General features: G+C 44.8%; 1 protein-coding gene across 1 annotated transcript; it reads right to left on the bottom strand.

The window, feature by feature from the left end:
- Positions 1 to 60,236: 60,236 nt before the first annotated feature.
- Positions 60,237 to 62,553, bottom strand: LOC147852404 (pentatricopeptide repeat-containing protein At1g11290, chloroplastic-like). The gene is made up of 2 exons (XM_087334464.1): positions 60,696 to 62,553; positions 60,237 to 60,612 (listed from the first exon to the last, which is right to left on the bottom strand). Exon 1 carries the CDS (start codon positions 62,546 to 62,548, stop codon positions 60,950 to 60,952), a length of 1,599 nt encoding a protein of 532 aa, XP_087190590.1. The 5' UTR covers positions 62,549 to 62,553; the 3' UTR covers positions 60,237 to 60,612; positions 60,696 to 60,949.
- Between the last annotated feature and the right edge of the window lie 9,536 nt (positions 62,554 to 72,089).

The following is a 72,089-nucleotide window of genomic DNA, read 5'->3' as shown; positions in this document are numbered from 1 at the left end:
AAAGAAAGATCCGAAGCCATCCAAGGGCGAGAAGACCAAGGACGAGTTGGAGACAACCAACTCAGACGAGAGCGAAAACCGATCGGAGGAAGCCGAGTCGGTTCGAATGTTTGATTCGGATACGCTGAATCAACCAAGGGCCAAGCAGAAGAGAAGGCAGCAGAAGAGGCGCCAACACCGCAACAACAAGGAAGCTGAGAAGGGCCGTGTGAGTAGACAAGCTGACCGCAAGGGTCGAGGTGTGCGGAATCGAATGGGTCGAGGAGCGCGAGCGAGGCGCGAAGCTAGGAGGAACTTGAGAGTAGATCCGGAAGAGTAGATGGAACCTCAAGTTGAGCTTGAGGGGGAGTGTTGAGATACAAGCTCAACATTGGTCGGATCTGCTGTGCAAGCCGAGAACCGGATCGGTTGGGGCCGTTCGGTTAGGCCGGACCGGTGCGTAAACTAGTACGCAAACCGGTGCGTAACGAGAAGCCGTAGTGGTGCGTAAACCGCGAGGCCGTTGGAAAGATATTCTGCGTAGGAATATATTTTGGGAGTTAGCATAGAGCTTAGTTATGAGCATTGAAGTACGTGTCAGTACTTCTGTCAATCTGTATGGACTTGTATAAAAGTGCTGACTAAGCACATCCTATGTACAGATAGAGTGATATTTTGAATTGAGTTTTTTTCTGTGTTCTCTCTCTGTCTCTCCCGCATATTGTGTATATCCTAAGCTCTCCATTAAACTTACGTATTTTCTGTGTTCGGTTTTCTTTTGCTTCCGCACGTACTCTATTACATAAAAAGCATTGCACATTTCGCAACGAACGGGGAGTCTGCCACTCTACCACAATTTTGACTTTAGTTGGATCCATAGAGATGCCTTCCGAGGAGATGACATAGCCTAGAAATTCCCCTTGGTTCCACTCAAAACTACATTTTTCCAGTTTTGCATAAAGACCATGTTCTCGAAGTCGTTTTAGTACTAATAGTACATGATAATCATGTTGTTCTTGAGTCTTCGAATAAACTAGTAGATCATCCAAATAGATGATTAAACAGATATCCAAGAGATGGCAGTCCATACCTATTTGTGATGGTGACCTTATTCAAGCCACGGAAATCCACAACAAGACGAAATGATCCATCCTTTTTCTTGACAAAGAAAATGGGTGCGCCGACTGGAGATTTCGAATGTCAAATGAACCCGTTTGCCAAATTGTCCTCTATGTAGGCTCGACGGACTTCTAGCTCGGTTGGTGACAAGTTGTAGATCGGTCCGCATGGTGGCTTTTTTCCTAGTTGTAAATCAATGGGACAATCATACGGTTGATGGTGAGGAAGAGTACTAGCTTGTACCTTATCGAACACGTCGACATAATCATGATACTTCTCTGGATGTTGAACTATGTGTTATGGGCATGACCATATGATATATTGTGGTGAGAATTTACCGTAGTATTCTATACATGTTGTCGTGGCGATTTTCGGTTACGGTGTGAGACCGAGGGAGAAGAATAAACCAAGGATGTGCAACATTCCACATGCACTTAGCAAATAAGCCTAAGGCCGAGTGGCAATTGAGTTCATACAGAGGGGTGCAAGCAAGGTTTGAAGCTTGCACCTCTAAGATATAAGATGTTTGCCTTACCACTAGGACAATTATCATATACTGTAAATTTTATGTATTTCCTTTTCATATACGAATTAAAGACGAAACAACCATGTGCACAAACCCTGGTTCTAAACCCATGGATTGTGCATGTCCTAAGCAAAACCGTGTCCCAAAACCATGGTTTTGTGCATGAAGAGAGCTATAAAAACCCTACTGGAGCTTGTGTAAAGGGGGGCTCAATATGTGATATCACCAACACCGCTATCATCATTATAATTATATTCGTCTTTATCTTCTTCATATTTTTCTACTTCTCAAGTGTACAATCTTTCTTCTTCTCAAGTGAACAAATTTCATCTAATCTTACATTTCTCTTCATCTCTTCGATAATTCCACGAACGTCCTCCGTAGTCCAATACCCCGGTGGTCGCTCGAGTAGCACACGCACGCGCGAATCTTCGCGACATCATTTGGTGAACCCGACGTGAAGAGCAGCAAGGGAGGACGAAGATGTATGGTGAATATCTCATGGAGGCAATGTCAAAAAGGATGATGGAGTTTCTGAGAGAAGGGGAAAGACGAAATGAAGCCCAACAAGCCATCGAGAGGGTAGTCGAGCGAGTGAGCTATTTCAACGGCACCAAAGTCCAAAGTTTTCTAAAAGTCTACAATGCGAAGATGGATTTAAGAGGTGTGGACGAAGCTATGAGGCTGGAGTACTTTTGTCGGGTGGTATCTCAACTGATCTTCAAAGATGTAAAAGAGCTTCTAGAAGCTCATGATTCATGGGCGACTTTCAAGAAGGCTCTATTGGAGGAATATGGCTATGAGAGACTGAAGGAACAAGATCGACGCAACTTCGACCAATGTGTGACATCGGCGAAGACCCACCAAGGCGTGGCACAAGCATTCGTAGACTTCAAGCGTCATTTTTCTCAACTCTCGGAGTAGGAACAAAGATTGGTGGCGGTCGATAAGGTCCTTATGTTCTTGAAGTCAATCGATCGAATGGAAAGGATTGCCATCGGCCTCAAACTCGAAGAAGATGACGGTACAAATGGCCTCATCGAGGATTGGAGCAAAGTGGAAAGTGTATGCCGACTACACGATAAGGGGCGAGCGAGAATATCGATGACAACAAGAAGGCCCATGAGGGACGATTGAAGAGGGACGAGATGCAGCAACACGCCACCAACAAAAAAATGAAGCTTAAAAGGGAGACAAAACCGAGGCGAATGGTGATCAAGGAAGAAGAGACCTCCCAACAAATGCGGGTTAATGAAGTGGCCAATACAATGGCTCAGGTTCGGTATGAAGGTACTGAGAGGGAAGGTGCGAAACAAGTCACCTTCTTGTCTTACGAAGAAACGACGGCCAAGGAGGAGGCCGATGACTCGAGGACGGGGAATGCCACTTCGAGGGAGGATAAATGTTTCGAAACACGCATTGTGTACGAAACATTGGGTGATGAAGGTGCAAGCATGAGAAAATCTTGCATGATCGAGGGAGATAAAGTGTTTGAGTCCGACATGATTGAGGAGGTAGCCATGACAAATGACATCGAGTCGGAGGTGGCTATGGACGAGTCGACGACGGATAGCCATGTCGAGACTTTCTCCACACTTGTTCCAGAGACTTCGGCGGTTGCGCCCGTGTGCCAACGTGAGACTGTAGAGACAGAAGGTGGTGACGGGAAGACGAAGGCCCAACACAAGGAGGAAGAAGATCAAGGATGAAAGGATATCCCCACACCTATTCTAGAGACTTTGGCCGTTGTGCACGTGCGCCAACGTGAGACTAGAGAGACGGAAAAGCGGAGGACCAGAAGGGCGATGAGGAAGACAAGGTAAACGTGCATGAACGAAGGGATTCCTTCACACCGGTTCCGGAGACTTCGGCAGTCGAGACCGTGTGTCGACATAAGACCAAAGATAAAGGAGGTGGCGGAGAGGAGACAATATGGCTCGACGCGAGCATGCATGGAGGGAAGGATGTGGCCGACGAGGAGGCCAAAGTTGAAGCCGCGGTTGAGTTCGATGGAGATGCGGCATGCGGGAAGGAAGGAAGAGTTGAGAACCGGTCGAACCGGAAGACGATCCGGCCGGGATTTCAGCCCGAACGAAGGAAGATCCACATGGCCGAAACCTGATTCGGCGAGAATCGATCGGACGATCCCGATCCAAAAGGGGGCTGACCCGGCCGGAATCAATTGGTCCAGCCCGACTTGGCGAAATGCGAATGCAAACGAAGGCCAACCGAGCCAAGAAGCGATCGGCGGAGACCAATATGGACAAGGGAAAACCTGGCCTAATCGGAGATCGACACGAACGATCCACAACACCCAGATGAAGACGGTGAGCGCGAGGAGTGGCCAGGAGTCCAATCGAAGGACACGTGCGGTGGACGAAGGAAGAGCGGTCAGATCGACAACATCATTCGGTAGATCTACTACAACCAACCGGGGAAGAAGGTGTGAGCGCCGGATATGGTGGATCGGGTGGCTACGGTGGTTTGGTTGGAAAGATTGGGCATACTCGGAGTGGAAGACGAAGTCAAACGAGGTCGACGAACGTGCAGAGGAACTCGGATGATCACCGTTGCCAAAGATCTCACCTCTTCAACTTTCTCGGCACATACCAGAGGATGTGTGGGTTTGGTGGGGGTGGATGTCATGGCGATTTTCAGTTACGGTGTGAAACTGAGTGAGACGAATAAACCATGTTGCACATCCACTTAGCAAATAGGCCTAAGGCCTAGTGGCACTTGAGTTCATACAGAGGGGTGCAAGCGAGGTTTGAAGCTTGCACCTCTAAGATACAAGGTGTTTGCCTTACTACTAGGACAACTATCATATAGTGTAAATTTTATATATTTCCTTTTCATATACGAATTAAAGACGAAACAACCATGTGCACAAAACCATGGTTCTAAAACCATGGATTGCATGTCATAAGCAAAACCGTGTCCCCAAAGCCATGGTTCTTTTGTGCATGAAGAGAGCTATAAAAACCCTAGTAGAGCTTGTGTAAAGGGGGGCTCAATATGTGATATCACCAACACCGCTATCATCAATATAATTATATTCGTCTTTATCTTCTTCATATTTTTCTACTTCTCAAGTGTACAATATTTCTTCTTCTCAAGTGAACAAATTTCATCCAATATTACGTTCATCGTCATCTCTTCGATAATTCCGCGAACGTCCTCCCTAGTCCAAGACCCCGATGGTCGCTCGAGTAGCACACGCATGTGCGAATCTTCGCGACAACGTGGATAAGTGTGAGGGTTAAACGAGAGGGTAAAGAAGGGGAGGATTAGTTTTAATACTTGGGATGAGACAACCCATTAGGCCAAGTGTGAACTTGCTTGGGGGCCTTGGGTATCGCTATAAATAAGAGGCCTAGCTACCCTCATTTCATCATCTTTTGACTACGTCGAGACTCTGTTTCCTGGTGGTTCAACTCTTGTAGCGAGCGCACTAGCACCATGTACGACTCGACGCCACAGTGGTGGTATGGGACACCGATTGAGGCTCGAGTCCTTCTTGATCCCTTCTCTTGGGGGTGGTCCGGTGGATCGGCACCCTTCTTTCTCTCTCTCCTTTCTATCTATCTATCTATCATTCTTTTCTCCTTATCATACGCTTACATTAGATCATATCTCTAATAGTTGGTATCAGAGCTCATATTCGAATGTTTCTTTTGTTGTGTTTTGTCTTCTTGATTGATGGTGATCAATCAATGGGCGGTCGGCATTGATCCAGACAGTGATCAACAAAGGAATTTCGGTAATCATTCTTGCTTTTTTTTTCTATTTTTTCTTCTCCCTTCTAATCATGTATATGGTCATATGTATTTTTTTTTCATTAATTCAATGATGTTGTAGTGGTAATTAATTGGTTATATAAAATATTTAGATATATGCACGAGGTCAATACCTCATTTGACATATATTTAATATGTGATTAGTGTCATATGTGTACAAAGTTAATAACCCAATTACGTATTACGTTCACAAACATATGTTACGTTTGCGTATGAGGTCATTACCTTGATTTGTATGTAAATGATATGTGTTTGGTGTCGTATTCGTATGAGGTCAATACCTCAATTGCGTATTACGATTAACCCTTATTTTTAGATGTTTTGTGTGCGTAGAGGGTATATGCCTCGATTACGTATCTCGATTACATCATTTTTGGCTATTTTATATTACGATTTCATTTATATATGCATATGTGATCACGTGTATACGTATTTGATTGTATATATGTGATAATATACATATGTGTATATAAGTTTTCAATATCAAATGTTTTCCTTTTCGGGGAAAGGATCTTGGTGGCCGTCTTCACATTTTTGTGAGAATGGCATTGTCACCATCCCTTTTTCAACAAATTTTTATTATTGACATCCCCATTGGTGACTTCGATTTTGTTACATAATGAAACAATCTTAGCCACAATGGTGTTGAGAACGTAGGGCTTGGCCCTCTTGATGTGAGGTCGCTCTTATCACACATATATCCAACATCCCTCCCTCATTACATGGATACGATGCCACCATGAGATCATTCTTACGAAAGGCATTCGTAATGACGTAACCATGTGATGGGCCACATGGGCCTACTACGAAAAGAGGGCTCATTTGGCTTGACCATTAGGTTGCACTTTGGCATATGCCATTGTAATTACAAGACTTGAGGTTCGGTAACGTACCAACAAAGTTTGTTGTAAATGAGGGGGAAATAAGGACTCTTGACATATATGTTTCTTTTAAAAAAACATATATGAGCAAATGCCTAGCATATCTCTTATACGCATTAAATATTAAACATTCAAGAACAACAACCTACTTGGTTGGCTGAAGTGTTTAATGCATTTGTTCTCGAGGTCTCAAGTTCAAATATGTCCAAGACCATACAACATCGTTGATACATATGACAATAACACATGTTTAGACTTGAGGTCTAAGTGCACTTCGGGGTCCTCGTAATAGGACTAAAAGAGCCGAAACCACATATGTGGGCACCGAAACATAGTTTATTGTTAGCATTTTATTCGTGTATAAACTATTCATGACGCAAACATACATGGTTGAGCCTCGGGGAGCGGCCATGAAAAAATCGATATAGAGATTAGGGAAAGACATTAATTTGTCACCCCAATGGTTTTTAAAACACCTTTGTGTTACCATAGTAACCTCATCTCATACGTCTAGAGGGGTATTGACCTGAGATCATGATATCGATTAATGTTTGCCCATGATATGTTTACATCACGACAGGATGTTATGACTATTTGTCTGACCTTATCCTATTTCCTTTCCAGAAATAATCATTCAATGGCTCAAAATAATGACCTGATGTCATCCACTCAAGCGAAAGGAACTCAAGGAAATCCTCTGGGACAAATGTCCATTGAGATGTATTTTTCACAAATAAGCCAATACCTTAGTTTCACCGCTCAAAAGATGACCAAAATTCGGCAATCTCAAAGTGCTCTTGAGGCACGTGTCATTAGTTTACAATGTGAGACTAATAGACCTGATGAGCAACAGGGTGAACCATCGTTTGTCGTTAAGCCATTTACGAGAGAAAAAAAGGAAAGAACCGAAGAAGCAAACTACACATGGTTGGGCCAATGGGAGTCTCATTTTGAGCTCTATCCCACGCCAGATAGTCCGAAGTGACAGGAGACTCTACGCTCCTTATGTCCAACGCTCGGCCACAACCGAGCTTCTTTTCATACGCAGAAAATGGGAAACAAATGCACGACACAAAGGAGAAAAAAAAAATTATACACAGGAGGTTTACGTGGAAAACCCCAAACTAGGGGAAAAACCACGGCAGCCCACAGGCTGCAAACTGTCACTATGTAAGAATGTACAACATTGAGTTCACTGAGGCAACGACCTCGTGCTCACAGATCTTCGCCACAGGCGGCGATTACAACACAGGCAACAACCTCTTTCTCTCTCTCTCTCTCTCTCTGTACAGTTACGCACACTGATCTCGTGCAAAACAGAAAATGACAACAACAACTAAAAGTTTGCCCTAAGTCATATTTATCGTAATATGACTTTTCGGCTATTTACAAATATAGCCGCGATGGGCTCTCAGAAACATATTTACGAATATGTCTCTTCTTCCGGTTCTCACCGGGTCTACACCATCCGGCTCTCCGTAGCCGGGTACTCCTTATCCGGTTCTCACCGGGCCTGCACCATCCGGCTCTCCGTAGCCGGGTACTCCTCATCCGAAGGGACCTGTCTCCCAACAAACTCCCCCTTCACTCCGGCATGGGGTGTCTTACCAGTCCGATCCTCTTCCAGCATGCGTCCAGCTTGTCGGGTGTCAGCACTTTGGTCAGCATATCTAACCCGTTCTCGGCCGTGTGGATCTTCGTCAGTGCGAACTCCTGGTCATCTACTCTTTCCCGGATCCAGTGATGCCTCCGCTGGATATGCTTCGTCCGGGAATGGTAGGCCGCATTCTTAGCAAGGTGGATGGCACTTTGAATGTCGCAATAGAGTCGGTATTCCTCTTGCCGTTTACCGAGCTCTCCGATGAAGTCCTTCATCCATAAAATTTCCTTGCCGGCTTCCACAACTGCCATGTACTCCGCCTCCGTGGTTGACAATGCAACCGTCTTCTGCAGCGTCGACTGCCACGAAACAGCTCCCCCTACATATCTCATTACATACCCGGATGTAGACCGGCTAGTATCCACATCAGCCGACATGTCCGAATCGGTGAAACCGTCCAGTTGAGGTTTTCCGGAGCCGAATCGTAGACACATATTTGAAGTGCCCTTCAAATATCGGAGTATCCATTTGACCGCTGTCGTGAAGATCCGTCACTACGCGCGGATCGTGAGGCGGAACCGCCGGGGTTCTGGACCAGAAGGATTTAGAGTCGATACAAGCTTTGGCGAGAAAGTACTTAAGATAGATTGGGAAAGAGAGAAAGTACTTAAGACAAGTTACACCATCAATTTGAAAACGAATTTCTTCTTCTTAATTTCATAAAAAAAAACCGTGTTTTTTCTCCTCCCCCTTCCCTCTTTTATAGATGCTCTCCTGCATATGATGCATGTGAGGGTACAAGACATGCATAAATTGCATGTTTGCCATTTGGCGCTTAAGTATTACATGTGGTGCATGCTAACCATGTCACTCATTTTAGCTCTCATGTATGAGAATTTACATGTAAAAGTACAATGATAGAAATATAATTTCAACTGAATAGCATGGCTTAATGGTAAGCCAATTGAATCCTAACTTGGAGGTGCAAGGTTTGAATCCATACTTGCCCTCCTTGTATATGTAAATATGTATATATATTTATATATTTATTTATGTAGTCGCCGGACGCCGGTACGTCGGATACCGTCGCCGGATACCGGTGCCGCCGCCGGATGCCGTCGGTTACCGGATACCGGTGCCGGATGCCGCCGCCGGATTGCCGGCTCCATCGCCGGTCCAATTTTGGTTGGCCAAAACCCTTTACGAGTAGCTAGCCACCTTCACTCTTAGTTCAAGTTACCTTGAACTCTCTATGCTCCACACATAGACACAAAGATAATATCTTTTGCTCCACCTTATATATGATGAGAGCCGTATTTGTCATGCCTATGTGGGATATCTCACAATTTTATCTTTTCTTTTCACAAACTTTATACCCTCATATCTTGACATTTAGTTGTCCATTTCTCGTGTAATAAAGTGCATTCGAAACCTCCATCATTTTGTACTTAGATATTAAAAATGTTATCTTCACAATTATTGTATTACGTGATTCATACTCGATTTCGTACGTTTTATGGGATTTTTACACTATTGCCGAAAATCTTCACGACACCGCGTTCCAGTGCTCCTTGCCGGGATTGCTCATGAACCAGCTCACCACTCCGACTGCGTATCCTATGTCCGGTCGGGTACAAACCATTGCGTACATCAAGCTCCCGACGGCAGAGGCATATGGAATCTTCATCATATCCGCCTTCTCTGCGTTCGTCTTCGGGCTTTGCTTACCAGATAGCCTGCTGTTTGCCGGAAGTGTCGATCCGACCGGTCTCGCATCTGACATGTTGAACCGGTGAAGCACCTTTGTCACATACTTCTCCTGTGACAGCCATAATTGCTTCGCTGGCCGGTTCCGGATGATGTGCATCCCCAACATCTATCTTGCCGGACCCAAGTCTTTCATTGAGAAGGTTCGGTTGAGAGCCTTCTTCAGCATCCGTATTTTGACTTGGTCCCATCCGACGATCAACATGTCATCCACGTATAGGAGGAGTATTAAGAAGTCGCCTCCTTCGAACTTCTTCACAAACACGCAGTGATCGGCCTGCGTCTTGTGGTACCCTTGATCGGTCATGAAGGAGTCGAACTTCTGGTACCACTGTCGGGGAGCCTGCTTCAGTCCGTACAGGCTCTTCTTCAACCGGCATACCAGGTGCTCCTTCTCTTTCTCCACAAATCCTTCCGGTTGCTGCATGTAGATCTCTTCTTCGAGGTCGCCATGAAGGAATGTCGTCTTCACGTCCAACTGCTCTACCTCGAGGTCCATGCTTGCCGCTATACTCAACACCGTCCGGATGGAGGTCATCTTTACTACCGGGGCAAATATCTCGTCGAAGTCCACACCCTTCTTCTGCTGGAACCCCTTCACCACGATCCTGGCTTTGTATCTCAGGGGGTTGCCGGCATCTCCGGGTTTCAACTTGTACACCCACTTGTTTCGGAGTGCCCGCTTTCCTTTCGGCAGCTCCACCAATTCGTACGTATGGTTCTCATGCAGGGAATCCATCTCGTCCTGCATGGCACTTAACCATTTTCGGCTGTGGGTGTCTTCCTTCGCTTCTTCGAAGCTTTCCGGCTCCCCCTCATCAGTCAGTAGAACATGCTCTGCATCCGGAAATCTCCGGTGGGCCCTTCTCTCTCTGAGAGGATATCTCCGTCTTTGGGCTTCGATAACCGGCTCGTCCATCTGCTCTTCATCTGAATCCGATTCGGGGTCTAGGCCGGTTCCGGTTTCAGCTTCCACTACTTCTTCTTCAGCCTGTTCGGTATCCTCACCGTAACCGGCTGGTCCCTCGAGTGCTAACCGGTCTCTTGTCGGTTGGGTCTGCTCATCGTAGAGTCGATCCTTACCAGTCGACTCGGAGTTCATTATCTTCTTCTCCGACTCCCAGTCGGCGAGCGTCTTGTCCTCCATGAAGATAATATCTCGACTCCGGAATATCTTCTTGTCGACCGGGTCCCACACTCGGTAGCCGAACTCATCGTCACCGTAACCGAGGAATATGCATGGCCGGGTCTTTGGATCTAGCTTTCCTCTCCGGTCCTTAGCTACATGCACGTACGCGAGACACCGGAACACCTTCAGATGACGGTAGGATACTTCCTTACCGGTCCATACTCTCTGTGGCGTGTCTCCGTCCAAGGGTACTGAGGGTGATCTGTTTATCACGTATGTCGCTGTCAACAGTGCCTCAGCCCAAAACTTCTTGGGTAGTCTTGCATGCGCTAGCATACTCCGGACCCTCTCCATTATGGTCCGGTTCATCCTCTCGGCCAGTCCGTTTAGTTCTGGCGTCTTCGGCACGGTAAATTCGAGCCGGATTCCCTTCGAGCGACAGTACTCCTCGAACTGCCCCCGGTATTCTCCTCTGTTATCTGCTCGAACTGCCTTCAGCTTCCGGCCGGTTTCTCTTTCCACTCTCGCGTGGAGCTCTTTGAAGACGGATAACACCTGATCCTTCGACTTCAACGGTGTGGCCCACAGCTTCCGGTTGTGGTCATCTATGAATGTCACGAAGTACTGCGCTCCAGCATGTGACTTCGTGTCTACTTGACACACATCTGTATGCACCAACTCCAGTGGTGCATTACGTCTCATCGGTGGCCTTGGTCGGAAGGAGGTCCGGTTCTGCTTCCCGGCCAGACAATCAGTGCACTTCTCCAAGTGCACGTTCTTCACTGGAATGAGGTTGTCTTCTGCAAGCCTCTTCATCCCCTTCTCGCTCATGTGACACAACCTCTTGTGCCATAGCTCACCGGCAGTGTCGGATGCCACGTTCACTTCCTCCGGACATAACCGGGCATTCATCAGGTACAGAGTGTTGACCTTCCGGGCCCGAGCCACAATCAGGCTCCCTTTGCTGAACTTCATGACACCGTTCCGGATGCTACCCGTGTAGCCCTCATCATCTAGCCGACCGGCTGATATCAGGTTCAGTCGAACCTCCGAAACGTGTCGTACATCCTTCAGCAGCAACTTGCATCCGGTTGGTGTCGACAGCCACACATCTCCTATGCCGACAATTCGGCATGTACCTTCATTCCCCATCCGGACACAGCCGTGATCACCGGCTGAGTAGGATGTGAAGCATTTCCGGTCCGGGGTAAGGTGGAACGATGCTCCGGAGTCTACCACCCAGGTCATCTCGTCGCCGGCAAGGTTTATCTCACCCTCCTCGGTGATGAGCATCAACTCTTCTTCACTTGCCGCGATTGCCGTCGTTCCCTTCCAGTCCGGCCCCCTCCAGTCTTTACCGTTCCGGTCCGAGGTCCGCTTCGAATCGGTACCGTCGGTCTCCTTATCTTTTCGGAAATGCCGACAGTTCTTTTGGAAGTGTCCCGGCTTGCCGCAATAGAAGCAAGTAGGCCTCCCCCTTGACTTTGACCGTGTCCCCGACTTTTCCCGGTTCTGGGGACTACGGTTTCTTTGTCTTCCGCGTTCTGATTCGGTAATGAACGCCTTGGAGTCGGAGCTCGTATCTTTATCTTTCCGAAGCGCCTCCTCATCTAGCAAGCTCGACTTTACTCTTGCTAGGGATAACCGTTTTCCTTCCGGCCCGGCGTTGCCCAAAGTGACAACCAACGTCTCCCAGCTATCCCGGAGGGAACCGAGCAGGAGTAGCGCTAGTACCTCATCGGCGAGAGGTACTTCCAATGAAGTTGCCTGGTGGATCAGCCCCTAGAAAGCATTCATGTGCTCCGCCATGCTGGAGCCATCTTGGTACCGGAGTCTTACCAGCTTCCGGAATACCGACACCTGATTGATAGCATTTTTGTTCTGAAACATTATGCCGATCTTCTCCTAAAGCTCATGAGCCTTGCTCTCCTCATTGAAGTTGTTGTACAGGCTCATGTCGATGAAGCACCGTATGTACGCCGTTGTCTTCATGTGCATTACCTCCCATATCGTCGTTGTCTGATACCACTTGACAGGAAACTCTACGCTCCTTATGTCCAACACTCGGCCACAACCGAGCTTCTTTTCATACGCAAAAAACGGGAAACAAATGCACGACACAAAGGAGAAAAAAAAATTATACACAGGAGGTTTACGTGGAAAACCCCGAACTAGGGGAAAAACCACGGCAGCCCACAGGCTGCAAACTGTCACTATGTAAGAATGTACAATAGTGAGTTCACTGAGGCAACGACCTCGTGCTCACAGATCTTCGCCACAGGCGGCAGTTACAACAGAGGCAACGACCTCTTTCTCTCTCTCTCTCTCTCTGTACAGTTACGCACACTGATCTCGTGCAAAACAGAAAATGACAACAACAACTAAAAGTTTGCCCTAAGTCATATTTATCGTAATATGACTTTTCGGCTATTTACAAATATAGCCTCGATGGGCTCTCAGAAACATATTTACGAATATGTCTCTTCCTCCGGTTCTCACCGGGTCTGCACCATCCGGCTCTCCGTAGCCGGGTACTCCTTATCCGGTTCTCACCGGGCCTGCACCATCCGGCTCTCCGTAGCCGGGTACTCCTCATCCAGATGGACTTGTCTCCCAACAAACTCCGGCTCTGTATCATCCGGCTCTCCGTAGCCGGGTACTCCTCATCCGGAGGGACCTGTCTCCCAACACGAAGATTGCTTATGTCATTCGAGAACAAGGGGGTAAGGCCGCCACCTGGTGGCGAGGGCTCTGAACATTGGGGAAATTGCCCGATATGTGGACAGATTTTGTCACAGTTTTTAAGGGCCAATTTCTGCAACCTCCCTCTCGAACCGAGGCAGCACAAGCTTTAATGAACCTCTCTAGCAGGAAGTTTTTCTTCGCTAGAAGACTATGTTCACCATGCTAGAAACCAAATTAAAAAATCGGTTCTAGAAGGGGACAGCTGGTTAATAGCTTGTTTTGTCAATGGCATCCCCAATTCGGACTATCACTGGATAGTACACAATAAGCATCCAAAATCCTTCGAAGAGGCTGTTGAAATAGTTCTTCGCTATCAACGAACTTCCAAGAAGGACCACAACAAACCCAACAAAGCACCCAGGACTAAGCAGTCGCAATTCGCTGGGAAACGCAAGACACCCAACAAATTCATGGATCGTGATTGTAAGCGACAACATCCTTTTTGCGTGTTCTACAAAAAGAAGGGTTATACAAAAGAGCAATGTCGAAAGCTCCAACGGAAAGAGCACGATAGCAAAGCTAAAGCCGCAGACCAGAAAGGTCAGATTCCTAATGTCCTTCAGGTCTATACACATCATTTAAGTAATTGTCAATGTTCTTTCCCTCACTATGTATTGGGTCCCAATGATTTACTACATGCAAATGGGTATATCAATGGATCTCCCGGCGTACAATTTTTGTTTGATTCGGGAAGCTCACACAACTTTGTGAATGATCGTTTGGTTCAAATATGGGGAATCTAACCCACCATAAGTGATCACACCTATACGGTGCACATGGCTGATGGAAGAGTACAATACATCAACGGGGTGATTCATTCATTAGGAATTTCGATTGACACTTATACAGAGAAAGTAGACTTCCATGTAATGAATCTATGTATCACTAATGTAATATTGGCTTATCCCTGGTTCTATAATAAAAACTCTTCTTTATCTATTGATTGGGTTCATCATTCAATTACATTTGTACTGAACGATTGTACTCATTTTATTCAATGTGTAAAACAACAATCCCTCTCGATTGTTTCCTCTCCATCAATATCCGAGTTGTCTTGATCTACTCTATTTTATTTTGTACTTTATCTGGACATTCAAGTTTACAATATCGATAATGTCTCAATTCAATTAACATATTTTCAACAACAACTTGATGAAATCTTAAATGATTTTCGTGATGTTTTTACGAGTGAACTACCACATGGGTTACCTCCTAAACGTAATATAGACCATCGTATAGATATTGTATGTGGCGTTGCACCAATAAGTGTACCTCCTTATCGCTTAAGTCGATCTGAAGAGGATGAGGTATCTAAGCAGCTCAAGGACTATTTACGAATGGGTTATATACGTTATAGTAAATCTCCATGGGGTGCACCTGTTCTCTTGGTAAAAAAGAAAGAGGGAACATGGCCTATGTGTATTAATTACTGACGCTTGAATGAAGTGACAATCAAGAATTCATATCCAATGCCCTGGGCTAACGATCTAATTGACCGTCTCGAAGGAGCTCAGTAATTTACGAAACTTGATCTCCGTACGGGCTACCATCAAATTCGTATAAGTCAAGACGATGTTTCTAAAACGGCATTTCGTATGCGCTATGGCCATTATGAGTTTTTCGTTATGCCTTTTCGTTTGCCCAATCTTCCGGCCACATTTCAACAAGAAATGAATGACATTTTCCGAGAACAACTTGGAAAATTCGTCGTTATTTTCTTACATGATATTTTCGTTTATAGCCGAACATTAGAAAAACATGCTAAACATGTCTGCTTTGTTTTACAAACATTGCGCAACAAGCAATTCTACATGAAGATCTCAAAATGCGAGTTCTTCAAGAAATCGATTACTTATCTTGGACATCTCATAACCGAACGAGGAGTTGAAATTGATCCTTCTCGCATTGAGAAAATCAAGCTTTGGCCCACTCTTTGGAATATTCGAGAAGTTCGATCATTCCTTTGTTTAATCGAGTTTTTGCGAAAATCTCTTTGCAATTACTCTCAATTGATGACACTGTTTACTGAAGATCAAATGCGTAAGGTTACAAAACGTATTGTATGGAATACTACACTAGACCTCACCTTTAAAGAACTCAAGGACTAGGTGTGCAAGCCTCCACTTCTTTTACACGATCCTTCAAAACCTTTTGATGTTAAAACCGATGCAAGCGATTATGCTATAGTTGTTGTCTTATATCAAGATGGTAAACCAATAGCATTCGAGACTAAGAAACTTGATTCTGCTTAATGTTTGTATACCGTTCAAGAAAAGGAATTATTTGTAGTTATACATGCGCTCAAAACATGGCGCCATTATCTTTATGGAAATCGCTTTGTGGTAACTACGGACCACGAGTCCTTGAAATATTTTTGTGACCAACAAGATCTGAAAGGTCGTAAGGCACGATGAGTTGATCTCATCTAGGACGTTGATTTTTCCATACGATATCGTAAAGGTTCCATGAATATTGTCTCTTATGCACTAAGTCACATCTGTGAAGTTAACATGCTTAGCTTCACGTAAATAACATCATATCTTTATGATCACCTTCGAGGAAAGTATCCTGATGACAGTTATTTTGTGAAATACTGGGCAAGGGTTGAGTCTGGAACAGACACCACCACATCCTCGAAGGAATACTTCCACATTGCTAACGGTCTACTCTACCGTAATGGGAAGGTTTGTGTTCCAGATTTGCTTGAGGTCATAAAGAGAATTCTTTCTGAATGCCATGATGCACCCTCTATGGAGCACCCAGGAATACATCGTACACTTGTTCTCATCTCCACTCAATTTTATTGGCCTAAGATGCGTCATGACATACATAGCTATGTGACTAAATGTCACCAATGTCAGGTTAACAAAGTCGAGCGACTTAAAGCTGCAGGACTTTTACATCCCTTGGAGATTCCCAATAATAAGTGGGAAAGTATATCCATGGATTTTTTTGTTAGCCTTCCTCATACCCAAAAAGGCCATGATGCCATCTGGGTTCTGGTTGACAGACTAACTAAAATGGGCACATTTATTGCTACGAAAACCATGGTAATAGCTCCTGAATTGGCTTACCAATTTGTTGACGAGTTATTTCGTTTTTATGGGTTATCGATGGATATCGTGAGTGATCAAGATCCAAAGTTTACTAGTGACTTCTAGACGCAAGTCTTTAAGAAGTAAGAAACTACATTGAGCATGAGCTCCACAGATCATCCTCAATCCGATGGACAAACCAAACGAGTAAATCAAATTATTGAGGAATGCTTCAAGCATATGTTGGTTCAAAACCAACAAAATGGGAACGTTATCTCCCAATTCTGGAGTTTGCTTATAACAGCTCCAAGTCCTTTTATGTTGATGTATGGTTTTCAGCCCCGAGCCCTGATTGATGTTAATATACATCATGATGAGTTGCGAAGTATGCAAAACTTTCTTCGGGATATGCAAGATATGTTGCATATTGCACGAGATAATATAAAAACAGCTCAAGATAGAGCGTGTTTTTATGCCGATCATCATAGGCAACCTCGTGTATTCAACCCTGGACAGAAGGTATTTTTACATGTACCTCCCAATTCTAAGACATTGTCTAAAGGTAAGTGCGCTAAGTTAGCCCCATGTTTTTTGGGACCTTTTATAGTCCTCAAACGCATTGGGTCATCAACCTATCGTCTCTCTCTTCCCGATGGTGTTGAAATTCATCAAGTTTTTCATGTGAGTCGTCTAAAAGAAATCCTAGGTTCTAGCGACAATATAATTACAACTGAAACTCTAGTTACTTCTGAAGAAATATATTCTAAACCACATGTACCAGAAAGAATTCTCGATGTTAAAACAAACAAATTACGTACTAAAGAAATCCGAGAATTTAAAATAAAATGGATGGATAAATCAATAAAAGATGCCACATGGGAACGCAAAAATACTCTCAGAACTAACTTTCCATTGCAAGAGTGCAATGTTTTAAAGAGGGGGAGTATGTTACGGGCATGGCCATATAATATCCCGTGGTGAGAATTTACCGTAGTATTCTATAGACGTGGATAAGTGTGAGGGTTAAACGAGAATGTAAAGAAGGGGAGGATTACTTTTAATCCTCGAGATTGAGACAACCCATTAGGCCAAGTGTGAACTTGCCTGGGGGCCTTGGGTATCGCTATAAATAAGAGGTCTTGCTATCCTGATTTCATCATCATTTGACTACGTCGAGACTCTATTTCGTGGTGGTTCAACTCTTGTAGCGAGCGCACCAGCACTAGGTACGACTCGACGCCACGTTGGTGGTATGGAACACTGATTTAGGCTCGAGTCCGTCTCGATCCCCTCGCTCAGGGGTGGTCGGGTGGATCGGCACCCTTCTTTCTCTCTCCTTTCTATCTATCTATCTATCATTCTTTTCTCCTTTTCATACGCTTACATTAGATCATATCTCTAATACATCGAATACAAACATGGATTCCTTGTGTCCTTCCTCAATCATTTGATGTAGCGAAATGGTTGAAACCTTATGAGTAGATTCTTGAGGTTGTCGATACCACATTTCTCTTGTTCTCCAATTTATGTCCGGATTGTGTAACTCGAACCATGGTAACCCCAAAAACATTGGGATGTTCTTGAATACTAATTATATTGAATGATACTACACATCCCAAATTATCTAGGACAACACTAATTGGCTCCGACTATTCTACGATATTTCCAAACGCAATGGGGCGACCATCAATGATGAAGAAAGAAACGTGCGGAAGCAAGTATGAGGACCGAACAGAAGAGAGGAAACTCGGGTTTAATGGAGAGCTTAGGCTTACGCAGTATACGCGGGAGAGACAGAGAGAGAAACACAAAAAACTATATTCAACAATAATACTCAATCTGTACATAAGACGTGCTCAGTGACCATTTTTATACAAGCCCTAGAAGGACTGACCGAAGTACTGACAGTACTTCAATGCTCATCAAGAGCCCCTACACTAACTCCCAAATATATTCCTCACGGAATATCTTTCCTAACGACCTCCCGGTTTACGCACTCGGCCTAACCGATCGGTCCCAACCGATCCGGTCCTCGGCTTCTTCAACCGATCCGGCTGATGTTGAGCTTGCCTCTCAACACTCCCCCTCAAGCTCAACTTGAGGCTCTTCGGAATCCTCGGGCTCACAACTCCGGTTCCTCCTGGCTTCACGCCTCGCTCGCGCTCCTCGACCTGTTCGACTCCGCGCGCTTCGACCCTTCCGGCCGGCTTGTCTGCTCATGCGGCCCTTATCAGCTCTTCTGCTGTTGCGGTGTTGACACTTCTTTTGTTGCCTTTTCTTCCGCTTGGGCCTCGGTTTATTCAGCATGTCTGAATCAAACATCCGAACCGACTCGGCTTCCTCCGATCGGTCTTCACTCTCGTCCGAGTTGGCTGTCTCCAACTCGTCTTCGGTCTTCTCGCCCTCGATGGCGTTATCTTCCCCATGCATGGTTGGCTTCGGCTCTCTCCTTCGGTTGCTCCCCTTCTGTCCGCTTCCGAACTTTTCGGTGGGTCCGCCCTCGGCTTCTTCAGCCGATCCGAAGTCGAACTCGACAACCGAGTCAACCGACTCGAACTCGGTGTCGCGGTGTCCGCTCCTTTCCTGCTGCCTTGCTTGGTCGTTCAGGACTATTCTCCCCCTCAAGTTCAGCATGTCAAGGTGACACAACCCGAGCGCACCTGAGAATTGCAGCAACTTGTCCAAACCAAGAGGCTTGGTGAAGATGTCGGCAGCTTGCCGATCTGTCGGAACGTACTGAAGTTCGACTTCACCGGAAAGGACACGCTCACGGACGAAATGGTAGTGCACCTCAATGTGCTTGGTCCGTGCGTGGAAAACGGGGTTTTTTGCGAGTTGGATGCTGCTGAGGTTGTCGCAGTAGATCGTCGTTGGATCGGACACCTCCTCTCGCAGGTCCTTAAGTAGCCACTTCAACCATATGGCTTCGCATGTCGCGACAGCCGCTCCTCGGTACTCAGCTTCGTTCCTCGACAGTGCAACTGTCGGCTACTTCTTACTGCTCCACGCGATCGCGGCACTCCCGAGGGAGAACGGGTATCCAGACGTGGATCGGCGATCAGCGGCGTTGCCAGCCCAATCAGCATCGGTGTAGCCAACTAACTGCACGGCTGCACCGGTTCGATATAGCAGTCCGCGGTCCTTAGTGCCGCTTGCGTACCGAAGTACACGTTGCGCACACTCAAGGTGCTCCTCGGTAGGTCGCGCCATGAACTGACTGATCACCCCGACCGGATAACTGAGGTCGGGTCGGGTGATGGTCAAGTATATGAGGCTTCCGACAATTTGTCGGAACCTCGTCGGGTCGCATACCTTTCCCGTATCGGGACGAAGCTTCATGGTTCTGTCCAGAGGAGTCGAGACGGACGTACAGTCGGCCATCCCGAGTTTGAAGAGCATACTCAGCACGTAATGACGTTGGCTGATCAATATGCCTTCGGGGGTATGGATCACTTCGATCCCAAGGAAGTAATGAAGGTCTCCCAGATCCTTCATGTCGAACGATGCCGCAAGTTGGAGCTTCACGCGGTCGATTTCACCTAGGTCAGCGCCGGTGATGACCAAGTCATCAACATACAGTAAAATACTAACCGGTCCGAGTCGACCTTTCCGGATGAACAGGGAAGAGTCCGATTTTGACGTAACGAAGCCCATCCGACGCAGTTGTTGCGTGATCTTCGCATTCCAGGCACGCGGGGCTTGCTTCAGTCCGTAACGGGACTTCTTCAGTCCGCATACTACCGAGGAGTTCATTCCAGAGTGAAATCTGGGGGGTTGTACCATGTACACTTGTTCCTCAAGGTCACCTTGCAGGAACGCATTCTTTACATCCATCTGATGTAAGTGCCACCCCTTGGCCGCGGCTACTGCGAGCAAAACACGGACGGTCGTCATTTTTGCGACCGGCGCAAACGTCTCATCATAGTCGATGCCGTGTTTCTATGCGTAGCCCTTTGCCACTAGTCGAGCCTTGTACTGGTTGACCGAGCCATCAGTGTTGTACTTGACTTTGTACACCCATCTACACCCGATCGGCTTCACACCCTTCGGTGCGTCAACCAGCTCCCAGGTCTCATTCTCCGCTAATGCGTGCATCTCTTCCTCCATCGTGGCACGCCAATTTGCGTCTTTTGCTGCTTCTGTGTAGCTCTCCGGCTCACGCACTTCCGCTACATGGGTCATGTATCCATAATGATGCGCCATGTACTCGTTGTATTCGAACCGCAAAACAGGATTCTTCTGGCGGGTAGATCGGCGTAATCTCACATTAGCCAATGTCGAGTCCTTCTCGGTCGACGCGATCTTCACCGTTAAAGATCCGTCACCGGTTCCCTCAGAGTCGGACTCGCGTCGGTCTGACTCGTTCCTTTCCGTGCCGGAATCCGACACCTTCTTCTTCCCTTTCTCTTTGCGCGTAAGCCGTCTCCTCGGCTTCCTGCGCGAGGAATGCACGGCCGAGTCTCCACTACTCGCCAGCTCTTCATCGGACTGGTCGTACCGACTCAGTCGTGCAATCGGTCCACTTAACCAGAGTGAAATCGGACTCTCTTTGCGAGTCTTGATTTCGGGCTCATCCGGAGGCATCTTGGCCTCGCTGACCTCATCGTCAGAGCTCGGATTGGAGTTGAGGTTCGTAGTCGTGGGTAGGTACCAGGACGCGGACTCGTCAAACATCACGTCGCGGTTGACACGCGCTTGTTTGGTGCGAGGGTTATAGCACTTATAACCCTTCTGCTCGTCCGAGTAACCGACCAAGATGCATTTCTCGGCCTTTGCGTCCAACTTCCTCCTTTTCTCCTTCGGTATATGCACATACGCAATGCTACCGAACACCCTCAAGTGTCGCAAGTTCGGCTTCGTTCCGAAATATAGCTCGTGCGCCGACACTTTGTCTCCAATCCGGTTCTAGATGTATACCATGGTGCTTACCGCCTCGGCCCAGTAGAACTTGGGCAAGCTCTTCTCCTCCAGCATCTCCCTTGCCGCTTCCACAATCGACCGATTCTTCCTCTCGGCCACGCCGTTCTGCTCTGGCGTGTATCTACAACTGAATTCGCGCCGAATTCCCATTTGTTGTAGATAACCGTTGAATTGACCAGAAAAGTACTCTTTCCCGCTATCCGACCGCAGGCACTTGATCTTTCGTCCCGTTTCGGCTTCCACGAACCCTTTGAGGTCCCGGAAACAGTCGAAGACTTCGCTCTTCCTCTCAATGAGGTAGATCCACGTGTGTCGCGTGTGGTCGTCGATGAAGGAGACGAAATATCGGCTCCCGCCAAGACTAACGTTTTGAGCCGGCCCCCATACATCGGAGTGTATAAGGTCGAGCTTGTTCCGGCTCCGGTTTCGCTCGTTGGGGAAGGGAAGTCGGTGTTGCTTCCCGAGCTGACAGGCTTCACAAATTTGTGCCTTTCGGCCACTAAATTTGGGCAATCCGAACACTACTTGTTTCGCTTGCAGATCTTTAAGCCACTGGTAGTTGACGTGGCCTATTCGCTTGTGCCACAAGTCGATGTCCGACTCGGTCTTTTGTCCCTTCGCGAACATTGCGGTGCCGCCGTCAGTGGAGTCGAGGATGAACATCCTCCCGTCTCTGCGCCCTTGCGCAATCACACGGCCTTCTTCCTCAATGAAGCACCCGAGGTGTGTAAACCAAACCTCCATCCCTTGGTCGACGATCTGTCCGACCGAGACCAAGTTTTTCGTGATTGTCGGGACGTGCAGCACGTTCATGAGTTTCCCTTTCTTCCCGACATGGCTAAGGGGAACTTCTCCGACATTCGCGATCGGATGCGGAGTGTCGTCTCCAATTGCGACTACTCCAGGTTGTATCGGTTTTTCAAGGTACGAGAACCACCCCTTATGGCTCGTCATGTGGTTTGACGCGCCGGAGTCTACATACCACACCTCGTCCGATCTCGGGGTGGTCTGCTTCATTGAGTTTGCTTCGTGTTTCGTCACGAAGGCAGTCCCTTCTCCGGCTCTCCCGAAGTCTTCGGTGTAGTGCGATCGCTGCCGATTTCCCTTGTCGGTATGTCTGGAGCCATTCCTAGAACCAGTTCTCTCCGAATCGGCGCGCTTCTTCCAGCACTCACTTTCCTTGTGGCCTTTCTTGTCACAGTACCAGCACTCTGTGATGGCCTTCCCTTGCCGGTTCTCATCGCCTCGACTCCCCTTATTTCCGGAGGGTCCGGAGTTGCTGTCGGCATCACTTCGGTGCCATCTTCCTTGATCTCGTCGGCCGCTTCCATTGCATACCGACTCGCCTCGTCCGCCATGACCACGGAGCCTTTCTCCCTTCGTGTACAACATCTTGTTGTCGGTGTGTGTGCTCGTCGACGCACCCGCGTGGTTCTCCTCTACCAGGAGCATCGACTGTAAGTCGAAAAAGGACGGTGTATTCTCCCGGGTACACACAGCCGTTCGGAACGCTCCGAACTTCGACGCCAAACCTCCGAGACAAATTTGGACCATCTCGCTCTCCTCGATGTTCACCTTTATGGAGGCGAGGGAGTCGCAGATATCCTTGATCTTCGAGGTATAGTCCGCCACCGACAAGTCGCGTTGTCGTAGGTTGCTCAACTCCTGTCGGAGCTGAAGCTTCCTAGCTGTGGTGCTCGCGGCGAAAATCTTCTTCAGATTTTCCCACGCACCCTTCGGCGTCTTTGCATCCCGAACATAGCTCAATAGTTGTTCGCCCACACACGACGCGAAGCAGTATAATACCCTGCTCGTCGATTGTTCCAACGACGGGAAGTCTCTGTGTGTTGATTCGGGTGCCGTGTCATTAGCTCCTTCGACATAACTCCAGTAGCCGTGCCCGAGCACGTAATGGTGCATCTTGTAGGACCAAGACGTGTAGTTGGTTCTGTCCAGCTTCTCTGTTGGAAGCGAGCTCGCCATGCCTCTATCCATCGTTCTTCTTGTTCTTCTTCGTCAAGTTGTGTCGGCTGCAGAGAGGTTCTTAACCCTCGCGCTCTGATACCATGAAGAAAGAAACGTGCAGAAGCAAGTATGAAGACCGAACAAAAGAGAGGAAACTCAGGTTTAATGGAGAGCTTGGGCTTACGCAGTATACGCGGGAGAGACAGAGAGAGAAACACAAAAAACTATATTCAACAATAATACTCAATCTATACATAAGACGTGCTCAGTGAACATTTTTATACAAGCCCTAGAAGGACTGACCGAAGTATTGACAGTACTTCAATGCTCATCAAGAGCCCCTACACTAACTCCCAAATATATTCCTCACGGAATATCTTTCCTAACGACCTCCCGGTTTACGCACTCGGCCTAACCGATCGGTCCCAACCGATCCGGTCCTCGGCTTCTTCAGCCGATCCGGCCGATGTTGAGCTTGTCTCTCAACAAATGACTACTACAAAGGCCGGACACGAGAGTTTTCTTAAGGATATCTGATGAGCTTGGGAGAAATTCTTATCCATGTACCAAGAATTAGCTCCGGAATCTAGGAGTGCTAAGAGATGTACTGGAGGAGTACTTTTAGTAATAATTGTTACTTGAAATAGGAAGACATTGCTAACTTGCTTAGAGGGAATGGAACCCCTAATGGCTGCACAGATCTAGGTTTTTCCAACCAAATGGCTCCTATTTTGGTTGGGACTTAGTCGTTTAACTCTTCTTCTAGTTGACTAAGGACTTTGTTGAGTGACAAGCTCAACGTTGGGTGCGTAACACGGTGCACCAGGTGCGTAAAATAGTACGCATAATGTAGATTGTAGCGGTGCGTAAACCGTGAGGCCATTGGAAAGATATTCCGCGTAGGAATATATTTTGGGAGTTAGTGTAGAGCTCAGTTATGAGAATTGAAGTACGTGTCAGTACTTTTGTCAGTTCGTATGGACTTGTATAAAATGCTCACTGAGCACATCCTATGTATAGAGTCTCATTATTTTGAAATACAATTGACTTGTCTGCTCTCTCTCTGTCTTTCATCTCTGTGTTTTCTGCCTTCCGAACTGTGTACTTTGTGTTTACGCACACACTTCTGCACATGTATTCTTTTACATGGTATCAGAGCGCGAGGGTTGAAGTCCTTTGCAACTGACAAGAAAAGCTTGCGACAAAACAGAGTTGAAGTTGTTCTTCGTTTTTTTTCGGAAAAGAAAAAGGCAACAATATGGACAAGGGTATGGGAAGCTTGCTACTGACTAAAAAACTCAACAGGAGCAACTAGCATCTTGGTCGTACAAGATGCACCAGTACCTGCTCAGTCACGACTATTGGAGTTATGTCGAAGGCGCTAATGATGTAGCAGCTGATTCGACACACATAGATTTTTCGACTTGGGAACAAGCGGCAAGCAGAGTTCTCTACTGCTTTGCATCCTGTGTAAGCGACCAGCTATTGAGTTATATTCGGGATGCCAAGACGCCAAAGGACGCGTGGGTGAATCTCAAAATGATTTTCTCCGCAAGCACAATGACTAGAAAGCTGTAGCTCAGGCAGGAGCTCAGCAATGTCCGGCAGAAAGATCTATCTATGGTTGATTACACTGCTCGAATCAAGAAAATCTGCAATTCTCTTGCCTCCATCAGTGTGAACGTTGAGGAAGATGAAATGGTGCAGTTTTTCCTTGGTGGGCTAGTGTCCAAGTTTGGAGCCTTTCAAACGGCAGTTTGTACGAGGTAGAATATGCCTTCGTTCTTCGAGCTTCAATCAATGTTGGTCATGGAGGAAAATCACGCGGGTGTGTCGACAAGTACGCACACCGATGGCAAGATGGTGTACACGGAAGAAGATAGGCCCCGTGGTCGTGGTGGATGAGGCGGATCGACGCGCAATGGAAGCAGCCGACAAGAGCAGAACAAGCGGCATAATCGATATGCCGAGAGTAGTTCCAAACCCTCCACAAGCAGGGGGAGTCTTGGCAGCATCGGAAGCCGGCAAGAGAAGGCCGCGTCGAAATTTTGGTACTGTGGCGAGAAAGGCCACAAGGAGAGCGAGTGTTGGAAAAAGAGAGGCGATTCGGACAAAGCCGAATCAAGCCGAAGAGACGCAGAGACGTAGAGAGGTGTCAGAGATCGCAGTACGCAGAAGGCTCTGAACGAGCCGAAAACAAATCGGGCCCAGGCTTCATCATGAAGCATAAGGCCAATTCTATCACTTTAAACACCTCGAAATCGAGCGAGGTGTGGTATGCTGATTTCGGAGCATCAAATCATTTGACGAGTCACGAGGAATGGTTCTCATACATGGAGAAACCGGAATCGCAAAGAGTGGTCGAAACGGGAGACGACACTCTGCATACCATCAAACATGTCAAAGAAGTTCCCCTCAGCCACGTCGGGCAAAAAAGGGAAACTCATGAACGTGTTGCACGTCCCAACAATAACGAAGAACCTGGTGTCGGTCAGTCAGATCGTCGACCAGGGAATGCAGGTTCGATTCACGCATCTCGGCTGCTTCATAGAAGAGGAAGGCAAAGTAATCACGCAAGGGCGCCATGAAGGGAGGATGTTCATCCTCGACACTAATCAAGTTGGAACCACGTTGTACGCGAAAGGACAAAAGGTCGAATCGGATATCAACCTGTGGCACAAGTGATTCAGCCATGTAAATTTCCCACGGCTTCGTGAGATGCTGACGAAGAACATTGTTTTCGGCTTGCTGAAATTCCGGGGCCGTAATGGCCAAGTCTGCGAAGCCTATCAGATGGGAAAACAACACCGACTTCCATTCCCCAATGAGCGTAATCGTAGTCGAAGTCCAATGGATTTGATCCATTCAGATGTGTGGGGACCAACACAAAATGTGAGTCTCAGTGGAAGTCGTTACTTTGTAACCTTCATCGACGACTTCACTCGGCACACGTGGGTATGCACAATCACGAAGAAGAGCGAAGTCTTCAAATGTTTCCTGAAGGTGAAGAGCCTTGCGGAAAGGGAAACAGGGCGTAAGATCAAATGCCTATGGTCCGATGGTGGGAAGGAGTACTTCTCCGACCAGTTCACAAGTTATCTACAGTAGGAGGGAATTCGACACGAATTCTTGTGTAGATACACGCCACAACAGAACAGCGTGGCCGAGCGGAAGAATCGGACAATCGAAGAAGCGGCCAGGGCAATGCTTGAAGAGAAGCATATGCCGAAATTCTATTGGGCTGAAGCCATGAAGACGGTTGTCTACCTACAGAATCAGACTTTTGCTAATGGAAGAGTGTCGCCACATGAGCTGTATTTTGGGAAGAAGCCGAACTTGGCACACTTGAGGATTTTCGGTAGCATTGCATATGTGCATGTGCCGAAGGAAAAGAGGACGAAGCTGGATGCCAAAGCCGAAAAGTGCATCTTAGTCGGCTGTCATGATATGGCAAGACTCGAACCCATGACCTTATGTTATATGGGTCGAGCTCTTGACCATTATACCATCTATTGTATTAGGATATTATTTTCATTTAAGTTTTATTATAGGACAGATTTCTCTGGAACACTCTAGAAGCTTTAGGATTACTCCTGAGAACACTTTAAAAGAAGGCACTAGGCATTATTTTGAACCAAATTGGTTCAAAGCTAGTCTTAAGCCTCGTAGCCCTTTTCTACTTACTCTTCACATAATATATCCTCTGTTATCATCATCTCTCTCTCTCTCTCTCTCTCTCTCTCTCTCTCTCTCTCTCCTCTTCTCTCTTCCTCTCTCGGGAGTCTTACACAGTCCCATCCTCTTAGTACTAATAGCACTTCCGTTTTCCAGTACTAATTCTCTCTTTGTTTTAGTACTATTCCTGACAGTTTGAACCATTTTCCGCCTCAAGTCTACTTGTCGTTTTTCCTCATCCTCCTACCCCTTTTCCTATACTATGGCTATTGTTAGCGCCCAAGAATATCAATCCGTTTTCTCCGAGCTACAGTGTCTAAAAGAAAAATTGGTTGCCTTGGAACAAGAAAACCAACGATTGATAGGGGATCTGCAACAAATCGCTCTCGAAAAACAACAAACGCAGCAACAACATGGGGAGTTAGCGTTACGGGTGCAACAACTCGAAGCAGCGTTGCAACAACAAGGATCAAGTTCCCAAGGATTTCATAAAGAGCCCAAGATTGAACTTCTTGTGAAATTTTATGGAACGCGATCACAATTCAAGGGATTCCTTAATCAGGTATGCTTAGTCATCCAAATGCATCCTTCCCGATACCCCACGGATGCATCCCAAGTCGGCCTAATGGGCACGTTGCTTAGCGGCTTAGCCTTGGCATGGTTCGCTCCGCTTCTAGAAAAACAATCGCCCTTGTTTAATAACTTTGAAGACTTTATTAGTGAGTTTAAAGCCTGCTTTGGAGATACCGACAGCATCCGGACGGTGATCAACAAAATCCGACGATTGCGTCAAGGCGATCGTCCAGCCTCTGCCTAGGCAGCGGATTTCCGTCTACTCACTTCAGATATCCCCTGGGATGATCAGGCACTAATGGAGTAGTTTCGCTACGGCCTGCGAAACGATGTCAAAGATTTACTATTAACCTTCCCCGAAGAACCAAAGTCTCTTACGAAGGCAATCAGTCGAGCGGTCCGATGTGACAACCGCCTTTTCGAACGGCATTTGGAATGTCAATTACAAATACCACGCTCTAGGCCGAAGCCCACTTACGCCTCAGTCGCGGCTAAACTATTTGTACGCGACGTACCTCAAGCAAATACTCCGACACCAATGGAGATCGATACCATGCGTCGACGTGGCCCGTTATCGGAAGAAGAAAAATGACGATGACGTGTAAATCGATTATGTCTTTATTGCGGTGGACCAGGGCATATCGCAATCAATTGTCCCCATAGGCCAAGAAGACAGGTAAATCAAATCGTAGCCTGTACTAAACCCGAGTCAATTCTTCCCTTAGGAGTATCTAATAGTAATAATAGTACTAATAGAGTGTCTGATAGTATTAATAGTACTAATAGCCCAAGTATCTCAAACAAATTTGAAATCCTTAGTCAATTAGATGAAGAGTTAAACGATTGAGTCCAACCAAAATAGGAGTCGTTTGGTTGGACAACCCTAGATCTGTACAGCCCATTAGTGGTTCCATTCCCTCCAAGCAAGATAGCAATGTGTTCCTAACCCAAGTCATGGTTAGTACTAAAGTACTCCCCCAATACACGTCCTAGCACTTCTAGATTCCAGAGCTAATTCCTGTTTCATGGATCAAAATTTTGCCCAAGCTTCTTAGATATCCTTAAGAAAACTTCCTTGCCCCACATCTGTAGTAGTCATTAATGGTCATCCCATTGCTTCCGAGATTATTGTAGAAGAGTCAGAACCCATTCAAGTTGTCCTAGGTAGTTTTGTGTGTGTAGTATCATTTAATATAACTAGTAGTCCAGAGCATCCCATTGTCCTAGGATTACCTTGGTTTGAATTACATAATCCAGACATAGATTGGAGAACAAGAGAAGTCCGACATCAATAACCCCAAGAATCCACTCATCGAGTTTCGACCATTTCACTCCATCAATTACGCGAAGAAGGACACAAGGAGGAAATGTTCCTATTTGCAATATCAGTACATCCTTCCAGCACTATTAAGAAGGAATCCCTAGTGCAACTTCCGGCAAAATATCATCCTCATGCCGATGTATTTGACAAGATAAAAACTGGTACTCTTCCTCATCATTGTCCCTATGATTGTCCCATCAATTTACAACCAGGAATAGAGCCGCCATGGGGACTAATTTACAACTTGTCGCCCACCGAGTTAGAAGTTCTTCGAGCATACATAGAGGAGAACTTGGCAAACAGGTTCATTCGTCATTCGAAATCTTTGGCAGGTGCACCCATCTTCTTTGTCAAGAAGAAAGATGGCTCACTTCGTCTGGTCGTTGATTACCGCGGCTTGAATAAAGTCACCATCCGTAATAGGTATGCACTTCCTCTTATATCAAGTCTTTTAGAGCAAGTTAATGGTGCCAAATCAGTCAATTTATGTCGCAGCCTATGGCCGAACACTTTCAGTGCACGCAAAGGATATTGCGATATGTCAGCGACACGAAAGACATGGCGTTGCTGTATCAAGCAGGCGTAGCCAAACAATTGGTTGGCTACATGGATGCCGATTGGGCCAGAAACGCCAATGATTGTAGATCCACATCCAGATACGCCTTCTCATTAGGAAGTGCAGCGATCCTGTGGAGCAGCAAAAAGCAGCCGACCGTGGCATTGTCAAGCACGGAGGCCGAATAACGAGGGGCGACTATCGCTACGTGCGAAGTCATTTGGCTGAAACGGCTATTACGAGATCTGCATGTAGAGGTGTCTGATCCGACGACGATCTATTGCGACAACCTCAGTAGTATACACCTTGCGAAAAACCCCGTGTTCCACGCTTGGACCAAGCACATTGAGGTGCATTACCATTTTGTCCGCGAGCGGGTCCTTTCAGGTGAAGTCGAACTAGCATATGTTCCGACGGATCGGCAGGATACCAACATCTTCAACAAGCCTCTTGGTCTCCACAAGTTACGGCATTTCTCAGGTGAGCTAGGGTTGTGTCACCTCAACACGCCGAACTTGAGGGGGAGAAAGGAAGAACAGGAACAAGGGCATGAAAGGAGCGGAGGTGTTCATCACGGCGGAAGTGACCGTGATGAGGAATCGGATGAAGAATTCAATTTCGGACCGATTGAAGAAGACAAAGAAGAGAGAAAGGGCCACAATCGTAGGGAAGAGCCGAGGATAGCCAAATCAAGGGGAGATACAGCCAAGAAGGGCATAAAGGCCAAGACCAACACGTGGTCTGATGTAGTCAAAGGCCTAAAGATAGGAGACGAATTGGAGACAGCCAATTCGGATGAGAGCGGAATTGAGTTGGAAGTGTTCGACTCAATCGGAATGTTCGATTGAAAGCCATGTGGAGGAAAGGGCAGCGAAGGACATGCCGACACCGCGAAAGCAAGGGAGCTGAGAAGGGCCGAACAAGCTGATAAGCTGACCGGAAGGGTCGAGGAGCGCGAGTGAGGCGGTGAAGCCAGAAGGAACTGGAACGTAGATCCGGAAGAGCGGACGGAACCTCAAGTTGAGCTTGAGGGGGAGTGTTGAGTGACAAGCTTAACGTTGGGTGTGTAACACGGTGCATAACCTAGTGCGTAGAATGGATGCGTAATATAGTACGCATAACGTAAGCCGTAGTGCTGCGTAAACCGTGAGGCCGTTGGAAAGATATTCTGCGTAGGAATATATTTTGGGAGTTAGTGTAGAGCTCAGTTATAAGCATTGAAGTACGTGTCAGTACTTCTGTCAGTCCATATGGACTTGTATTAACTGCTCACTAAGCACATCCTATATATAGAGTGTCATTATTTTGAAATAGAATTGAGTTGTCTGCTCTCTCTCTGTGTTTTCTGTCTCATTTCCGAACTATGTACTCTGCGTTTACGCACACGCTTCCGCACATGTATTCTTTTACAGACTTCAAATTTGTTTGATAGGCTTGGGCTATTAGAACTATTAGACATTTCTAATGAAATAGACTCGGGCATAATATTATTAGTACTAGCACTTATTTGATTTACCTGTGTTCTTGGCCTATGAGGACAGTTCACTACAATATGCCCCGTTCCACCACAATAAAGACATAGTCGATTTGCTCGGCGTCATTGCTTTTCTTCTTCCGATAATGGTGCGCGACGATGTGTGGTGTCGATTTTCATTGGAGTTGGAGTATTTGTTGGAGACGCATTATATGACTCTCTTGGAAAAGTTTTTGCTACAACTGAGGCGTAGGTGGGCTCTGATCTTGTCCTTGGCATCTGGAACTGACGTTCCGAACGTCGTTTGAAAAGGCGGGTATCGCATCGTACTATTCGAGTGATTGCTTCTGTGAGCAACTTTGGTTCTTCGGGGAAGGTCAGGAGTAAATCCTTGACATCATTACGTAGGCCATAGTGAAATTGCTCCATGAATTCTTGGTCATCCCAGGGAATATCGGTGGCGAGAAGAGAAGACTGAAATCCACAGCATAAGCTAAGGCCAGCCGATCACCTTGACCCAGTCTTCGGATTTTGTTGAGTGTCATCCTAACGTTATCAGTATCTCCAAAACATGCTTTAAACTCGCTCATAAACTCTTCAAAATTATTTAACAACGGAGAGCCTTTTTCTAACAAAGGGGCAAACCATGCCAGAGTTGTGCCACTAAGTAGTGTGCCTACTAGTCCCACTCGTGATGCATTAGTGGGATATCGAGAAGGATGCATTTGAATCACCAAATGTACCTAATTAAGAAATAATCTAAATTGTGATCGTGTTCCATCAAACTTCATAGGAAGACCGATCTTGGGTTCTTTGGGAGTCCCTTGAGTGCTTGATCCTTGTTGTTGTAGTGACACAATGGTTGCTTCAAGTTGTTGCACACGTAACGTCAACTCCCATGTTGTTGTTGTTTTTCTAGAGCTATTTCTTGAATATCCCCCAATAGACGTTGGTTTTCTTGTTCTAGTGCTACAAACTTCTCTTTTAAGCACTGGAACTCGGAGAAAACGGATTGATATTCTTGAGCGCTAATAGTTGCCATTTTGTAGGAAGGATAAGAGGATTAATATGAAGGGAAGGAGGGATAAGGGGATGAGCAATTCGGTTCAAACTATCAGGGACAATACTAGAGAGAATTAGTACTAAAGATAAAGAGGAAGAATGAGGATTAGTACTAAGAAGGGGAAAAATGTGTGGAGACTCACGAGAGAAGGAGAGAGAGAGAGAGAGAGAGAGAGAGAATGATGATAACAAGTGGTATATTATATGAAGATAAGATACAAGAGTAGCTAGGAGGCTTAAGACTGGCGTTGAACCGAATTGGTTCTCAATAATTCCATGTGCCTCTTTTTATAGTATGCTTAGGAATACTCTTGACATTTCTAGAATGTTCCAAAGAAATCTAGAATATACATGGATTTCCTAAGTGAAATAATAAATGGAAATAAAATTTTTTGTATAGCAATATATAGCTTAATGGTAGGACTTCAACTCATGTGACACAAGGTCATCGGTTCAAATCCTTTTAAAGCCATACCATGCTATATCATGACAGCAGGTGGATCAATGCAACTTCTGGTTCGCTGATTTCATAGCCCTCTCGGTTGACTTCAACCTTGTTTTCAGAGGTTCCTCTTTTCTTTGGGCCACATCAGATTCTCTTCGATCCAATGTATCGGCCTCGCTGCCATGTTGCAGCGTCTTCATCTTCCCCTTCTCCTTGCGCGTACACCGTCTCCTCGGTTTCTAGCATCAGGACTGCACGATCGAATCTCCACTACTCGCCGGCTCTTCATCCGACTGATCCTTTCGACTCAGTCACTCATTCAGCCCACTTAGCCGAAATGAGATCGGACTCTCTTCCAGAGTTCCGATTTCCTCTTCCTCCAAGGGCCTAACTAGCGTCATCGCCAGAATTCAGAATGGAGTGGATTGGGGTTCAAGGTGAAGGCAAGTACCACAAAGCCAACTCATCGAAAACGACATCTTGGCTTATTCGGACCTCTTTCATTCGGGGGTTATAACATTTATAACCCTTTTGCTCATCCGAGTGGCCGACCAAGATACACTTCTCAACTTTCGCGTCTAACTTCATCTGCGTTTACTTCAACACATGCATATATACAATGCTACCGAATACCCTCAAGTGTGCCCAGTTCGGCTTCTTCCCGAAATACAACTCATGTGGCGACACTCCTCCATTTTCAGAAGTCCAATTTTGCAGGTATACCGATGTTCTAACTGCGTCGGCCCATTAGAACTTCAATCTATGGTTCTCAAGCATTTCCCTTGCCGCTTCTTTGATTTTGTTCTATTGCAACATGTATTTGTAGAAGAATTCGCATCGAATTCCTTCCTTTTGCAAATAACTCGAGAACTGGTTGGAAAAGTACTCTTTTTCGCCATCAGCCTAAGGCACTTGATCTTTCGACCGGTCTCCCATTTGGCAAGGCTTTCCCCCTTCAAGAAGCAGGAGAAGACTTTGCTTTTCTTCTCGATCAAGCACACCCAAGTGTGCCGAGTGTAGCCATCGATGAAGGTTACAAAGTAACGACTTCCACTGATAATCACGTTCTGCGCCACCCCCCACACATTCGAGTGGATCAAATCGAGCTTATTTCAGCTCCAGTTTCTCTCATTGGGGAACTGAATTCAGTGATGCTTCCCTACCTAGAAGTCTTTGCAATCCTAGCCCCTTCGGTCACTGAATTTTGGCAAGCCGAAAACGATGTTTTTCATTTGCATCTCCCAAAGCCGCAAGAAGTTGACGTGGCTGAACCGCTTGTGCCACACGTCAATATCTTATTCGACCTTCTGCCCTTTGGTGAACATAGTAGTGCCAACGTTGTTCGTCTCGAGGATAAACATCCTCTCTTCTCAGCACCCTTGCGCAATAAACATCTTCAATGAAGCACCCAAGATGAGTAAATCGAACATTCATGCCCTGGTCAACTATTTGTCTGACCGACACCAAGTTCTTGGTGATTCTCGGCACATGCAACAGATTTCCCATTATCCCTTTTAGGCCGACATGGCTCAAGGGGACATCTCCAATATGTTCGATGGGGTGAGGGGTGTTGTCACCAGTTTCGACAACCCCCGACTACTCTGGCTTCTCCAAATTCGAGAACCACTGCTTGTGATTTGTTACATGGTTCGATGCGCCCGAATCCACATAGCACACCTTGTTCCACCTTGGGGTGTTCACCACCATCAAATGGCCTTGTGCTTCATTATGAAGGCTAGGCCCGTCTTGGCTCACCCTAAGCCTTGGGCATAGTGCGATCTCTAACACCTATCTGTGTCTCCTCGGCTCGATCCTGCTTTGTCCGAATCGGCACGCTTCTTCCAACAGTTGCTCTCCTTGTGGCGTTTCTTGCCACAATACTAGCAATCCATCTCGAGCTTCCCTTGTTGGCTTCTAACGCGGCCATGACTTCCCCTACTCGTGGAGGGTCCGGAACTGCTACCGACACCTCCTATGTGCCTTTGTGCCTTTGGTTCTGCTCTTGTCGACCGCCACCATTGTGTGCCGATCAACCTCGTCCACCATGACCATGGGGCCCATCTACCTCTGTGTACAACATTTTTTTGTCGGTCTGCATACTCATCGACAAACACGAGTGGTTTTCTTCTACAAGCAACATCGATTGTAGCTCAAAAAACGCTTAGCTGTATTCTCCCTCGTGCAGACTACCATTCGGAATGCTTCGAACTTTGACGCCAACCCTCTTAGGTCAACCTTCACCATTTCACCCTCCTCGGCGTTCACATTGACGGAGGCAAGGGAGTCACAGATCTCCTTGAACTTGGAGGTGTAGTCAACCACTTACATATCGTATTGTCAGACATTACTCAACTCTTGCCTGAGTTAAAGCTTTTTTGTTGTGGTGCTCGCTACGAAAATCTTCTTCAGATTTCCCCAAGCATCCTTTGGCATTTTGGCGTCCCGAATATAGTTCAGTAGTTGGTCCCTCACACAAGATGTGAAGTAGTACAGAACACTGCGCGTTGCCTGTTCCCAAGCCGGGAAATCTCTATGTGTCGACTCTAGTGCTGCATCATTGGCTCCTTCGACATAACTCCAATAACTATGCCCGAGTAGGTACTGGTGCATCTTGTACAACTAAGATGCATAGTTGCTCCTATCAAGCGTCTCTATCAGAAGCGAGCTTCCCATTTCTCTATCCATGTTCCTGTCTTTCTTTTCCGAAAACAAGAAACCTTGTCATTGTCTTGTTCGCTTGCTTTTCTGTCGGTTGTAGAGGATTTTGAACTCTCGCGCTCTAATACCATGAAAAGTATTCATGTGCGACAGACACTAAGTACTCAGTCAGTTATTCGGAAACTCGACTGTTAGGTAACACAGAGAACATGAGAGAGAGATTGAGTGGAGCAAACAACTCGATTACTAAAAGACTCAGTACATACAATAGTGCTCAGAGTGCACTTTATATACAAGACCTGATGAGTGGGTTGACTCAAGTACAAACAAGTACTTGAATGCTCATAAATGATCCTGACACTAACAGCCTATAATATTCCTATTTACCAGAATAGGAATATAGGTCCTTAACGGCCTATCGGATTCCATTTGACTTGTCATACCCGAATCGAACTCTATTCGATTCGGTTCTCGACTTCTTTAGCTGATTCAGGCTTGTTCAATCGGTCTTCAACCAATTCGTCTCTCTGCTTCTTCAACCGATTCGTCCCATGTTGAGCTTGTCTCTCAACAAGAAGGATGATATTATTGGAGGAGGAAGCATTTCTATGGAATGACAAGGAGGCTTGATCATATGGTTGCTCAATTAATCCAAATTTTCAATTTTCGAGCAGGGGGTTTCCATTCTTCTTCGTACGGATGAGTGTCCAAGATCAACTGCAAATTTTCATATCATTTTGGGTAGGGTGATATTGTACTTTGCTTGAGAAGTCAACATATTTCAAGTTGATTTTCATTGTTCTCTACTATGCTCTTTGGGGATTTCACCGACAGTAATAGGCCCTACATGTCATCGGCGAAGATTTTCCGATTCAAGTCATTGTACTGATATTGCGTTCTTCTTCATCTTGCTTATCTAGAGAATGTTGTGGCTTGGTTGTACTTTCTTTACTAGTCTACTAGTACTTTTAATGATAATGATAATAATAAATTATCATTATTAATCACATTAATAATAAGAATACAAACATTTTTCTTCCCCTCTCTCCTCCTCTTACGCAAGTCTACCACCCTCACTATGGCCTCTTCACCCTCCATGTCACCAACACACCTACACCCTCATTGAACCCTCCACCCTTTCTATCTCATTATCACCACGTGACCCACCTTACCAACTCGTCAACTTGTGCCACCTCCACTCACCACCTACCTAGGTGCCCCACTCTATGGGCATCTACACCATCTAGATGCTTTGCATAATGACCACGTAGTCTAGTAGGGTTTGCAACCAACCACACACTAGAATTATGTCCTCTACCTTCTCCGCTAGTGCAAACCTTGGCTCAACAACCTCAACTCTAGGAGGTTGCACTCCAACCTCCTCTTTCATCATCCATGTTTCTCATTCTTGCACTACCATCAACACACCTAACCTAAGAAGCACTGAATAAGGGTGAACTTTATCTATACTATCATTGTGTTCCGTGACCTAGACCCAATTGTAGCCCCTCCCTTCCTAATTGTTCACTATCTTCTCCTTTCCATTTGGGTCTCCACATTTCGAAACATCTAACAAACCTAATGGGAACCTAGACCTCAATCAACACCCCACTAGGCACCCCCTAATAGGTCAATGGACAAGGATTACCTTTTGCCCTCATTCGATCAACAAGATGTTGCCGTGTTACCAATGGCACAAAATGGGAAACCACTTCCAAAGAGAGTAATTTATCTATTTATAAATAAACACAAAGAGTGTCTTTCAAACTCGACACCTTTCCTTCTTGAAGGAATGTAAATATCACTAACATAAATATTAAATACGTAATTAAATTGTATATCAATTAAAGCATGAGGATTAAATGGTGACATGCTCCAAGCTCTTAACGCATGTGAGATACTATACAAGCGTACTATCATCTTATGAGGGGGGGAGGGGAGAAAGAAGGGATTATCTAGAGACAAACTTAACAATATCTATGTGTCGGGAAGAATAAAAGAGCAATTTAGCTCAAAAATTATGAGATGGAGGATTGAAATCTAAGGTGTAAGTTTAGATAAATTAATAAAATCACATCTTCCTTCTATTTGAGTATATGTGTATTTAATCCATTTAATATATATAAGTTAGTAGCCTAATATATATAAATGACAAAAACATTTTGTTTAAAGATATGATATGGCATTGTGTTCTATTGGTCGAAACTATTTCATTTGTCACAAAGTTCACGTGTTCGAGACCTAATGTTAGAGTTATGATCTAACATAAGCATATGATAAGGATAAAACATATAAGAAATAAGAAAGGAGAGAGAAAGAAAGAAGGGTGTCGATCCACCCGACCACCCCCGAGTGAAAGGATCGAGACGGACTCGAGCCTCAATCGGCATCCCATACCACCGTCGTGGCGTCGAGTCGTACCTGGTGTTGGCGCGCTCGCTACAAGAGTTGACCCACCACAAGAACAGAGTCTCGACGTAGTCAAGAGATGATGAAATGAAGGTAGCTAGGCCTCATATTTATAGCGATACCCAAGGCCCCCAGGCAAGTTCACACTTGGCCTAATGGGTTGTCTCAATCCCGAGGATTAAAAGTAATCCTCCCCTTCTTTACACTCTTGTTTAACCCTCACACTTATCCACGTGTATAGAATACTACGGTAAATTCTCACCACGGGATATTATACGGTAAATTCTCACCACAAGATATTATACGGTCATGCTCGTAACATACTCTCCCTCTTTAAAACATTGCACTCTTGCAATGGAAAGCTAGGGAAGTTAGTTCTGAGAGGATTTTCGCGTTCCCATGTGGCATCTTTGATAGATTTATCCATGTCCATTTAATTTTAAATTCTCGGATTATTTTAGTACGCAGATTTTTGGTTTTAACATCGAGAATTCTTTCTAGTACATGTGGTTTAGAAGATAATTCTTCAAAAGTAACCAGAGTTTCAGTTGTAACTGTATTGTTGCTAGAACCTAGAAGTTCTTTTAGACGACTTACATGAAAAACTGGATGAATTTCAATGCTATCGAGAAGAGCGAGATGATAGGCGGATGAACCAATGCGTTTGAGGAATGAAAAAGGTCCACAAAACCATGGGGCTAACTTAGCACACTTACCCGTAGACAATGTCTTAGAATTGTGAGGTACACGTAAAAATACCTTCTGTCCAAGGTTGAATACACGAGGTTTCCTATTATGATCGGCGTAAAAATGCGCTCTATCTTGAGCTGTTTTTATTATCTCATGCAATATACAACAGATCTTGCATATCTCAAAGAAAGTTTTGTGTACTTCGCAACTCATCATGATGTATATTAACATCAATCGGGGCTCGTGGCTGAAAACCATACATCAACATAAAAGGACTTGGAGTTGTTATAAGCAAACTCCAAATTTGGGAGATAACGTTCCCATTTTGTTGGTTTTGTACCAACATATGCTCGAAGCATGTCCTGAATAATTTGATTTACTCATTCGGTCTGTCCATCGGATTGAGGATGATCCGTGGAGCTCATGCTCAATGTAGTTTCTAACTTCTTAAAGACTTGCATCCAGAAGTCACTAGTAAACTTTGGATCTCGATCACTCACGATATCCATTGGTAACCCCATAAAAATGAAATAACTTGTCAACGAATTGGTAAGCCAATTCAGGAGTTGTTACCGTGGTTTTAGTAGCAATAAATGTGGCCATTTTAGTTAGTCTATCAACCACAACCCAGATGGCATCATGACCTTTTTGGGTGTGAGGAAGGCTAACAATAAAATCCATGGATATACTTTCCCAATTATTATTGGGAATTTCCAAGGGATGTAAAAGTCATGCGGCTTTAAATCGCTCGACTTTGTTAACCTGACATTCGTGACATTTAGTCACATAGACCTATGTATGTCAGGACGCATCTTAGGCCAATAGAATTGAGTGGAGATGAGAACGAGTGTACGTTGTATTCCAGGGTGCCCTTCTAAGGGTGCATCATGGCATTCAAAAAGAATTCTCTTTTTTACCTCAGGCAAATCTGGAACACAAACTTTCCCATTATGGTAGAGCAAACCGTTAGCAATGTGGAAGGATTCCTTCGAGGATGTGGTGGTGTTTGTTCCAGATTCAACTCTTGCCCAGTATTTCGCAAAATAACTATCATCAGGATACTTTCCTCGAACGTGATCATAAAGATCTAATGTTATTTAAGTGAATCTAAGCATGTTAATTTCACATATGTGACTTAGTGCATCAGAGATAGTGTTCATGGAACCTTTACGATATCATATGGAAATATCAACGTCTTGGATGAGATCAGCCCATCATACCTTACGACCTTTCAGATCTTGTTGGCCACAAAAATATTTCAAGGACTCGTGTTCTTTAGTTACCACAAAGAGATTTGAACCATAAAGATAATGGTGCCATGTTTTGAGCAGAATCAAGTTTCTTAGTTTCTTAGCATAATCACTCGCATCGATTTCAACCTCAAAAGGTTTTGAAGGATCGGGTAAAAGACGTGAAGGAGCCTTGCACACCTGGTCCTTGAGTTCCTTAAAGGCGAGGTGTAGTGTAGTATTCCATACAATAGGTTTTGTAGACTTACGCACTTGACCTTCAGTAAACGGTGTCATCAATTGAGAGTAATTGCGAAGAGATTTTCGCAAAAACTCGACAAAACCAAGGAATGATCGAACTTCTCGAATATTCTGAAGAGTGGGCCAAAGCTTGATTTTCTCGATGTGAGAAGGATCAATTTCAACTCCTCGTTCGGTTATGAGATGTCCAAGATAAGTAATCAATTTCTTGAAGAACTCGCATTTTGAGATCTTCGCGTAGAATTGCTTGTCGCGCAATGTTTGTAAAACAAAGCGGACATGTTTAGCATGTTCTTCTAATGTTCGGCTATAAACTAAAATATCATGTAAGAAAATAACGACGAATTTTCCAAGTTGTTCTCAGAAAATGTCATTCATTTCTTGTTGAAATGTGGTTGGAGCATTGGTCAAACGAAAAGGCATAACCAAAAAACTCATAATGGCCATAGCGCGTACGAAATTCCGTTTTAGGAACATCATCCTCACTTATACGAATTTGATGGTAGCCCGTACGGAGATCAAGTTTCATAAATTACCGAGCTCCCTCGAGACGGTCAATTAGATCTTCAACCCAGGGCATTGGATATGAATTCTTGATCGTCACTTTAATTAAGCGTTAGTAATTAATACACATATGCCATGTGCCCTCTTTCTTTCTTACCAAGAGAACAGGTGCACCCCATGGAGATTTACTATAACGTATATAACCCATTCATAAATAGTCCTTCAGTTGCTTAGATACCTCATCCTCTTCGGATCGACTTAAGCAATAAGGACGTATACTTATTGGTGCAATGCCAGGTACAATATCTATACGATGGTCTATATTACGTTTAGGAGGTAACCCATGTGGTAGTTGACTCGAAAAAACATCACGAAAAATCCATCAGCCAACTGCACCCTATAGGTGTGATCACTTACGGTGGGTTGGATTCCCCATATCTTAACCAAACGATCATTCACAAAATTGTGTGAGCTTCCTGAATCAAATAAAAATTATACGGAGATCCATTAATATACTCGTTTGCACGTAGTAAATCATTGTGTCCCAATACATAGTGAGGGAAAGAACATTGACATTTACTTAAATGATGTGTATAGACCTCAAGGACATTAGGAATCTGACCTTTATGGTCTACAACTTTTTCTTTGTTGTCGTGCTCTTTCCGTTGGAGCTTTCGACATTGTTCTTTTATATGACCCTTCTTTTTGCAAAATATGCAAAAAGGATGTTGTTGCTTACAATCGCGATCCATGAATTCGTTTGGTGTCTTCCGTTTCCAAGCGAATTACGACTGCTTAGTCCCGGGCATATGATGAAATCGAGACACGTAATCGAGGAATATAGCCTCTACGCACACGAAACATCCAAAAATAAGGGTTAATCCTAATATGCAATTGAGGTATTAACCTCTTACGCATACGACACCAAACGCATATCATTTACATAGAAATCGAGGTATTGACCTCATACGCAAACGTAACATATGTATGTGAACGTAATACGCAATTGAGGTATTAACTGTTGGGATTACGGTCCCTCCGGATGGGATGTCCGGAGATGAATGACGGCAAGCCCGGTTGCGGTTACGGAACCGGATGATGAAGACCCCGGTTACGGAGCCGGATGATGAAGACCCCGGTTACGGAGCCGGATGATGAAGACCCCGGTTACGGAACCGGATGATGAAGACCCCGGTTACGGAGCCGGATGATGAAGACCCCGGTTACGGAGCCGGATGATGAAGACCCCGGTTACGGAGCCGGATGATGAAGACCCCGGTTACGGAACCGGATGATGAATGTACCCGGAGAGAGATCCGGATGCGGAGACATATTTGTGAATATGTTTGCCAAGAGCCCTTGAGGCTATATTTGTAAATAGCCCGAAAGTCATATGTGTATAAATATGACTTAGGGCAAACAGTTTTATGTGGTTGTTGCTCATTGTCTGTTTTTCCACTTAGAGGGAGCGAAGTGAGAGCAGCCGAGAGAGAGAGAGAGAGAAACGAAGAGGTCGACGCCTCTGTGTAATACCGCCGCCTGTGGCGAGGACAGCGAGCTCAAGGTCGTCGCCTTGCAGCTCGCCATTGTATATTCCAGTGTATAGTGGTAGTTGGAGTCGTGCACTCCCGTGGTTTTTCCCGTTTAGGGTTTTCCACGTTATACCCTGTGTATTCATCTCTCTGTGTCTCTGTTTTCATTTTTCTGCTGCATTGATCCGTGTTGTCTCGGTTGTGGCCGAGAGGCGAAAGATTTGATAGCGTCAAAGCTTTACAAAGTGGTATCAGAGCGACTGTTGCAGAAAATGGAAGGCGGCGGCAGCGGGCAGCCGATGATGATGGTGCTGAATGCACAGAATTACGCCGACTGGAAGATCAAGATGGAGGATCTTCTGATTGTTCGGGACCTGTACGAACCGATTGACAGGTCGGAAATACCGAAAGGGGTACTTGAGTCGGAGTGGAAGCTCCTGAACCGGAAAGCCGTAGCGACGATCCGACAATACGTCGATGTAAGCGTCCTACAACATGTGGCGAACGACACCAACGCATACGAGATGTGGAAGAAGCTGTCGGGCCTCTATGAGAGGAAGAATGCGTTGAACCGGACCTCCCTGATGAGGAAGATTGTGAATCTCAAGTACCGGGACGGCGAGAGTATGGTGGAACACGTAAGCACGTTCATGGGATTCGTGAACCAGCTTGCGGCGATCAAGTTCCCGTTGGAGGATGCAATGCAAGCCATCATCCTGATGTGTACATTGCCGGACAGCTGGGAGAACTTGGTGGTGACTCTCAGCACCTCCTGCACGGAAGACAACTTGTCCCTACAAACGGTAAAGACAAGTATTCTAAATGAAGAAGCGCGTCGGAGAGATAAAGAACCGGCCTCCGACTCGAAGGCGCTGCTTACCGAATCGGAACGGGGAAGACACTGGAACCGGAGTCCGCAAAGACGGGAGAAGTCGGGGACCCGGTCGCAGTCAAGAGGAAGACCCATTTGCTTCCACTGTGGGAAGCCGGGGCACTTCCGGAAAAATTGTCGGCATTACCGAAAGGACAACGGAGCCGACGACACCGATTCGAAGAAATCACCGGAGAGAAACGGTGCATACCGGGGAGCCACGGACCGGAGAGGTCCGGATCGGCGAGGGCAGGACCGGAAAGGAACGACGGCACTCGCGGCAAGTGAAGAAGAGATAATGCTCATTACCGAAGAGAGGGAGCTGAACCTTGCCGGCGTAGAGATGACCTGGGTGGTCGATTCCGGAGCGTCGTTCCACCTGACCCCGGAGAAGAAATACTTCTCATCCTACACAGCCGGTGAGCACGGCTGTGTCCGGATGGGAAATGAAGGTACGTGCCGGATAGCCGGCATAGGAGACGTGTGGCTGATGACATCAACCGGATGCAAGATGCTGTTGAAGGATGTGCGACACGTTCCGGAGGTCCGATTGAACCTGATCTCGGCCGGGAGGCTAGATGATGAAGGCTACACGGGTAGCATCCGGAACGGCGTAATGAAGTTCAGCAAGGGGAGCCTGATAGTGGCTCGGGCCCGGAAGGTCAACACTCTGTACCTGATGAATGCCCGGTTATGTCCGGAAGAGCTGAATGTAGCAGCCGACACTGCCGGTGAGCTGTGGCACAAAAGACTGTGCCACATGAGTGAGAAGGGGATGAAGAGGCTTGCAGAAGACAACCTTATTCCAGTGAAGCATGTGCACCTGGAGAAGTGCACCGACTGCCTGGCCGGTAAGCAAAACTGGACCTCCTTCCACTCAAGGCCACCGACGAGACGTAGCGCACCCTTGGAGCTGGTGCACACTGATGTGTGTCAGGTAGAAACGAAGTCACATGGCGGAGCCCAGTACTTCGTGACATTCATTGATGATCACAGCCGGAATCTGTGGACGGCACCGTTGAAGACAAAGGACCAAGTGTTGTCCGTCTTCAGAGAACTCCACGCGAGAGTGGAAAGAGAATCCGGCAAGAAGCTGAAAGCGATACGAGCGGATAACGGAGGGGAATACCGGGGGCAGTTCCAGGAGTACTGCCGCTCGAAGGGAATCCGGCTCGAGTTTACTGTGCCGAAGACGCCGGAACTGAACGGGCTGGCCGAGAGGATGAACCGGACCATAATGGAGCGGGTCCGGAGTATGCTGGCGCATGCGAAATTACCCAAGGGGTTTTGGGCTGAGGCAATGTCGACGGCGACATATGTGATAAACAGATCACCCTCAGTTCCTTTGGACGGAGACACGCCGCAGAGAGTGTGGACCGGTAAGGAAGTGTCCTACCGGCATCTGAAGGTGTTCGGGTGTCTCGCATACGTGCATGTGGCAAAGGACCGGAGAGGAAAGCTAGATCCTAAGACCCGGCCATGCATATTCCTCGGTTACGGCGACGACGAGTTCGGCTACCGAGTATGGGACCCGGTCGACAAGAAGATATTCAGGAGTCGAGACATCATCTTCATGGAGGACAAGACACTCGCCGACTGGGAGTCGGACAAGAAGGTAAGGAGCTCCAAGTCGACCGGTGAGGATCAACTCTACGAGGAGCTGTCCCGACCGGCAAGGGACCGGTTAACACTCGAAGACCCGGCCGAAGACGTTGAAGAAACAGAACCGGCTGAAGAAGATGAAAATGATACCGGAACCGGCCCCGATCCCGAAATGGATTCGGATGAAGAAGAAGAATCGGAAGAACCGGTTACCGAAGCTCCCGAACGGAGATATCCTCTAAGAGAGAGAAGGGCCCCCCGGAGATTTCCGGAACCAGAGCACGTGCTGCTAACCGACGAGGGGGAGCCGGAGAGCTTTGAAGAAGCAAAGCACGACACCCAGAGCCGCAGGTGGTTAAGTGCCATGCAGGAGGAGATGGATTCCCTGCATGAGAACCACACATATGAACTTGTGGAGTTGCCGAAAGGAAAGCGGGCACTTCGAAACAAGTGGGTGTTCAAGCTGAAACCGGGAGATGCCGGAAACCCCTAGAGATACAAAGCCAGGATCGTGGTGAAGGGGTTCCAGCAGAAGAAGGGCGTCGACTTCGACGAGATATTTGCCCCGGTAGTGAAGATGACCTCCATCCGGACGGTGCTGAGCATAGCGGCAAGCATGGACCTCGAGGTAGAACAGATGGACGTGAAGACGGCATTCCTTCACGGTGACCTCGAAGAAGAGATCTACATGCAGCAACCGGAAGGATTCGAGAAGAAAGGGAAGGAGCACCTGGTATGCCGGTTGAAGAAGAGCCTTTACGGACTGAAGCAGGCTCCCCGGCAATGGTACCGGAAGTTCGACTCCTTCATGACCGACGAAGGGTACCACAAAACGCAGGCTGATCACTGCGTGTTTGTGAAGAAGTTCGAAGGAGGAGACTCTCTAATACTCCTCCTGTACGTGGACGACATGTTGATCGTCGGACGGGACCAGGTCAAGATACGGATGCTGAAGAAGGCTCTTCACCGAACCTTCTCAATGAAGGACCTGGGTCCGGCGAGGCAAATACTAGGGATGCACATCATCCGGGACCGGAAGAAGAAGCAGTTGTGGCTGTCACAGGAGAAGTACGTGACGAAGGTGCTTCACCGGTTCAACATGTCGGAAGCAAGACCGGTCGGATCGACCCTCCCGGCAAACTGCAAGCTGTCCAGCAAGCAATGTCCCAAGACAAAAGCTGAAAAGGAGGATATGATGAAAGTGCCGTATGCCTCAGCCGTCGGGAGCTTGATGTACGCCATGGTGTGTACGAGACCGGATATAGGATACGCAGTCGGAGTGGTGAGCCGGTACATGAGCAATCCCGGCAAAGAGCACTGGAACGCGGTCAAGTGGATACTCCGATACCTGAAGGGCACAGCGAATGTGTGCCTCCGATTCGGCTCCGGTAAGCCCGAACTCGACGGCTTCACCGATTCGGATATGTCGGCTGATGCAGATACCAGCCGGTCCACATCAGGGTATGTGATGACGTATGCAGGGGGAGCCGTTTCGTGGCAATCGAGGCTGCAGAAGACGGTTGCGTTGTCAACCACGGAGGCGGAGTACATGGCAGCTGTTGAAGCCGGCAAGGAAGTAATATGGATGAAGGACTTCATTAGAGAGCTCGGTATCCGGCAGGAGGAGTACCGACTCTACTGCGACAGTCAGAGTGCAATCCACCTTGCGAAGAACGCGGCCTATCACTCCCGGACGAAGCACATCCAGCGAAGATATCACTGGATCCGGGAAAGGATAGAAGACAAGGAGTTCGTGCTGACGAAGCTCCACACGGACGAGAACGGGTCGGATATGCTGACCAAGGTGCTCACACCCGACAAGCTGGAAGCATGCCGGAAGAGGATCGGATTGGAGAGACATCCCATGCCGAAGTGAAGGGGGAGTTTGTTGGGATTACGGTCCCTCCGGATGGGATGTCCGGAGATGAATGACGGCAAGCCCGGTTGCGGTTACGGAACCGGATGATGAAGACCCCGGTTACGGAGCCGGATGATGAAGACCCCGGTTACGGAGCCGGATGATGAAGACCCCGGTTACGGAACCGGATGATGAAGACCCCGGTTACGGAGCCGGATGATGAAGACCCCGGTTACGGAGCCGGATGATGAAGACCCCGGTTACGGAGCCGGATGATGAAGACCCCGGTTACGGAACCGGATGATGAATGTACCCGGAGAGAGATCCGGATGCGGAGACATATTTGTGAATATGTTTGCCAAGAGCCCTTGAGGCTATATTTGTAAATAGCCCGAAAGTCATATGTGTATAAATATGACTTAGGGCAAACAGTTTTATGTGGTTGTTGCTCATTGTCTGTTTTTCCACTTAGAGGGAGCGAAGTGAGAGCAGCCGAGAGAGAGAGAGAGAGAAACGAAGAGGTCGACGCCTCTGTGTAATACCGCCGCCTGTGGCGAGGACAGCGAGCTCAAGGTCGTCGCCTTGCAGCTCGCCATTGTATATTCCAGTGTATAGTGGTAGTTGGAGTCGTGCACTCCCGTGGTTTTTCCCGTTTAGGGTTTTCCACGTTATACCCTGTGTATTCATCTCTCTGTGTCTCTGTTTTCATTTTTCTGCTGCATTGATCCGTGTTGTCTCGGTTGTGGCCGAGAGGCGAAAGATTTGATAGCGTCAAAGCTTTACATTAACCTCGTACGCATACGACACTAATCACATATTAAATATATGTCAAATGAGGTATTGACCTCAAACACATATGTAAACGTTTTATACAACCAATTAATTACCACTACAACATCATTGAATCAATGAAAAAAATTACATATTGACCATATACATGATTAGATGGGAGAAGAAAAAATAGAAAAAAAAAACAAGAAAGAGTTACCAAAGTTCCTTTGTTGACCACTATCTGGATCAAGGTCAACTGCACGTCGATCGATCACCATCCATCAAGAACACAAAAATAAACAAAGGAAATATTAGAAACATAAGCTCAGATACCAACTATTAGAGTTATGATCTAACGTAAGCATATGATAAGCATAAAAGATATAAGAAATAAGAAAGGAGAGAGAGAAAGAAAAGCGTTGATCCACCCGACCACCCCCAAGCAAAGGGATCGAGATGGACTCGAGCCTCAATCGGCGTCCCATACCACCATCGTGGCGTCGAGTCGTACTTGGTGTTGGCGCGCTCGCTACAAGAGTTGACCCACCACAAGAATTGAGTCTCGACGTAGTCAAGAGATGATGAAATGAGGGTAGCTAGGCCTCATATTTATAGCAATACCCAAGGCCCGTAGGCAAGTTCACACTTGGCCTAATGGGTTATCTCAATGTTGACGATTAAAAGTAATCCTCCCCTTCTTTACACTCTCGTTTAACCCTCGCACTTATCCACGTGTATAGAATACTATGGTAAATTCTCACCACAGGATATTATATGGGCATGCCCGTAACACCTAACATGGCAAAGCATCATTTGCCTCCTCCATGACCACTTGTAAATAGAGGCCCGGTGCATGTATGTGCACGTGTGACACACAATTCACTCCGATGTAACTTTATACAATCACCACACATACCAAATGACCAATCTTCCCCCTTCCACCACATTCAACACCACTTGGTCTTCACATGTTCGACATATAGTCCAATTCGTTCAAGATATCCTAACATACTAAGAGGGAGTGATAACTTAAGTGCCATTCTTAAGACACCACCGAGAAGGTTGAGTTCATATGTGTATGCTTTATTCACACATAGAGACTTTGTGCTTCAATGTATGAATACCCCTTCTTAGGAAGGAGACACATATCAAGAACACATGTATACTCTGGTCCCATATGTCAAAATTGGCCTCTTTATGGACGATAAAAATTCTAATTCTAATTCAACACCTCCAATGCCCTTCATCACCACTCACCACCTTATCAATGTGTTGTTGATTTCATGATCAATGCATCAAACAATTAGGATTATGCACAAGAGTTCATGAAAAAAGGAGAAGTAAGAGTACAAACAAGAGATACAAAGATATTTTAGGGTTAAGAAGTAAAATTCAAACAGTATTTGATCAAATATGTTTTATTTTAATTGTGAATACAGATTTTATTTACCCAAGTTACAATGTAATACTCCATCGGAATAATGAGAGACCACAGCTCTACCAAAGTCCAGTTATAAACCTTGAATTCGATCTTGAGAGATGGAAAACCTTTCCCAATGAGCTAGCTTGATCATTGATTATTGGATAAAATTTTCCTTGATGTCTAAATGCTTCAATTCCTTTTCCTTAAAGAGTTGTTCAAATAAGAGTGCATGTAATGTCTGAGGGCATGTGTGTGAGATTACATGTGATCTATGTGTTGTGTAGTCTCCTTTTGATGCACACAACACCAGGTCATTTGAAACAGGTAATATGTCGCATTATGAGAACACTACGTCGAAAAAGGGCACAAAAGCACGCAGTTTTCAAAAAGACACGACGCATGCGTAAAGCTTTTCAAAAAAGGTGGCAAAATATATTGAATTTCAACATGACTACCACTTTGAGTCATAAGTAAAATGCCTCCAAAAATACATCACCAAAATTACAAAATAATTTACAACATGTCTACCAGTTACAATTATACATATTCGTGAGTTTACATCCAAAACAAATTTACAAAGTTTCCGATCATGTAGTAAAACAATCCCCAGCTTGAACCAAACCAATATATTAAGACATGTCTGATGGACTAGAAGAGCATTCTGACGTCTCATCCTCATCATCAGTGGCAATCAAAGCATTATCCTCATCCAATTCCAACCCAACATCTTTGTGGTTATGAGAATTGCTTCTAGTTATTCTCTGTATTTCGTTTGACACCATGTTTGGGATTTTCTCCTTTATTATCTTGATAGTTGCTTGTCTTAGATGACCTGATTTTGTCAATGAGAAGTCATATACTAGTATGTTAACACGGTCTAGTGCGAGAGTAGCCGTGCTCGGTATATTCTTTCTTCTTCTCTTTCTGCTTGAACATCCGACATCCTTAACCATCTCTAAAGAATACTTTCCTGTAAATGCATCAGTTGAATTTGTCTGATACCAATGGACTACTATTGACTTTGTCTGACTACTTTCTTAATCCCTTACTAATTCAATAATTTTTGCAATCCAAAATGGATGGCCCAAGGTATCGTCCCCTGCTAATGTTGCAACCAACATTCCCACTTGTAGTTCTTGCAAATTACCTTGCCATCTTGCCTCAACAGTACGTGACTTTCTTGCTCCCACATAAATATCTCTTTGCAGTGGCCGAACTAAATCATGAAGCTCCATATTATTCGATTGTTGGTGATGAGTCTGCGATATCGTTGATGTCATCCCAATGTTCCATGTGAATGGGATACGGATTGACCATAAACCGGCGATGTAATTATCTAAAATGGTGCGTTGATGGGTGAAGAAAATCTCCCACCATTCAACATCCTCATCACCGGCATACTTCTTAGTCCGATCAATATTATTTTGTTTCTCTGCTAGACATCTCAACCAATATGCCCTTTGTTCATCAATAGTACTATTTGGTGCTACATTTTTACGATCATCATATGGCATTTGTTGTGCACCATGTAGAGGTTCATCTGGGATATGAAGAAGGAGCCTACAACCTTCTTGGGGCTCCCATTGTGCACTAGATGAGTATTGTTTCGCAAACAACACCGTCATCTTCAAGTGGGCCGATCTTTGTTTTATGAGGAAGACATGGTTGAAACTTATATTATTAAGAGGTGCAAGCACCCTACCTTTAGTCCCGTCACTATCCATGCAAAAACGTTTAAAGTCGTATACTTCTTCCAAGTGTTGTACTTCAGGCTTTGGTGTATATGCTTCACTAATCAATTTGGATAGCGTGGGAAGTGTGAAAGCATTACAGCGAGCAAGTTTCTTTGAGAACCTACTGAACATTTGATCTATGTGATCATGGGTATGACCAACCAACAAGAAGTTAACCTTTATCTTTTTAAATATGCCCCTCTCTACTAGCATGCTTAGATAGCCGAAGACAGTTGAGTTCTTATTCTCTCTTGCTGTGTTGTCTAGTTGCACATATATAACTGGCAGGAGTATACCTGACCATGATTGCAATACCCTGTGCATGACAGTGACAGTAAGATTAGGGTCGTTGTGGATATTGGGATAAGTTAAGAACACTTGCGGTCTTATAGTTTGACAGTATGTCAAACAACCCACTAGATGCATTTGCACGAGACACTCATCTCCAATATCCTTGGGGAGTCTTTGAAAATGCGGCAAACAAGTTTTCTTTTGATCCATGCCGTCAATAATCATGCACATATACTTTTCGGGAGATTGAAACACTTTTTGTCGGTGATGCATAGCCTTAGTACGTTCCAATGCCTGACTTTCACGATGTTCTTTTAACAGGTTCTTGTAATTCTTGATCTCTACATCTGATTTTCCACCCTTGGCCATACTTTTTAAACTCGCACATATTGAGCAGACTCCCATTCGCACCTTTCGTGGGATAACCACGTTATTAAATTGTAACCTCCATAGTCGATTAAAATGCATGTACTGTATGTAAGGCTCAACATCAGAAGACATGTCGTCCTTGTACGATTGGTAAACTTCCCTTCGAGTAAAGTTATCTGACAAATGAAGTCTTCCTGTCATTGGCATAACTTCGCACTGTTTTGAAAAATATACCTCCATCCACCTAATTGCCTGTTGCCCAATTTGACCCTTACATCCAGAACCATTTTGATCGAACTATACCTAGGAGCCCTTCACAAGTCGCTCTTGAACTCGTTGCAGCCGCATATTTCCAATGCTATGAGTGATTTTAAAAGCTGCTCGACAACACTTGGTATTTAGTCCAAGGAAATATTCAACTTGCGTTGAATTAGGCCCTTCTTTGTGATCCAATTTAAGTTGCATATGCGAAAGAAGAAATGTATCTTGCTCTTCCCCATTAAGCGACAAGTATTTTTGTCGTGTTTCACGTAACCTTGACTTTCCATAAGTTGATAGACAGAGATTCGCACAACACGATTTGTTCAAGTCGCATAGAAGTTGACGATCAGAACATAAGAAATTAAATCTCTTTTCACTAACTTGTCGAGGAACTCTTTTAAATGCTAGAGGTTTAGTAATGCTATTGTTATCTATCGACGAAGAATCGTCCGCTTGTAAGCTTGCATGAAGAGGGCCATCAACAGGATCAATTGAAAATAGAGAATTCGAAGTACTAGGAGCCACACTTTTCTGTTTAAGCCGCGAATGTTTTTTGTGGTCGTACTCTTCTATTGAGAAATACGAGTTGTTTGACAATGAAAAGGGGGCAATAGAAAAAAGAGATGTTCTACTTGTAGAAGAAGACATTTGAGGGAGTCTAACTGTATTCTAAAACCTTCTTTTGAGAAAATTAAGGAATGCTGAAGCCTAACTATATAACTACCCGAACACTTAGATTAACTATATTATTTTCCGAAATTTTCCTAAAAAACAAATAATTAAAAAATTATTTTTTATTTTAAAAAGAATGCTAAAGTCTTCTATATAAGGAGGTTAGAAATTTCATTTTCATTATCACGTGAAAGAATCCATCGAGCTCAGAGCATAGGCCAATTTTCGAGCACTCAGAAGCACATCATGGACAGCACTACCTCCGGCACAAACCATGAACAAGGGAAAGAAAATCGTCAGGTTAGTAATATTCATTACATTTTTTAAGATTCCTAAAGATTCCTTTCCTCAACACATAGAAATTTTATTTTATTTTGTACAACGAACTTGGAAAGCAATTCTGAAAGCCAGGACCTTCAACCAAAATCCGATGTAGTGCATCGGATTTTGGTTGAAGGTCCTGCCTTTCAACGCAAATCCGATGCACTGCATCGGATTTTGGTTGAAAAAAATGTTGTTTTTGCGATAAAAAACTATCGCATGGGACCATAAAATTGACGTAATTTAAATGATAATTTGCGTGATTTAGATAAAATTGTACGTTGTTTCTATGTTTTCACCAACGTTTTTAATTTCAGTGAACCCAGACAAAAAGTTCCTTCATTTAGATTGAAGATTCGATCTCCGACAAAACAAGATTCTGGCTCCTTCATGAAGGACACGAGTAAAAAGAATTTATTTGACTCAACGGGGGAAGGAGGATCCAAGTCATCTGTGGCTACTACCAAAATCAACAAAGGTAGTACGCAAGAGGAGAAAACGGTTGAGGTGAAATATAAGGATTACCCCGAACTTGAATGGTGTCTCTCTTATGTCGAGGAGGATGGGGTGCTGTTATTGATAACGGCAAAATCGGACGGGGAAGGGAAACTTCAGCTTGGAAAAACATTTAATTATGGGCATGTAACCAAGCTAGAGTACGAAGACATTGACTCTACAAGTATTTTAATCGACGTCTCGAGCTCAGTTGGCAACAGGCGATTGCGACTTGATGAGGGAAACCTAGTACCCGAATCTTGCAATCCCAAGGCTTTGCGTAAAGACCTGCAAACGAAAAATAACTTGTTGGTAGCTCTTCGGCCGTACGTGACAGGAGAGATGATGACCGGTGAAGCAGAAACTCCACCGAAAAAGTCTAGGAAGACAAATCCTGTTCAAAAGAAATATACTAAACGACCACGACCCGAAGAAGAAGAAGAAGAAATATTAGAGTTCGTGGAAGAAGAAGACGACCAACAAGTCGACGTCGTGGCTCCAGGCGGACAACTATCTTCTGGTGTCCTGACGTCAGAACAAAATAAAATAAGAGAAAATATTGTGAAGACTAAACTTGTGCGCAGGGGCCAGCTATTTCATTTGCCCATTACTTCTATCCAAAGGCCCCCCATTGACCCCATGACTGGAAGACGTCCCTTGGAAATTAGGGAGCCGCACTCCGTCCATGTGCAAAACCTAAAAAGCAAAATGAAAATCAATCCTCACGCTACTGTGGTGCCATTTTTGGTAATGGTTGATCAAGAACAATGCCCAACAGTAGCAGATTTCAAGTATAGCTCTGCAGACGATTACACATACTATGTAATCGGAGGATCACATTCGGCCGAAGCTCGACGACAGCTTGTCAAAGAATATCCTCTCACGCCGTTCTTCAAATACGCCGAATGTAAGGTATATGCAGGACTAACTCACGAGGAGGCGAAGCTGCTCGCATGGGACCATAACAATGACAACGATTATAGGCAAAAGATGTCATGTATAGAGAGGATAAGATTTTTTCATCATGAATACCTCGATGCCTTGAATTGTTTTGGTCCAAGATTGTGGCCTGGATTGCGACGTCAGTGTTTATTGGAAGTAGGGATTGCAGTGGATGAGAGTACCAAATCCGAAGGTCTCCGAAAATATGATTCTTGGTTTCAACTAGCTTTTCGAACTGGAGAGGTGTGGGATCTCCAAGACAAAATATTCTCTATGTGGGAGCGGAAAGAAGTCAAGGGGCAAAGATCAAAAAAGGGAAGAATTGATCCACAAGTTGAGATCAAATCAAAGACCAAGGGAAAAAGCGACTTGGTAATCGAGGAGTTAGTAGAGGACATGAAACTTTTACCTTGGAGATCATTACAAGGTATCAAAGATGATAGATTGTTAATATCCGTGCTATCTCGAGTGGTCGCCAAGGAATTTAGTTTGGACGAGATGGTAACAGACTTGCAAAAGTAAGTGTTTATAGTATACCTTTTCATGAAAGTCTTCAATTATTTTGAATATCTTATTTCTAATTTCATATTGATTGTGCAGTCACAAGGTATACATGAAGATTCAGGAGTTGATGATGCAAAAACTGAGTTTACCGACATGGGAAGAAGTTGAACAAGCCTGCCCGATAACTTCTTCCTACAAGGCATTGGAGGAATATTTTATTGTATTTAGAGAATGGGTATGTGTCTTTTGAATGTTGATATGTTAGAAACTAATGTTCCCTGCTAACAACAATGACACTTGCAGAAACCATCAAAATCGAAAAAGAACAACGACAATAATGACGGTATTCCAGCGGCCTTCATCACGCACTTAGAACGTGCGAAATATGAGAAGAGAATGACCAAAGGGAAGGAAATGGAACTGCCCGAGGATTCGGAGACTGTAAAGAGTTTTTTGCATAGGTCTAATCCTTTCAAACAGCTTCATTATAGTGTTTTCAATGGCGAAGTATCCCAGATGCTCGAACTGTTACCGAGAAGGCACTACACTTTGCTGATAGCTGACATACCATATGGTTTCCGTATTGTGGGATCAACATATGATGATGTGCCTTTCAAGTACCCTCAGTTCGAGAAAATGGTAAAGGATTTCGCAGAACTGACATTGGCCCCCTTGTGGAGGATAGTCATATTTCATAGCATGGGGCAATCATTGTCAGTCACAACAGCTTTGAAGTCTCGTTGTCATGCCACTGAACACATGCATTGGTGCGTTATAGTTCGCTTTTACTCATTACAGTACTTCTTATTATATGTACACATTTACACCTCTAATACTTGATTTTCTTTCTCTATAGGATCAAAACAAATATTACACGTAGCCCTGGCGATCGAATGGTTAGTGCGGTCGAACATTTTTGTGTGGGCTACTATGATTCAATTACAAAGAAGAAGGCTAGAGCACATGTCAATGAGCGTAACGTGGTTAACTACATCATGTGCCCAGCTGTAACCAAAAAATTAAGACATGTGTCAGGGGATAAAAGTATGGTGAACCCTTATCAAAAACCTCAAAGATTGATCAACCGCCTCATAGAGCTCTTCTCGAATCCAGATGATTGGGTCCTAGACTTGTTCTCTGGCACAAGTATAATATATATATTTAATTTCAATCCTGTCAATCAAGTTTAAGACGTTACTTCTTATATATACTTGTTTGTGTTCATGCGACCATTAGGTACAACGACAGCTTGTGCATTGAAGATGTTTAGAAACTGTGTTGCATTGGAGAAGGACCCTACTCAAGTTAACTTCATCAAAATGAGGATCACAGGAATCTGGGACTATCCAGATCAGGATCAAGAAGTCGGAGCAAAACACATCAACGAGACAGAGATGTTCCAGATGACTTCACGAGAACCAATGGAACCAATTGATGAAGAAGCAGGGGAGCTGGTGGACCTGGAAGATGTAGCACAGTTTGACCATACATCAGATTCAGGAGAGCTTGGAGATGACACGAATGAAAACAGTCTAGAACAATCAGCGCCAGAGGAGCCTGCTCTGCCTGATTTGCTTATAGATTGATGTAGATGGCGTAATGTAAAAATTGAGGATTTTGAGGCATAATGTTCACCATCACTTCATATTATATTTGTATATGAGAACATCTGTAATTGTTTATCGTTTAATTAAATTCATCTGTTCATAATTTCCCTTTTTAATCATTATTGGAACCATTGTTTGTATTTACATATAATTGGTCACCATGCTCTTCTTCAGTTTGAGATATTAACATGATATTGTAATTTCTCATTTCCGTTAGCATGACTGTATATGAAAAGGCGAATGTTTTTGATAATAAGAGGTTTTTAGTTACCTACGGTTCAAGTCTACTGGTTCCACATAGTATAAATGAATGTCGTACGTAATTGTTACTCTTACCAATTACATTGTCATGAACTATATGACATTATACAATGAAACTATCGATATACCCGTCCAACAAGTGGGGTACTACTTTATTCCTAAACCCAAAACCACATATTTATAATTACGGTTTATGTAGTTTTACTCTACAATTTGAATATGGATACCAATTTTAGAACTTTATATTGAACCAAGTCTTCAATTGTGCTCCATGATATGCAAATTGACACGAATGTGGACACATATACAATTTAGTAATTGTTAGGTTTTTTTTGTTCTATATTTAACCATCAAGTCGCAAAAGGGGTACGCATGCATCGTATATTTTCGATATCAGGCTAAAATAGGGTACTTTTCTACATCTGGCCAACTATGCCAAAAGAGAATACGACATATTACCTGTTTCAAATGACCCGGTGTTACACGTGCTTACTTGTGATTCATGATAGCCATGTTGCTCTGAGTAAACATGTATGCAATTCTACATGAGACATAATTATGATGATGAAAAGAAAATTTACATAAATAATTATCTTGATGGTTCATGCTTTGTAGTTGACATGTGAGGTTACGGGTTTGAGCTTTACACATGACACTTGCAATACTATTTGAATTGTTTTCATATCCTCCACCCATATTTCTACCACATCACTCACTAGTCACCCCATATTCTATAAGCTACTCCATCCTGCTGGCTTGTGGCTCAGCAAGGTGCATCCATGAGTGTACGCTCATTAGGTTGGGATGTACATAGCAAGACCCATGAAGATATGAGCTTTGGTGTGGGTACTACACTAAGGGACAGAACAAATTTACTCACCTTTTGTGCTTTTTAGCTTCTTCAATTCTTAGTCAAATTATTAGGAGAAAAGAGAATGTTTAATGTTTGTACACATTAATAAAAACAAAAAATATGTTTATAAGCTATTGTATATACATATTAAAGGAATACGAATCCTTAGTCTAGAGATAGTCTAAGCTTGAGCTCTCTCTTTCTCCCTTCCCCGCATTTTGTGAGATGAGTGATTAGGGCTAAGCACTAATCAGCCAAATAGTAATCACATTTGTTTTTGTATGTGTTGTGTTACTTTACTAATGAATCAAGGTGTGGTTAGTGCTATCACAAATTCATTAGTAAAGTATGTATTTAGCACTACCTTAGGGAGGCGTAGGTTAACTTCTTGATGAAGAATTGTCTTGGTGAAGTGAGCATGAGAGTTCACAAGATTATGTTAGATGTTGCTAGTGTCTTGAACACGATTGATATCCATCCTTACTTGGTTCACCACCATTAGCATATAGATGGTTTCAATCCCTTGACAATGATTTTGACAAGAGGAGAAAACTTGCCCATGAACTAAGAGGAGAAAACCTTTTATGCTCCCAAGTGTGAGACACCTTGAGAAGTCACAATGATACACCTAGACATGAAAGCAAATGAATTTGGTGGAGTAGATGGGGAAACTCTAGAAGAAAGGAGATTCAACAATAGAGAAAGTAAAAATATTGGTACCGTGGCAAGGTTGGCCACATGAAGGCGAATTTTCACAAGAAAAGGAGTGGTGTAACCAATAGCCAATAGTTCACTAATGACACTACCAACTCTCGCCATGCGAGTTATGATGCAATATTGGTTATCATTCATCAATCAAACACAAAGTCAACAAGAGCTATCGGGACGGGCAATGTGTGGTTTGTTGACTCGAGTGTATCTAACGATCTGAAAAGTTATGGCAATTGGTTTCAAAGTTTACGAGCATTGAAGCAATTTGCCTACATGGAGATAAGTGATGACACCATGCATTTGATAAGCCACATCATAAATGCCCCATTCTACAATGATAGAGAACATTGAAAATGCATCAAGAACATGTTGTGTCTTCTCACTATTATGGACTTAAAAGAGCTCGCTGGAAAAATAATGGAGCAAGGCAAACAATAGTAGTCTTAAGCAAACTACCAAACATCAAGGGAAATTATATGAGAGGTGTATGTGAAGCATGTTAATTGGGAAGCAGCGGTAACATCAACTTTCAAATTGTTAGGATGTGAGTATCATACTCCTCGATGTCATCCACTCATATGTATGGGTATTATGCAATCCTACATATATCATCAAACCAAAGTAGTGGAGAAAAAGATTGATTGGATCATAAAACTGGCCAACAACATGGTCAATAAATAAAATCCCACCCTTATTGGGCAAAAGCAATGGCTACAAAGATTTACACCATGAACCCATTGTTTAGTGCAATATAGTTCATGTTGTGACTTTTCGCAACGTTTCAACATACGAAAGTAAAACCTCTTACATTGTAGAGAATTTGGAAGCATTTCATATGTGCAATGTCATGGATGAAGTACAAACAAAGCTCAATCGCATTTTTGTGGTCTACTCACTTGACAAAACAGGTACAAGAGTTATAACCCTTCTTCCTATAAAATCCATTTACATGTAAGCCATAGTATCATATTTGATGGATTTCCGTTGTGCTATATTCCAAAGTCAGCCACATGCATGGCAATATATAGAAAGATATGAACATCAATATCAAGCAAAACCAATAATGCTTGACCACATGCATGACAATTGTTTGGCTTAAGATTGTTATTCTCAAGTTGTTTTTCTTCCACAAGCATGTTTCATTGTTTGGCTTATTGTATTGGCACGTACTTCAAATAGTTTTTAGAGTTCCCTACTCCAACTAAAATTGAATCACCAAATGAAGGCCTAATGGCTTAACAATTTTGTTCATTTTAATGTATGTTCCATAGTTGGAAATCAATTTGGTTTTTTGACTTAACACAGCAATTTGTGTGAGATTTGACTTTGTTTCAAATTATAATATTTTAGGAAGTTGCAATTTCTCATGCTTAAAAGCACAATTTCAACAAAACAATTTATACAACAGTTTTATAATATTAAATTAATCTACACATAATAATTCGCATGTTAAAATTATAATTTGTAAAGTTATGTGTTATAACCATCAATAGGCAACAGTTTGGTGTGCGTCTTTGGCAGCATGGCTTCAAAGAGCACCAAATATGCACCTAGCTGTTGTCTTCAGAGCCTTGGATTCCTACACAAAAATCCTTCCTATTTTTTCTAGAGCTTGTCTTTGACAACTTACCCACGCACTACTATACCCTAGTAATAAAAATGCATTTTTATAGTGTAAGAGTCACATTTTCTCCAGTTTCTTCCACTTCAGCTCACGGGAATGCTTTGGATCCTTCGCTTGAATGATCCGTGATAGGTGGGAAGGTTGGCCAGCACCATCTCCACCCAAATCTGAATAATGGAGGATTCCTTTCTTAAGCTCTCTCCAATTCCTTTTTCCTAACTAACAATGCCGCCATCTCTTCGTAGTGTGAAGTCATACAGATGCCAGATGTGCTGCTTCAAAGTCTTGATGTGCCCCTTTCTCAGGACATGTTTAGCTTTACATGCTTTGCATCAAATTTGGAAAGGTTCCTTTTCTCGAGGGTTTTCACTTTCCTTGCACATAGAACCTGCATTCTCCTCTGGCATGGTCTGAGAACACCATAATTGCCTGGTTTCTCCTAGTAGCAACTAGAAATCTTTGACTAATAATAAAATATATAAAAGAGAATACATCGAATCTTAATTGATTTACAGAATAGAAAAATGGCTCCCAGGACAAGATGCCTTTACAAGAAGGGAGCACTGAAATGATGACATGATGAATATTATTCATGGTTGCTAAAAGGGGCACCCATGATACTGCAATTTCCAAGTGTAAAGCTCTGGTACAACTTGTTCACCTTTACCAAAGCCAATAAAATTGTTGCTTTCGATTCCATAATCACCAGACATTTCATTTGAGACATATTAAATGTATGTAAAGTTGAGAGAAGCTAAATCTACATTATCAGTTTTACTCGTGAAAATTGGGGAAAAAGAAACCCCTATCCAAATATATTTAATAGCACTACACCTCCATATGGTGAGAGAGGAAAGGGAACTGTTGTCATGATGCCCATGGGTCATGGTGTGAAACTTCATTAAGAAGACTTTCATTAACTTAAGGGTTTTTTAACTAGAAAAAACTCCTATCCATATATATTGAACAACACTATATTGTAAACTATAATATAGTTTGGTGCTCTCATCTATTAAAAAAGGAAACAGTTTCTACTTTTTTCAAAACCCCAAGCTTTCCTGAGTTGTTTTTCTTCTTTGTTTCTAGCAAGAATCTACCCCGTGGTTCCACTTTAAAAGTGTGCCCAACTTATATTGAGAAGTATTTTCCCATCTTAATCTCTCTCTCTTTCTCCTGCTCCAAAGAAGCATGATACACAAACAAGTTCCACAGCACTGTACATGTATATGTGGGTTAATAGCTTCAATCCACTTTGTATAAGATCAGGAAAAATTTCTGTTCCCAATATCATCCCGGTACGAGGGATGAATCTTTAGGTAGACAGAGATACTTGTCATTCCACCTAGGTTCCAAACTCTTGTACGTACAAGCAAGTCCACCATATGCACAATGTGTGTGCTTGGTATACAGCCCCTTATAACTGAAGTTTGCCTCTTTCCTGTGTTTCTTCTGAAAATTAGCACCTCTATCACCAAAAGATAATCACAAGAAAATAGAGCACCTGGAAACGAGATGAATTCACAAGTATACCTTCCTTGTTAGCACCAAATTCAATGCAGAATAAATTCCCTCTTTCACTTCACTATTCATTCTGGAAAAGAAAAGACCGTATCATAGTTAAAGCAGGGCCTAAAGTTCAAACAGGAAAAAAAGGAACAAATAAACATATATTACCTTGTCCCTTCCATGTTCCCAGCCTTCAGGTGGCTCAGGTGGCTCATTTTGAATCCAAACATTTAAATGAATCCCAAACCAATCTTATTTGTGTGCAGAGAACTAAAAACGCATAGGAAACAAGTTAGGCCGCCTGAATGTTTGATGGATTTTCCATTTGCTGCCCATGTCTTGTTCTTCAAGCATCATGTTCCGCCCTACTAGGGGCATTGTCATCTTGAAACATTTAAGAAGAAAAAGTGCTCCATCCTAAGTTACATCATTTCTGGAACCATTTCATGCCGTGCTGCTGCATCATAGATCTGTGAAAGCAGCACAAGTGATGCGAAATTCTGAGATTGTAATTCAAATACATGAGATGCCGCATCTTCCCCAAGCTTACAATCACAATCAAACTGATTTTTGCAGGCTGCAAGCAAAGTCATCCATGAAGCAAGGCTAGGCTGACGTGGCATTGAACTCGCAAATCTCTTTGCATCAATCAGTTGTCCAACCTTCGCTAGAAGGTCAAGAATGCAGTTATAATGATCCACAAGCGGTAGTACCGCCATGGATTTCATGAACAGGAAGCATTGAATGCACTCATTCATCATGCCTACATGGCTACATCCATAAAGAACACTCAGAAGCGTCACTTCATTTGCCATTACTCCTCTCCTATGCATCACGTCAAATAAGCATAGGGCTAGATGCATTTTACCATGTTGGGCGGCAGAAGAGATCAGGGCAGTCCATGAGACTTGATCGGGCTGCAAGATGTCAAGAAACACCACACACGTCTGCTCTAAACTCATGCTGCATTTGGCATAGGCATTGAGTAGAGCATTCTGCATAGCTATGTCAAGCTGGTCAATTATTAGAGTGACACAGCTGTGAAGCCTTCTCACCTCACACATTGTGGCTCGATGCGCACATGCAGAGAATGCGTTGATGTATGTGACCCTGTCTGGGAGCATTGCTTCCTGCAGCATTTGCTGGAATAGCTGAATCACATGCGAAAACTGCATATTCTCCACGAATGCAGACATTAAAGCATTCCAAGAGGTGCTTCTTCGACTCTCCACCCGATCAAAGCTCGTACATGCATCTGCCATGCTTCCACATTTCCCATACATGCCGATGAGCGAGTTTGCAACCGTAACATTATCCTCCAGACCCATGATCGAGATGCGGCTATGCAAGTACTTGCCAAGAGCCAGAGCAGCACATGCACACAGAATGCTTGCAAAGGTTGCATCATTTGGCATCAGTCCTTCCTTGTGCATCTGCTGAAAAAGGTGAAGAGCCCTCTTTGGCTGCCCATTTTGGGCATGTACAGCAATAATTGCAGTCCAAGACAATGTATTCCTCTCACTCATCATGTCAAACGTCCGCTGGGCTCTATCCAACCTATTGCACCTCCCATACATGGTAACAATGGCATTTCCAACTGCCATGTCCTGCAAATGACTGGATGAGCCCACCAAGCTAGCATGTAGGTGCTCACCATGGACAACGAGGTCTTGATGCACACCACGCGGGACAGTGGAAGCACAGGCGGAGATGACAGTGGCAGCGATGAAGCGATTAAGGAGGATACCTTGGTGCTGCATCTGCTGGAAGGTGTCAAGGGCGAGGTGGGGCATTCCATGGTGGACATATCCCGCAAGAAGATGGTGCCAAGTGTAAGCATCGACAGCATGGGAAGGGAGGAGAACGGAGAAGAACCAGCAGTGAGCATCGTCCATGGCGCCCAGACGATTGGCGTACATGTCCAGGATGAGGCTGCCCAGGAGAGTGTCGCAATCCAAGGACGCCCTCATCACCTCATCGTGGAGGAGCCTGCCCATCATCTCCTCCTCCATCTTCTCCATCTCCTGCTCCTGCTCTGCTGCCCCTGCTATTCCAACGCCGCCGCCACGGCAACGACCAACACGAAGAGGATGGCATCGCCGCAACCTCTGAGCCAGAGCGAGCTTCAATTTCAGTTTCAGCTTCTTCGTCTCGCACATGTTTGATTTGTGTGCGCACAACAGCGATCAAGCTACAACATACATACATATATGTTAACTTGTATATTATATATACATATATATATATATATATATTATATACGTCTCTCTCTCTCTCTATGTGTATGTATGTATGTATTACATACATACATACATACATACATATATGATATATGTATGCGTGAAAAGAGTCCGTACATACGATACATACCCTACCCAAATCAAATCAGACACCCTCCCTCCTCATAGTCGTCACACACACCCAGCCCAAATCATACACCTTCCTCATAATTGTCAGGAGTTGAACAATATTCAGCAAAGGGATATGTCGATCACCAACTATACCTTGAAGATCAAGGAGTTGTGCAACACCCACGGATCGATCAACGTCATGGTCAGTCGACCCGAGAACACAACCCCCACCATTGGCAAGAAGCCAGGAACACACCAAGGGATGTGGAGAAGGGGGAACCATCCTACTAGACCAAGTCACCAAATTTGCTTGATCAAATGCAGGTACTGTGGAAAATTTGGCCACTACAAAAGAAGATATGAGCCAGAAGGGGATGAGAAGATTTGCCGAAGATAACCTCATTCCGGAGGTGAAAGACATGCATCTTGAGAAGTGCACTGATTGCTTGGCCGTCAAGCAAAACCGAACCTCCTTCCGGTCAAGACCACCGATGAGACGGAATGCATCACTAGAGCTTATGCATACCGATGTGTGTCAAGTGGACACGAAGTCACATGCTGAATCGTAGTACTTCGTGACGTTCATAGACAACCACCGTTGAAAACAAAGGATCAGGTGTTGTCCGTCTTCAAGGAGCTCCACATGAGAGTGGAAAGGGAAACCGGCCGGAAGCTAAAGGCAGTTCAAGCAGATAACGGAGGCGAATACTGGGGGCAGTTCGAGGAGTATTGCCGGTCGAAGGGAATCCGGCTCGAATTCACCATGCCGAAGATGCCGAAATTGAACGAGTTGGCTGAACGGATGAACCGGACCATAATGGAGAGAGTCTGAAGCATGCTAGCACATGCAAAGTTATCCAAGACGTTTTGGGTTGAGGCACTGATGACGTTGACATACATGATTAACATATCACCCTCAGCACCCTTGGAAGGAGACATACCATAGAGAGTATGGACCGATAAAGACGCGTCTTACTGGAATTTGAAGGTATTTAGTTGTCTCGCTTATGTGCATGTTGCAAAGGATAAGAGAGAAAAGTTGGATCCGAAGTCCCGGTCATGCATATTCCTTGGATACGGTGATGATGAGTTCGGCTACCGAGTGTGGGACTTGGTTGACAAGAAGGTGTTCCGGAGTTGAGACATAGTCTTCATGGAACACACGAGTATTGCCGACTGGGAGTTGGAGAAGAAGATAGCGGACTCCGGATTGACCGACAGAGATTGGTCAAAAGTCACAAGGACTCATCTGGCCGAAAGCTAGATGACACTCGAAGAACCGGTCAAAGTTGGACAAGAATCCAGACCTACCGAAGAAGAAGTTTTAGATACCAGAACCGGTCAAGACCCTGAATTGGATTCAAATAAAGAACAAACTGAGGAACCGGTAGTCGAGGACCAAGAACGGAGATACCCTCTCAGAGAGAGAAGAGCTCCCCGGAGATTTTTGGATGCAGAGCATGTATTACTGACTGATGAGGGGGAGCCAGAAAGCTTCGAAGAAGCAAAGAAATACACCCACAGCCACAAGTGGTTGAGTGCCATGCAGGACGAGATGGATTCCCTGCATGAGAACCACACATACGAATTGACGGAGTTGCCGAAAGAAAAGAGGGCACTCTAGAACAAATGGGTGTACAAGCTGAAACCGGGAGACACCGGAAATCCACCAAGGTACAAGGCTCGAATCGTGGTGAAGGGCTTTCAACAGAAGAAAGGAGTGGTTTTCGACAAGATCTTTGCCTTGGTAGTAAAGATGACATCCATCCGAATGGTGTTGAGCATAGTGGCAAGCATGGACCTCGAGGTAGAGCAACTGGACGTCAAGACGGCATTCCTACATGGCGACCTCGAAGAAGAGATCTACATGCAGCAACCGGAAGGATTTGAGAAGAAAGGGAAGGAGCACATGGTGTGTCGGTTGAAGAAGAGCTTATACGAACTGAAGCAAGCTCCTCGGCAATGGTACCGAAAGTTCGACTCCTTCATGATCGACCAAGGGTATCACAAGATGCAAGCTGACCATTGTGTGTTCATGAAGAAATTTGACGAAGGTGACTTCCTGATACTCGTACTATATGTAGATGACATGTTGATTGTTGGACCGGACCAAGCCAAAATCGAAAATCTGAAGAAGGCTTTGAACCGGACCTTCTCAATGAAAGATTTGGGTCTGGCACACAGATACTTGGGATACACATAATCCAGGACCGGTCGAAGAAATTGCTATGGCTGTCACAGGAGAAGTACGTGACAAAGATGCTTAAACGGTTCAACATGTCGGATGCAAAGCCGATCGGGTCGACACTTCCGGCAAACTGCAAGTTGTCCAGAAAGCAGAGCTCGAAGACAAAGGCAGAGAAGTCGAATATGACGAAGATACCATATGCCTCTACCGTTGGAAATTTGATGTACGCGATGGTGTGCACCCAACCAGATATATTATACATAGTCGGAGTGGTCAGTCGATTCATGAGCAATACGGGAAAAGAACACTAAAACGCGGTCAAGTGGATACTCTGGTACTTGAAAGGCACCTCAAGTATGTGCCTCTGGTTCGGCTCAGGTAAACCCCAACTGGAAGGCTTCACGGATTCGGATATGTTGGTTGATGTGGATACCAATCGCTCCACATCCAGATACGTCATGACATATGTAGGGGGAGCCGTATCATGGCAGTCGAGGCTGCAAAAGTCCGTTGCACTGACAAGAACGGACGTGGCGGAGTACATGGCAATTGTGGAAGCCGTCAAGGAAGTAATCTGGATGAATGACTTCATCAGAGAGCTAGGGATTCAACAGGAGGAATATTGGTTGTACTACAATAGCCAAGGTGCCATCCACCTTGCTAAAAACGCGGCCTACCATTCCCGGACCAAGCACATCCAGAGAAGATATCATTGGTTCCGGGAGAAGGTAGAAGATCAAGACTTTGCACTGACGAAGATCCACACAAAGGAGAACGGGTGAGATATGCTGACCAAGGTGTTGTCAGCCGGCAAACTGGACACATGCTGGAGATAGATCAGACTAACGAGAAATCCCATGCCGGAGTGAAGGGAGAGTTTGTTTGGAATTCTGTCCCTCCAGATGAGATGCGGGCGAGCCGTGTGAACCGGATCTAGGGACATATCTGCAAATATGTTTTAGTGTGCCTGTACAGGCTATATTTGTAAATAGTCTTAAACACATATAAGTATAAATATGACTTAGGGCAATCACTGTTGATGTTGTTGTTGTTAGTTGTATCATAGTAGTACAGAGAGAGAGAGAGAGAGAGAGAGAGAGAGAGAGAAGAGAAGCCGCAAGTTGGCAAAGATATAGAGCTCGAGGTCGTTGCCTTTGAGTCACCTGTTGTACCTCCTTTCTCGTATAGTGATAGTTGGAGTTTGTGGGCTCCTGTGGTTTTTCCCTATTAGGGCTTTCCACGTAAACATCATGTGTCATCTCTTCTGTGTAAGTGTATGAACCTCCATTTCAGTTTTGTTCTTTCATAAAGTGTTTTGAGTCTCAGTTCTGGCTGAGCGTTATTCCGCACAATAATCAGAGCTTCAATTAAAGCTTAAATCGCGTATATCTTTTGTTTATTCTCTTGCCTTCCTTCTGTGTTGTTTGCTAAACACTACGACAAATCATCACACATTCGTTTCTGTGCATATTCCATCTTCTACTGGTATCAGAGCGAATTGTGGTTCAGCAACAACCAATAATAGAAAAAGCTGAAAGGAAAAAGACCAAGTCAGTAAAATCTCACTCTTGAAGAAGAGCATGGCTTCAACATCCGGAACAAGAGTTGAAATTAGAAAATTCGATGGCAAACACTTTGCCCTATGGAAGGAGATGATGCAGGATGTGTTGATCATCAGAAGACAAGCCGAAGCCCTTCAACATGGTGAAAAACCTGCCTCAATGACAACCGAAGAGTGGAGATCTACAGATGAAATCACACGCTCCACCATCCAAATGCATCTGGACGAAAACGTCTACTTTAGTATGGGAAAGGAGACGACAACATTCTCATTGTGGGAGAAGCTACAAGTTGTGTACGACAAAAAGTCCTCATCTTCAAAACTAATTTTGATCAAGCAACTCTTCAACATGAAGATGAGAGAGACTGATCTGGCTACCTCCCACATCAACACCTTCAGCCAGGTGTTGTTAGAACTCTCCTCACAAGGGATCAACTTCAAAGAAGAAGTTAAAGCCCTTCCCCTCCTATCGAGCTTGACGGCGAGTTGGGAGGTATTCTACACAACGTACGCCAACGGCCGACTAATCCTAAATCTGGATGAGATGATCAACTAAGTCCTCACCGAGGACATTCGGCGAAAATTGATGGGACTCACCATCGATGAGTCAGCAGAAGCCCACCACTCGATTGAGTCGGTTGACCGATTGAGTCGATCAAAAGAACAAGCCGACCAAGTCGGTCGACACTATAGTCGATCGAAAACGAGGGGAGATCAACAATGGTCGAAGTCGAGAACGGGCCGATCAGGCGAATTCTGCACACATTGCAGAAAAGTTGGCCACAATGTTTCTGACTGTTGGTCGATCAAGAGCAAAGAGAGTGGTCGGCGATCCGAGCGAAATCGAGGACGACCCGACTCGGACCACTCTTCGGTCGGCAACCAAATCAATGTTGCTGACACCTGATCTAGAGAAATTCTCATTCAATGATCAGAGAAGTCCTCTACAATGCACAAGATGCACATACGTGGTTACTAGACTCCGGTGCCACATTCCACGTGACCCCCAACATCGAATGGTTTTCAAACTATTCGGCTGACCAACGGCACAATCCGACTAGGCAACGGGCAAGAGTGCAGAATAATAGAAGTTGGCAAAGTACCAATTCAACTACCAAACGACAACACAATAATCCTACACCAAGTCCGACACGTACCCAATCTGAAAAGGAGTCTAGTCTCGATCGGCATGCTAGCCGAAGACAGGTATCGAACAACTCTAAGTGAATCGATATGGGTGATTAGCCGAGGAAATCTCAAAATTAGGGGCGGGCACAAGTACAATAACTTGTACCCATTAATGGCGATCAATCCACAAGGGGTCGTGAATGTAGCCGAAAAGACCGACCCAAACCTATGGCATGGCCGACTCGGCCATATGTCTCAAGTCAGACTCGATCTGCTGATGGTAGTCGGCTACATCTCGAAACTTCAAGCAAAGACAGACTTCTGCGAGCATTGTCGATACGGGAAACAGACCTGAAGTTTGCATTCTCTCCACTACGAGACAATACGACAGCCCCTAGACCTCGTGCACATAGATATATGTGGGCCCATGCCAGAGCGATCACTAGGAGGCTCCCGATACTTCATCACATTTGTAGATGATTGTACACGGAAGGTCTAGGCCTACATGATAAGGTCCAAAGAAGAAGTGCTCGAGGTCTTCCCTCGGTGGATATCTGAAGTGGAGAACCGGTCAAGATACAGGGTGAAGACACTCTCATCCGACAACGGAGGGGAGTACACCTCCAGAGCCTTCAAACAATACTTATCCAACAAAGGGATCCGACATCAAAAGACCGTTCCTTACACACCCATGCAAAATGGAGTGGCAGAATGGATCAATCAAAAGATCCAGGAGAGAGTGATGGCAATGCTCCAACAAGCTGGACTGAACCTGAAGTTTTGGGCCGAAGCATTGCAGACGGCAGTATATTTGATCAACATGTCGCCATCGAAAGCAATCAAGCTCAAAGTGCCACAGGCACTATGGTCAGGCAAACATCTGACCTACGATAGGCTCCGTATATTCAGATGCGAAGACTACGCATTCATCCCCAGGGAAAAAAGGGCCAAGTTGGCACCCCATGCAACAAAGTGCATATTTCTCGGTTATGCAACCGATGGGGAATTTGGCTACAGGCTTTGGGACCCAGAGAACTGGAAATTGATCCGGAGCAGTGACGTAGTCTTCAATGAAGACTCTATCTTCTCATAGTGGAACTAGCCGAAAATTGGTAAAAAGGTATCCTTCAAAGCCGACAGAGATGTCGTAGAAGGACCGTCCCACCAAGCCGAATCGAAGGTTTTGACAAACAGTCGAACTCGACCAAGCTGACAACATACCTGCCGACTTTGAATCGGTAGGAGGTCCACTAGTCGAACTCGAAGACAAAGCCATCAAAGACAAAGCTGATTCGACAAGAGTCGAACAAGGCAAAGTCAACAAGATGCGAGTTGGAAACACAACCGAGTCGACAAAGTCCATAGGGGAGGACAACGTGACACCATTGAAATCCCAACTTGGGGGCGGGTCATCTAACAAGACTCTTGACACAAATGGTTCAACAAACACCAATTGACTAACAAAGCCGATCGAAGAATCTGAACCACTTATTTCGGCACCCAAAAGATCTAGACGAGCTTGAAGGCAGAAAGAGTTCTATCAACCGGGCCTCGACTATGTCCATTACACCGATGCAGGCAAACCAAGCACAAACAGAAGAAGTTATGACCGCACCGGACGCTGACACATGGCTACAAGCCATGAAATCCGCAATGCACTCGATTCACAAGAATCAAACATGGGAGCTGGTCAGATTACCAGCTGGAAGAAAGCCACTACCTTGCAAATGGCTTTTCCGATACAAATATGTATCTGACTTAGAGAAACCCAAGTACAAAGCTCGGCTTATCGCGAAAGGATTCAAACAAGAACATGGGGTCGACTACAATTAGATATTCTCACCAGTAGTCAAGACGACCACCCTTAGACTCCTACTAGGAGTTGTGGCGATAGAACAGCTATATGTAAAGACAACATTTCTACACGGAGATCTAGAAGAAAAAATTTACATGTCTCAACCGGTAGGCTTCACGACGACGGGGGAGGAAAGTCACCTCGTATGACGACTGAAGAAAAATCTCTATGGCTTGAAACAGATGCTGAGGATGTGGTACCAAAAGTTTGACTCCTACATCAGGCAGCTTGGCCGCCGATCAGACTCCGACCCATGCATGTACATTCAGCAACTGGCCGACAAGTCTAGGATTTACTTGATCCTATATGTTGATGACATATTGATTGCAGGTAGCAATCAAACAGAAATAAGGAAGCTAAAACAGAGCCTTCATGACAAATTTGTGACAAAGGAACTCGGACAAGTTCGTCACATATTGTGTATGAGGATCGAGCGAAATCAAACAACCCAAGACTCTTCGACTCTCCCAGTCCAACTATATCCGAATGGTGTTGAAGCGCTTCAACATGGAGAATGCAAAGCCAACACCAACACCGCTTCCGACGTCGATCCGACTATCGGATAGAGACTCTCCTTCAACGGACAAGGAGATAGAGCTTAATGGAAAGGTGGCCTATGCATCGGCCGTACGGAGTATCATGTACACAATGGTGGTGACCTGACTTGACCTAGCCTATGTCATGGGGATGGTCAGCTGGTACATGTCAAATCCAGGATGGAAGCATTAGGAGGTCTTCAAGCACATCTTCAGGTACCTGAGAGGGATAAAAAACACACAACTGACTTTTGGTTTGACAACCTTAGCCGAAGTCAAAGGCAAAACTGACTCCGACTATGCCAGCAATACGGACAATCGAAAGTCAACATCAGGCTATATTTTCACCTATGGTGCCGGTGCTATATCATGGAGGTCGAAGCTTCAAGAGTGCATGGCCCTGTCGACCATAGAGGATGAGTACATTGCAACATCGGAGGCAACAAAAGAAGCGATCTAGTTGCATCGATTGACTGCCGATTTCTTATCTACAAGCCGAAATGACCAACCAATGCCCGACCATCTATTGCGACTCACAAAGCGAAATACACCTCATCAACAATCCTGTCTATCACGCGAAGACAATGCATATTGAGGTGCGATATCATCACATCTGGGAGCTCATAACCGAGAAAAAGGTCGAAGTTCGAAAGATCAACACCGAGGTGAATATCGTTGATTGCCTGACGAAGCCACTCCTAGATCAACGCTTCAGAACACTAAGGACAAAGATGGAATTGTGACAAGCACCAAGCAAAAGAAGGCCGAATGAGGAGTAGAAGGTAAGTCGAACCGATCAACTCAAACTAGTCAATCCAACCAACTAGCCGCACCAGGCTAGACATTGAACACATCTTTGCCAACTCAGCCACATGAGTAGAAGAAGGCCGAACGAGGAGTAGAAGGTAAGTCGAACCGATCAACTCCGACCAATCAATCTGACCAACTAGCCGAACCAGGCTAGACATTGAACACATCTCTGGCAACTCAGCCACATGCCGAATGACTTGTAAATATAAATTTAGATTAATTTTGTAATCTAGGTTTACAGGGGAGATAACCCCAAACACTTGTGCATGCAAGGAAGAGTAGTCCTTTTATGGGGGAGTTTGTTGGCATAAAAGGTTGACTCCTTCCACTTGGTATCTTAGTGTGAACTCATCCAAAGAGTTAGAGCTTAGTATATAAGCGATAACCTAAAGTTGTAAAGAGAGACCTCTTGATCACTCTTGTATCGAGTCGAGGAGAGAGAGAGAGAGAGAACAAACACATAATCAGAGCTTCCATTAAAGCTTAAATCGTGTATATCTTCTATTTATTCTCTTGCCTTCCTTCTGTATTGTTTGCTTAACACTACGACAGATCCTCACACATACGTTTCCGCGCATATTCCATCTTCATGAAATACACTAACTTCGACAGGTGCATCCGAATGGTGGCTCTAACCATTCTATTGAGTTTTGTCCACTCATTCGGCTTGATTCCTTCTAGAGGGTTTTTGTTCTCGATTGGATCTATCTTACCCTTGACTATCAGATAGTCTTGCATTTGCTCCTTTCAGAAGTTGAAGTTCGATCCATCGAACTTCCTTAGATTCATTTCTGATGAGCCGGATGTTGATCCCATGTGTCAGCTTGCTAGACTCCGTTCGGAGTTAACTATAAATGTTGGTGGGATGCAACCAACTGGCTTACCCGATATCGTTCTAGTCGGATTCGAACACAAGTCGAATCGACTTCGACTATTGGCGGGTTCTGTCTGAAGTGACTATAGTTAGTCGACATTGCCGATTCGATTTTGAATGTCGATTTCAAGATGCTGATCACAAATTATGTGCCAATTATCCAGGTCGATCCTACTTCGGTTGACTACGACAATAAGAGGGACAGATCCAACTCACCTTCATGAATGTTATCTGGCCGAATGAAGCATGGAAGGGGGTT

The sequence above is a fragment of the Azolla caroliniana genome, unplaced genomic scaffold (genome assembly GCF_043228905.1).
Source record: "Azolla caroliniana isolate FFs.n. ecotype wild unplaced genomic scaffold, voAzoCaro1.0.p SCAF_18, whole genome shotgun sequence".
Taxonomy (NCBI): Eukaryota; Viridiplantae; Streptophyta; class Polypodiopsida; order Salviniales; family Salviniaceae; genus Azolla; species Azolla caroliniana.
Note: the sequence above shows the minus strand (reverse complement) of the source record. Positions and strands in the feature narration are given on the sequence as shown.

What these genes read in the sequence shown, in the direction of transcription:
- LOC147852404 (XM_087334464.1), bottom strand. Translation starts at nt 62,548, where the DNA reads ATGGAGAAGATGGAGGAGGAGATGATGGGCAGGCTCCTCCACGATGAG.